General features: G+C 36.3%; 1 protein-coding gene across 2 annotated transcripts; it reads right to left on the bottom strand.

Moving 5' to 3' along the window:
- Positions 1-18,719: 18,719 nt before the first annotated feature.
- UFL1 (UFM1 specific ligase 1) lies at positions 18,720-57,757 on the bottom strand. Of its 2 annotated transcripts, XM_087443903.1 has the most exons (20): positions 57,604-57,677; positions 56,870-56,937; positions 56,231-56,376; positions 55,131-55,159; positions 54,357-54,454; positions 53,684-53,798; positions 44,543-44,673; positions 38,662-38,720; positions 36,664-36,810; positions 34,897-35,072; positions 33,495-33,674; positions 31,309-31,429; positions 28,903-29,019; positions 25,736-25,853; positions 24,410-24,573; positions 24,199-24,329; positions 22,466-22,546; positions 22,064-22,149; positions 21,339-21,519; positions 18,720-20,713 (listed from the first exon to the last, which is right to left on the bottom strand). In XM_087443903.1, exons 3-20 carry the CDS (start codon positions 56,256-56,258, stop codon positions 20,495-20,497), a joined length of 2,181 nt encoding a protein of 726 aa, XP_087300029.1. In that variant the 5' UTR covers positions 56,259-56,376; positions 56,870-56,937; positions 57,604-57,677; the 3' UTR covers positions 18,720-20,494. The 2 variants fall into 2 exon arrangements, with proteins under 2 accessions (XP_087300029.1, XP_004422190.1); XM_004422133.3 differs by lacking the exon at positions 56,870-56,937 and having other exon boundaries at positions 57,604-57,757.
- Positions 57,758-72,089: the final 14,332 nt, after the last annotated feature.

Raw genomic sequence — 72,089 nt, 5'->3', positions numbered from 1 at the left:
GGTAATTGTGTCAGGTTTTGTTTTGTTTTGTTGGTCTTTCTTTCTATTTGAAGATCACCTTATCATGCTCATTAACTACTATCAGTATCCGAACCCTGGTAGCTGTTTTCTTGGCCATGGGAAGGGAGCTCTATTAATTCATCTATTCAACACTGTCTCTACCTGCTTTCCCTTGCATCTAATGACAAATGCAAGCTTATTTGGCAAGAAGTGTGATCTGCCATTGTAGAAACTAAGTCTAGGACTGAGGAAGGACTAAATCTGTAACCCGTGCCACATCTGTAACATACTAATCAGCTGAATAACACCACAGGGTCAGGTATTTGAGTGCACAAGGTGACATGAAAAATTTGCTGTGGTATGGGGAATATACTTTACCAGAGAGGAAAGACAATGCCTTTTGTACCTTTTGTTGTTTTTCCATTTTGAGTTCAATATTACGTGTTATAAAGAGATTGTGAATTGATCACTGTAAAACCAGCATGGCTATTTTATTTTCCTGATGTTTTAAAATAAACTCTAATTTTCTTCCATAATTAGTGATGAGAAAACTCAATCCTTAATCAATTAATTCACCTTAATTCAATTTAAACAAAGGCTTGAGTGCAGGTTAAGTTAATAACGATGGATCCAAAACTTCAGAGGAGCTGTGCAGAATGCTCCAACCACCACAGTACAGTGGTTAATTTTAACCTTATATAATCTGGAAAAACTAAAAGTACATGCTCCTCGTAATTTAGGAGAATAAAGCAAAAATTACTTTCTATGATTTTCTTTTAAACAAATATGTTTTTAAATATAAGAAACAATTTCTATTCTGATAATACATGGATTGTATTAGAAAGTGTCCAAGAAAATGAAGCATGTGCTTTATTTGGAAGGTGGCCAATGAAAAGAGACGTATTCTTTATCTAATAGAGCCTATAAAGTAGTTTTTTAAATCCATGACTTACCTAAATGACAACTCCAGCTAAACAAATTAGTTAGGAAGAACTTTCGGCCATTCAACTAAGAGCAATAAATAAGGTTTCACAATCAATCACATAATTCTTTCCTGAGAATAAGCCAAGTCTAACCACATAATATATTGGCTTTCATGTATCCTGGCATTAATGTGTATTATAGATTCTGTTGGTTTATGATCTTATTCAAATTCATAAAACACAATGATGAAAGAAGAGCTCATTTCTGGACGTTCTGAAATAAGAAGAGTCTGTCAACAAGTTCTATTTCACCTATAACTTAAAGCTTCAGACATTTGAATTTTAAGGTATGTGAGGGCACATTTGTAAGTTGTATTATGATATATTTAATGAAAGCCCTTTGTGTTTCTCTTAGATTTTTTTAATATTCTACCTTGTATTATAAATGTTTTGGGGTTTGTTATATTCCTTGGAACCATAATGTAAGCTCATGTAGAGCAGCCATCGTGTTGTACTCATTTCTGTGCTCTAATCAGAGCTTAGTGGTGCCCAACACTTACTGGGCGATCTTTAAAAATGTCTCAGATAAAACTGATGGTAATTTTTAAAGGATTTCTACTTTATTGAAAGTGATGATGGCTCAAGACCAGGAAAATAAGCTGAAGCACTGCCAGGCTTGGGCTTTTCTGTTGGAGACATCATTCTGATTCCCTAGTGACTAGAGGCAGTCAAAGTAAGCATTCTTTCCTTGATTTCTAGACAGGAGGCTCCAGATACTCTTTCGTTCTTCTGAACTGGTAGGGCCAGCCAAAGGAAAAAATTGTGCTATCTCTTTGCAAGTCTACCAGCAGTTTTCCAGATGGATGCAGGTGTGGAGACGGTACTTGCTATCTCTTTAGACCTTCTCATTCTGTTTTGAAAAATAGTGGTCACTGCAGCCTTTGGACTCCTACTGAACCTGTAGAGGGCTGGGGAGGGGAGGGCTAGACCTTTGACAGCAGGAGCTCTCCCTGGCCCTTCACAGATCTGGGAGGGCTCCAACCCAGGCACTTCTGTGAAGCCCAGCAGCCTGCTACTCAGGGCTGCTCATAGGCATATGTGCCCCTTATGATATGCATGAAATTTCCCATCAGTCCCAAATTCTTAGCTCTCAGTTGATCATTTTCACGATTTTTTGGGACCAGTCACAGTAACACTTTATAAAACCACTCCATTATCAGCATCCCATTAGACATTTTGGCATCATCTAAATACATATATGGTAAAAAAAAATGACATTTATATTCTTCCTTGCAAGGTAGAATATTGTAAATTATATCCATAAATGATGTTTTAGAGCAAATGAGATAATACATATCAAAATACCATAAAAACTATTATGAGTTACACAAATATAAACATTGCTGATGAGGAAAGTATACAGGAATTAAAGTAATAGTAGAAGGAAAATAACTAAATTTTAAGAGTACATATAATTTGTTATCCTAGTAGTATAGCTGTAACATTTGGTACTGATCAAAATCAAACTTGGCTTCTCATCAACTGACATTTAACTTAAAAATACCTGGAGTCACTCTCGAAGAAACCACAGAACAGTGTGATGGCAAGACATGGAAGCTAGTGAGATTTGCTTTTCACTGTATAGGCTTTTGTACCTTTGAATTTTGTACCAAATGTGTGAGTGACTATTTTAAAAATTAAATGAAATTGTAATACAAACCAAAAGACTGAACGTATTTCCCTTGAATCTCTTGTTCTTGATCATAGGACATAAGAACTAGGAGAGAGAGATTGATCAGTTTCAATTCCTCATTTTACAAAGATGGAAACTAAATTCTGAAAAGTGTATTCATACAGATAGTATTCCTTTCCAGAAAAATTAGGAAAAATGGAGTTTATCTTCCAAATAAAATTTGTAAATAAGATTAAGTAGATACTTAATAGAAAATGCCCACGTTGCTAATCAAAATGAATTTTAACAAGCTTCTTTTAGACTAGATTACTAGTTTGTAATGAGTGACCTATGAAGGACCAGATCGTTAAATAGAAATGAAAGGGATTTTCTTTAAGATTGGCCAAAAGTGGACGCCAGTTACTGACCCATTTAAAGAATTACATTTGCCATCATTTTGGTAGTTGTGCACAATTTGCTTCTCAGCTTCCCTCTGTGTGACCTTGTTTTCTCAAGGAGAAAGAAAGAATAGAACTTCGCTCTCCAATAAATTAGTTGCACAGCCAGTCTTTTCTGTAATAAAAAAAAATCAAATCTCAACCACTAGAACAAGGAAGATAAGGAGGAGATAAAGAGAAAGAAGAAGGAAGGAGGAGGGGGAGGCACAGAAGAGGCGAATTGTAGGGAAACTCAGTAAAAGGAATCCCCCATGGATATAGTCAGATATTTAGAGAAAAAGCCTCTTAGTGCCACAGTCATTCTGATATTTTTCTTCCCAATAAAAGCATGCTTCTGATCCAAGCCCGTTTTCACAGAGCCACTAAATCTAAGAGCTGGGAAGGATTTTGAAATTCTCTAGTTTGTTCCTCTCATCTAACAAGTAAGAAAAACTGAAGTTAGAAAGGAAAATTGACTTTTTTTAAAGGCAACAAAGTGGTTAGTGAAAAAGCTTCAACCAGAATTCAGATTTCCAGGCTCCTAATGGAAGCCATTTGTGGTTGTCATTTTCATATATAAATGGGCAAAAAGCTTGGATGGAATGACAGCTTTGGTTACTACCATGATTTTTCAAAAAAAGAAAGAGATGAAAGCCCTCTCCTTATTTGTATCCAGCCCTCCAGGTTTTAATTGAGGACCGGGTAACAGCCTCTCATGCATAAACAGAAGTTCAGTCCATCCCTCTCTGTTGAAGCCGAGCAGCCACTAGCTGCACAAAATGAACCAATTATCTTCAAAAGTACACGTCCTCTCCAACATTCAAGGCAACTCAATTTCTATTAGTTTTTGTTTATTATAGTTATTATTGGTTTTGGTTTTCAGAAGAAAAGCCCAAAACCAAATTTGGCTTTATTTTCTTGATCCTCGCCTAAAAAATGAGGTAGTGATGTGTGGTGTGTGTGTTTGTGTGTATGTGAGTATGTGTGTGTACGTGTGCCGTGTGGTAAGTGTATGGAGGGGAGTCTTTGGGTTGGGGTTGGAGGGGGGTGGAAGCTGATGTTAACTAGTTTTTCCAGTATTTATTCCTGCAGCAAAATAATCTTCATCCTACCAGAATGTGATTTAAAAAGATACAAGGCAAAGCTATATCCTGTACTTTGGTGATAACACTAATCAATAATTACAAGCTACTCTTTTGACAGTTTAAAATTTGTTGATGGTGGAAAGGGTGACCATTTAAGCGGTCATGCAGTGATACTTAAAGTCAGCTTTAATTTAGTTTTTATCTGTTCTCAGTCTCAGAGATTTAGGCAAAGTTGGTTCTCAGCATCTGCCAAAGGAAAATAATTGTAGCCAAAGTACTCACAGCCTCCACTCGCCAGTTGGGGGTTTATAGCTTTGGAAACAAAATGTGTTAATCTCAGGTTGTTTATGCTAATTCTGTGTATAAAGTAAAGGAGAAAATCTGTTATTCCCTTGAAAACCAAATGTCCACAGTATTAGTTGACAACTATTGGTTATGATTTAGTATTATTTTCATTTTCACCTTAAGCATCACTCAACGTGTGAATTTTTAAGGCATGCCAACGTGACACACAAACAGGAGCAGAGACCTTTCCTGCCTTTTCAGGGCTGTGCCCCTGGCACCTAAAACAGAGCCTGGCACAAATATGTGTTGAACGAATACGGGAAGAAAGAAGTCAGATGTTGGGCCTTAGAATGTTGAAGGTTTAGAGCCAAACAGCCACTTCCCTCCCGTTTTCTAAATAAAGAGGCTGACCCAGACGCTTTAAATGACTTGTCTTTGAATCACACTACTTTCAGGACCTTCATAATCCAAGCTCTTTAGAACAGCATTTCAGACCTTTCACGATCTGGCATCTGCCTTGGTCTGGCTCTTTCACTTTTAAACCCAACAGTATCAAGCAGCTCTCTGAGCACAGTGTACTTTAGCTTTGTAGGTTTCACGTATTCATAGAGCTCTTGAGTGCCAACTCTGGGCCGTTCCTGGTGCTTGGCAGGTAAGACCAGTTCGCTACTCATGAAAATATTCCATGCTGGCATGGGAGAAAGACTCACAAATAATTTCTTTACTCCATCACTTTTCCACCAGATCAAGATCCTGACTGTAAGTTCTCATGGCTCTTGGTTCTTCAGCACACACAGTACACTTTAGTCCTAGTTAATGCTCAACAGTAATCTTCAGACAGGGAAGATATTATATTACTATCAGACTCCTGGTGTCCAGCATATTACCAGCATGTGCTGAGCACTCAGTAAATATTGTGGATGGAAGGGAGTGAGGGAAGAAAGGAGAGGACACGTGGAAATGCTTGGACGTATGCACAGGGTGCTCTGGAAATTTCCGGAAATTTCTAGAAAACTTCAGGTAAAGCTTCTTCTAGAGCTGTAACTTGAAGATTGGATAAAAGCTAGTCTCTAAAAAAGGTGGGAGAAGGTTCCTAAACAGTGAGGAGTCCACACAGTTGAGGTGGAGAGGCAGCATGCCAAGGGGTGTGAACTACAGCCAGAGTACTGCTAGAAATGCCTGAGGGACCACTCCTGGAGGGCAACATTTCATCCGTATTTGAATAATAATCTTTGATAATAGAAAGGTCACATATGAAATGAAATATTTTTACATGTCAGAACTTTAAACTCAGCTGCACATTGCTACAAATATATTTAGCCCACTGTTTTCTTCTTGGCCAACTGAAAACCACCCTGTAAAAGCAGGTCTGTGACATGTGCTGTTAACTCAAAATCTCCCTTACTTGGCATTTCAACAATTTACAGTGATGAATTAAATTTATAAGAAACCAGGAATGCTTTTGTGAATTAAAAATCATATGAGAGGGGCTGGCCCGTTGCGTAGCGGGTTAAGTGCGTGCGCTCTGCTGCTGGTGGCTCGGGTTCGGATCCCGGGCGCGCACCCACGCACTGCTTGTCAAGCCATGCTGTGGTGGCATCCCATATAAAGTAGAGGAAGATGGGCACAGATGTTAGCCCAGGGCCAATCTTCCTCAGCAAAAAAAGAGGAGGATTGGCACAGATGTTAGCTCAGGGCTGATCCTCCTCACACACACACACAAAAATCATATGAGAGAAACTCTCATTCCCCCAGGTTTCTATACTTGTCACTTAAGGGAACTTCTCTTTTTTGAAAATATTGGGGATAAAATGTCCCTCCTGTGGCTCACTGATTCTACTCCACTTGAGGAATGATTTAACTGATAAGTAACTGGGCAAAGGGGCCCCTCAAGTGTAACCTGCTTTTTCTCCCCCTCACTCCAGTGGGAACTCGGGTGCACCGGCCTGAACCATGCTCCCCTCCGTGGAGGAAGCCCACTGCAGCTGCCCTGCCCTGTGAAGGAGCGCTGCGGGAGTCCAAGTTCTCTATTCCCACTGGGAAAGCTCAGTGCAGGCTGGGAGGCGCAGTCTTTGCAAAAAGCTTTGTTTCCCAATCCAGTTTATTAACAATAATAAAATTGATAATAACTTGATCCATATATGACACCTGTGTCTATTTCACAGTTTCTTAAAAACTCTGAAAGTAGAGGCACATGATTAAATGAAACTTTCAAATTCACACATATGTTACAATAAGGTAGTTTTATTATTACTTCTGTTGTATTGTGTGTGTATGTGTATGTGAGGGGATGGGAGAAGAAACAGAGAGAATAATATATATATATTAGCTTTTATTAACCAGGATGCTAAATTAGGATTCTCTGTTTATGCAGGCTTTGCAGTTTAAAACAACAAAAACAAAATGAAGGAATGACTTGCATTATTTCTAAGCTCTTGGCTCAGTAAAAAACAAATAAAACAATAAATATTTAATTACCTTGCTCAGAATAACAGTTAATTTTTGTTTTAAATGTGTTTGGGAATTTAACTTGTTATCTATTTTCTCTTTAGGTTATAGTTTATAAGATTTTTGGATTTTGAGTATGTTTCCCAGGTGGAATTCTGATAATGGTATACATTTATTTCTATGACACAATTTGTTTCAGATCATTTGGTGTCTAGGTGAATAATATCATAAGTGAAGTACTAATATATATTTTAATAATGATTCATGGTTTACAAAGTGCTTTCATGTGTATTATCTAGAACAGTGGTTCTTAAACATTTTTAGCTTATGAATTTATTTAGTAACTAATGAAATCTATTTACCTCTTCTTAAGAATATACACATTTGCATGTGTTCACAGAAGTTTCTCAAACCTAGCAAAGCCAGGGTTCTTGGAACCAGGCTCTAGGGTGGAGGCTGCCAACTACAGCCCAAGGACCAAAATTTAGCCGCTGCCTCTGTTTGTAGGGCCTGAGACCTAAACAAAACTTTTGTATTTCTAAATGATTAAAAAAAATCAAAAGAAGAATAAAATTTTTTTGACATGTGAAATTATATGAAGTTCAAATTTCAGTGCCCATAAATAAAGTTTTATTGGAACACAGCCACACTCTTTCATTTACATACAGTCTGTGGCTGCTTTCCAAATACCACAGCAGAGTTGAGCAGTTTTGAAGTCTAAAATATTTGCTATCTGGCCGTTTACAGAAAACATTTACTGACCCCTGATCTAAAGTTCCAAAGTATATTTTGTGTTTTTTATTTATATTTTGTTGAGTGTTTGTTAAATTATGCCTAAGTTTAACTAAGATTTGAAAACGACTTCTACATACTCCTTAAAAGAATATAAAATTATTTACTAAATGACTTCTAAAAATAATGCTAGAAATCATTAACATAGTGTTTGGAAAAGTATTTAATGACATGGCAAAATCCTTCTGATTTTCTGTAAGTGAAAAAAAGAGTATGAATTGAATAATCAGTTTGATCTCAACTACATAAATACTTTTAAAGAGTAGGAAACAAGATTAGAAGAAAATATGCTCAAATGTTAAGCCTCCTGATTGAAGTTATAAATTTTTTTAAACATTTTTACTGTTCAGTACTTTCTAAATTGTACAATGTAGCACTTTGATAATAAGGAAAAATAAAATATTGAACAAAATTAGAGTACATTGTTCAATTTTTTTAGAAAACTCTCAAAGATTAGAATCTCCTGTGATAGTATAACTATAAAATTATTCAAGAGAACAGATTAATAGAGTGAATGTAATTACAAGACTGAAAATTGTTTTTAAAAATTAAATCTTACTTCATTTAGGTAGCATGACAGCTTGGTGTCAGACGCTCTTTTTTTTTCCTGCGTGCAAATTATACCCATGAATCTGCTAAAGAAGTGTTGATCTTTACATGAAGAAAATAATTTACACGAAATCAAAGAATTGTTAGTTCTATACTGAGATGCATAAGGACAAAATTTACCATAGGTCACTCCTTGTTCACAGAATCATGAAATGGCCATCAGCACAATATAGAGATTCATGATATAAAGAAAATTGAACACATTGACAGTTTTTCTGTAGATACTACACTGGCTTGATTGACTTGATGAATGAATGAGTGATTATAGGAGTAAGCAAATTACCCTATGTATGACTTTTTGGCTTTGTCAAAAAAATGATAGTTTGGTGTCTTGATCAGGATAACTATTCATACTCTTTTCAAAGGTATTAGGAGTTACATAACTATGACTTGTTACTTAAATAGTCTAATGAACAGTTGTAAGGAATCATCAGAGAACAGAATCAAGCTGGAAAACAAGAACCCCAGGAGCCCATTTCTCCACCATCTTCAGTGCTATAATTGCAATTAAATGGGAAATCAATTGAAAAAGTATATTCTTAAATATGTGAGAGGAGAATCTGATACATCAAAATCATCTACTGAAAAATAAAACTCAGGCTCTATTTGGTGAACACTGCTCTAGCAAAATGAATTAACAAAGGAATATCTCAAAGCTTTGCTAACAGTCAAGTGAGAAGGGTTTAAGGTCCAGTAGCAACAGAATTTTAACAGAACAATTTGAGAAGAAATAAAAATAAAAGTGACTACTGTTACTATTACACTAATACAAAATCCTGAAGATGGGTGTTTTCACTCTATCTTTAAGGTAGGAAGGCAAATTAATTTGCCCAGGTTCACAGAGGACTCAACAGGGACCAGACTTCAGAGTCTTGACTCTCTTCTCTATATCACACTACAGCTCTTGCATTGACTTTCTAGCATTGTTTATTTATCTAATGAATTTAAAACGTTTTTTTCCTTTCCAGTGGGTTAACAATCCAACCCAGAGGCAGGATTTGGAGGGAAGCTCATTCTATTATATCCAATATTTCCCTTTTCTCAAACCAGATCTTAAAGTTTTCTGTTCCCTGTCTCCATTTCTTATTTTACAGGTCTTTGGAAATTTGTCTATAAAATGCATTCATCCTTTACTGATCACCTGCAACCTGCGAAAGAGTGTATGGGATGCTAGAAATTCAGTGGTAATTGCCACACTCCCTTGCTCTAATGGAGCATGTAGTCTTATAAGAGATACAGATAAAGAAATGGGATTATAATGTGAGCCCAAGAGGGCACATTGGTAGTGTGAGAATATGCAAAAGTGGTACCAAACGTGGACTTGGGTGGAGGGTGGTCTGTAAGTACTTCCCAGAGGAGGTAGCAGCTGAGCTGAGATCTAAAAGATGCAGGCAACTGAGGTGAGTTAGATCTGCACGCAGAGTGCCTCTGCGAAAAAGTGCCTTTGGGAGCCTGGCTTTCAGAAAAGAGGCATTTGCTCTGCTCTTAATTTGCTGAAAGTCATTCAGCATGACTCAGCAGTAGAGTGCGGGTGCGTGAATGTGTGTGTGTGTGTGTGCCCGTGTGTGCACATAAGTGCTGTAAAAAATTGGTTTGGAGAAGAATGTAAAGGTTAAATTATTCAGGGTCTTGACTAGTAATAATAATAACCAGCACATAACACTTATTCTGTGCCAGGCACTGTTGCAAGTAATTTTAATATAATACATGTATTCCTCATAACAAAACTAAGGAAAAGCTACACCATCATGATCTCCATTTTATATACAAGGAAAACAAGACACACAGCGGCTAAGTGACTTCTCTAAGTTCCCAGACCTAGTGACACAACTGAGACTTGAGCTCCAGCGAGTCTGGCATGAAAAGTATGGTCCATGGACCAGTATTATCAGCATCACCTGGGAGCTCGTTAGAAATGCAAAAGCTCAGGCACCAACTCAGACCTACAGAACCAGAATCTACATTTTAACAAAGACCCAGAGGTGGTTCCTGAGCACCTTAAAGTTAGAGGAGATCTGCTGTGATCCACTATACTCGACTGCTTCTCTTTAATCTTGAGAAGGCATCTGGACATTATCCTAAGGCCAGTGGAGAGTCAGGGAAAGGTCTGAAGTAAGATGATTGGCAAAATCAAATTTGTTTTTAGACCAGTTGCTTTAGGTCACTCACTCTGGCTTCAATATGGAGAATGCAATGGAGGAGGGCAAGTCTGGAGGCAGGGAGATGGGTGAAGGGGCTGCTGTTAACCACGTAAAAGAAGATGGCAGCCTGAAACAGGGTGGTGGCAGTGACAAAGGAGAGAAGTAGGTGAATGTATGAGGTAGGATTGACAGAACCATATATTCTTTGGGTATATGAATTGAGGTGGGGTGGAGTTAGTTCACCCCAAGTTTCTGGCCTGAGCAACTGGCTGCATCATGGTGTCATTTACTGTACAAGAGTATACTTGGGGGAAGGAGGGTGGGGAGTAGGAGAGGGAAATGGTGAATTTACGTTTAGATTAAAATGTTGAGATTTGAGAGGACTGTGGGACAGTAGAGCTGTTCAGCCAGGGCCAAAGAGATAGGGCAGGGAAACCATATAAATTACTTGGGCATTTTGGAAGGGGTCCTAGGGCAAATTCTATGTCAAAATTTTTACCTAGCTTGCCTCTGACGTCCCTCCCCACTCCGCCATTGCATTCACTGGGGTCCAAGCCTGCTCTAGGCAATCCTGTATTCAGCAGACAACTGAACATATAGGTCTGTAGCTCAGAAAAGATATCTTAGCTAGAGATATAGATTTTGGATTCATAAGCATATAGAATAGATGATAATTGAAGCAGGTGAAATTGCCTACAAAGAGAAAAGGAGTCTAAGATACAGGGGAGAGCAAGAGGAATCTGCAAAGCAGACTGAGAATAGCAGACTATGAGGTGGGAGGAAAACCAGGAGTTTGATATCACGGAAGCCCCGGAAAAAAAGAGTGTTTCAAGATGGGGAAAGTAGAGAATAGGGTAAAATGCTTTTGAGACTCCAAGCAGATAGAGAATGAGAAATGTTCTGCTGGATTTAGCAATACACTGTGATTGATAACCCCTGGGAGAGCTGGGGAAAACTGATGAGGATTAAAGCCAGAAGGCAATAGATTGAGAAGTGGGAGCTAAGGAGATGGAGATTCTTAATAGAGTGTAGACAGTTCTTTAAAGAGACAGATCAATGTAGCAGAGGAAGGAGGGTAACTGGAGGAGCTCAGTAATAAAGGAGAAGCTTTCAAGATGGAAAACTGGAGCGTGTTTAAATGCTCATGGAAAGAGCCAATAAAGAAGGAAAAATTAAAGACTGTGATCCCTGAAGTGGAGGGTATGAGAAAATGGGCACTAGTTTAGATTTTCCCTTTTATGTTCCAATCGACCAATAGGTGGGGATGGGGATTTGGGCGGATGGCCAGAGAAACAGGAAGATCCCACTGCGGTCATCTGTTCCACGTTCTGGGGGCGTTGGAGGCTTAATCTTATCACCCTTCCAGTCGAAGCCTTGCTCTCCACAAAAGGAACTCTTCTTCTACTTGAATCTTCCACTTTTATTTCCATGACACACTGCCCAGAACAAGTATGGCCACTAAGCACCTGCTTTGAAAATTAACCCTTAAACTTCATCTTCAGCTAAAATCCTTGCCTTAGCCTTATCTCTCCTCAGGTGAGGCAGTTGAGAGAGACAGCTTAGGCATACTTCCACCCTAAGCCTTTTAAAGGTTTGGTAAACCCACTGGCCCTAGGCTATGTCTGAAGCTGAGGTCTATGGCTTTAGGGAAAATAGTGGTTCATAATCAGGATCCCAGAGAATACTCAAGGACAGATTTCAGGAGTCCATCGACCCCAGAAATGTCATTGAAAAATCTATTTGCAATGGGCTTTTTTCTAAGGAGAAGGTCCATTGATTCTATCAAATCCTTAAGGAGATCTGTGATCCCAAAGTGGTCCGATGTGGAGAAAGATAAATGTTCAAACTGATCATTTTGGAGGGATTCAATGTGTTATGACAGGAAGGAGTCCTTCTCCTTCCTCTCCTCCTCTTCATAGCTCCTTACATGGTACCAAAAGGTAACCAAGAAAAATGATGACAATCAGAGAAGAAAAAGACAACTATAAGAACACAGAAATGCATGTTTGTTTAATTGACATCTGACTCAGAACTTCCCATGTGAACCCAAGTATTTGGTTTTCAATTCTAAAGAGATCATGTTTTCTAGATTGAAAACACAAAAAATAAATCAAAGCTTCTCCAATGTGTTCTAGATAAACATTTATTTTCAATATTATAGTAGAAAGTTACTAGGTTTTCCTAAGGAACCCAAATTAATCCAGTTTTACTCAAAATGTTGTTCGTAAGTATAATAAAAATAAGAGGTAAACTTGTCAGTAAGGTGATGTTACATTAAAACACAAATCTGCTGCTCTTGTTTAGGTAGAACAGTCCCAGAATTGGCAACTAATGATAACACATGGGAATAAATAGAACAAGTGTAGAAAATAGACATCAGAATTTACCTTCCCCATTAAGCAGTTTGGATTATGGCTTTAGGCATATATCATAACAAATATGTTAAGAAATATCTTGTATGGTACATATGTTTGCAATATTTGCGTTAAATTTTAATCCATATGTTTTGCTAATAAAAATGCTAGAATTTGTACATGACAGTATTGTGGATGTGAAATTATGGCTAAAATAACTTGAGGATTTTCTTACGTTTTATTTATAAGAATTACACATTTTATTACTGATTCTTTTTAGTTCCCACATTTCTGAAACCCAAATTGACAGCTGAGGAGTTGCATTTGGATTTCAGATGGATGACAGACACCAAAGAGGATCTGACTACAGCAGTGAGGGAGGAAGCATAAACACATATGGGATGCACGCTTTTGCTGAAGTAACGCTATCTCAGTTTCAAGAAGCAACGCTTTAGATTCATGTAGCATATTATATACTCACGAACTCACTTAAAATCTGTAAATGACTCGAAATGTGCTCTGGACATATAAATCCAGTCATAAAATACCCTCAGTGATAAAGTTAGTCATTGAAATAAATTAAGCCAAGTAAAATCCCAGAACCCTGCTACCCTTTTTTAATGACAGTGAAGCTATCCTCCACATATAAAGACCATTTTCAGAACTCAGGAGGCAACTCTGAAGAGTTATCTAGCCACTTTCTTGCTTCCACATGCATATCATCAAAATAAGATATCTGAAAACCTCAGTGTATAAAATTCAATACCTGTTGGCTCAAACGGCTTTTTAAAAGTTTCTGAGAAACTTCAAGATATATACTTATTTGCCAAGTACAAGTTTTCTCTTAAGTGGTCACTAGTAAGTTTATAAGAATCCCTTGTACTTAAAAAAAAAACTAAAGAAGGCAAAATACCACATAAAAAACACGAAGGAAACATTAAGGAAAAGAAAACAAAACTTACTTTTTCTTATAGCTGCTTCTTCCTGTGATTTAAACAGTGTGAAAGGAGGCTATATGATGATTTTTTTCCTCCAACACATTTGTCTGTCAACTCCAGAAGGAACAGAATGGGCCACCAGAACTGAGTGTCCCTCTCAATTGCAGCTTTTTCAACTTTGTGGAAGAAAACAGGAGGGTGAGTGTATTTCCTCCAAGTCTTATGACATGCACATAGCTGACTCCTACTGGGCTGAAAAAGCACTCTGTCAATTTTTCCTTAAAATTATGAGGAACGAATTCTCTGCAGGACATCCTTAAAGGGAAATCCTGCCAGGATTAGTATTTGAAATATCTGGATAAGCTCCAAAAAGTTTAAAATACAAAGTGCACATACAGGCACTCTCACACTCGAGAAATTTCCACTGCCTAGGCTAAATTGTTAAGTTAAGGACATATTTAAAAAAAAAAAATCTCTAAAAGGATGATGTATTTTCTGTTTCCTTGATTAATCTGTTTTTTATTTTGTCGTCTTTGTTTTCTGGTGACCATCAGAACCCTTCTTTTAGGTTAGGTTGAACTACAGAGCTTCTCTGTGAAATATCTCTAAAGATATGAGGCCCCATGTTATCATCTGCAGAGTTTTTGGTAGCTTGAGAGAGGAGCCCTGGGTTGTAGCCTCTATCATTGCCTTCTCGGGAAATTGGGGAAGTTTGAGCCTTGGATTTGACTAGAATAAATCAAGGTAGTTACCTGCTTCCTGCACCTGCCGTGTGGACTTAGCATGCCCTCCTTCTGCCTATTTCCCTATGAGCTGGCAACAATTATTATGTCACGTCCATGGCTATGTGACTTCATTTAAGCACAGACTCATCTGGTCTTTTGAAATCTTCAATTCAAAACATGAAAAGCGCCTAGAGATTTCAAGAGTTGAACCAAAGAAATGTTTGAATATTGAACTAATCCACAACAGGAATTCTCAGTGGCTCAAACTGATCCGTAAAGCGAGTGACATTTGCCCCTAGAATCTCCATTTGAGGCTGTTTCTTTGGTTTGTAAGGTGGGGTGAGAGAAGCAACGTTCTGCCCTAACACCATTTATTCCCAGACCAAACTTAAACTGGCCTTGTTCTAAGTGCTGAAGGAATGACATATTAATACTGTCTGAGGTCAAACTCAGATGTATACAGTCAAAAAACTTGAGCTAGGGAAATGCAAAGCCACTCAACTCTATGCTTCTGTTATTCACCTGACTTTGATGATTAAGATATTTTGAACATGAAAACATGGTGATTAGCAGCAACAAATTGATTCAATGAAAGGACACAAGTACATTCAGTTAGTAATAGATTTTAGTCCCCATGACACCGCTGCTAGACTGGGCATGATTTTTCTCCTGTCATAGCTGAGGAAGCAGAGTCTTGGAGACATAAAGTTGCCTATGTCCCCATCTAGGTCTGGGGCATCACCCTCTTTGTTTACACCCATGCTTCCTGAGACGGTAGTCCACATTCACTGATTCAAATTCTGATCCTCCTGCTCCCTCCTGAAACCTGCAATCTGTCTTCCACTTGAACCACTCCACCAAAAAAACTTCATTAAGCTCATAAAATATCTTAATTGGCACTACTAATCTTACTGAAATTTCTCATTTTTGGCCATGTCTATTTCTTTTTGAAATTCTCTTCCCTTGGTTTCACTAAGTTACACTCTCTCATTTCCTCCTTGCTCTTAGCACACTCAGCCTCCTCTCCCTTTATTCACCTCACCCTTCCCTAGAGCTTCCTCAATTCAGAATGCTTCTCTGTACACTCTCCATGGGGTTCCTTATGAAAACAACTAACAATTATATATCATGGCTCCCAAACCTGTGTTCTCAACTGTTATCACTCTCTAAGTTTCCAGATCTGTATCCAGCTGTCTATTGGCCGTATTTGTCTAGAGGTCCCCAGGCATCTCAAACTCCACAATCCCAAATAAACCTCTTCATTTTCTCTCTTCTCCAAACCTGTTAGTCTGCTGTATTTCCTATCTCAGGGCACAGTCATCCAACCCATCATCTTAGACTCCTCCCTTTCCTCTCTTATTCTCCATCCTCCCCATCATTCTTCGCCACCCCCAACTTCTGTTGGTTCTACGTTGTTAAATATCATCCCTGCCTACCAGTCCCCACATTTCTCATTTGGATTACTGTATCAGTCATAAGACAACTGGCATTTACCTCAGTCTGGTCCCCTTTTATCTTTTCTCTACATCACTATAAAACAATTATTTATTTAAAAATATCAGTTTATCAAATTATAAAATACATGCTTCTTGCAGAAAATCTGGAAAAATAAAATTTAAAACGACTTACAATCCAAGAGACAGCCACAGCCCAAATCTTCATCTAAATCTCTTTAGAATATTATGCATGCACATAACTATACAAGGAAATGTTTATGTAAACGTTTTTATGCAAATGTTTATATAAACAATATATTTAATTAGAAAACCAAGATCACATTGTATATAGTTTTGTATCCTTTTTTTACTTAATATACTGCTATTTTCCAAATCAATTAAATATTTTTCAAGTGGCTGTGAATAATGCCTGCAATTTAATGAAATATATTACGGAATAGTGCTCCCTCTTTTTTTTCTCTCTCTCTGATTTAATTGTTTTCTTCAACACCAAAACTTACCCTGAGCATTTACAATGTATGAATCCCACGGACTTAGATTTAGGTGAGAAAGAGGGAAGGAGAAAAACAGAACACTCACTTTAAGTTCATTTACATTTATTAGATACTATTTAAACAAATATATATTCTACACTAACCTTGTGTCACACCTCAAGCAATTATCCAACCTGTAAGTATAATCGAGTTAAGTTAAAGGTTACAATTTAGGTGAGTAAAGAGAAGCTCAGTAGGAAAACGATTTGATAAAACTTGCTTTTTCTTCTTTACATTGAATAACAAGAAACATGAGAAAAACCCTTGGAACCTTTGTCTTAACTTGACTAGTCGGATAAAGGGGTGTTCTTTGGTGGACTAGCATCTGAACAAACGAAAATACTTAAGAGCCAAGAAGATTGTCTCCTTTCTGTGCAAGACACGTTGTACCTGTTCCTCTTCTATTAGAGGCTGGGAAAAAGACTTGGACACATCTTTAAGTCCACATTTTACTTCTCAGAAAGGAGAGACATTAATTTCACAAATAATACACACATTTTAAAGGATTTTAGTAAATTGTCAAACTGCCTTCCAGAATGGGTGATCTAAAAGACAAATCTAATCACCTTATTTCCCTGGTTAATTTAATCTTCTCTAGTCTCCCCTTGTTTTCAGGATAGTGGTTAAACTTTTTAGCTTTGTGTATAAGGCATTTCACGATCCCCCTCTGGTCTTGCCAGCTTCACTTACACTCCTTCCCCAGCCCATTGTTCTTATTTCTCATACTTTAGGGTTTCCCAAATGTCTCATTATTTCATGTTAATTCACGTCTTAGTACCTCTGAATCTTCTTTGCTCGCTCAGAAACATCTACTTCCCATTCTCCTATTATCACCAGGCCAGGCCTACTTTTCTTTCAGAACTCAGTACAGGAGGTCCTCTCCTGCCTGTTCAATTCCCCTCCCCACCGTCAGGACAGTGTGACTTGCGTTTCTTCTCCTATAGCATCTTCTGCGTATTTCTCAGAACACTAGATTGACTATAATTGTTGGTTCTTGCTGTCTCCCTGAAAGCAAGGCATTTTTTTTAAGATTTACATTTGTATTCCCACTACTTAGCTGTCATATGAGATCTAGAAGATTATTGAGCCAAGCATTTAAATGCAGCACATCCTCCCTTTCTTCCTTCACATCACAACATAATCCCTTCCTTCCTGCTCGTCAAACACACATCCAGGTTAAACCTGACTATTAATCACTGAAGAGGAATAGAGGTGCAATTAGCGGCAAGCCTGGTAAAACAATAATAAAACATAATACTGGGAACTTACAAAAATTTAACACGTTTATAGTAGTTATTCCCTTTTTTGTGATGTAAATGGAATAAACATTACCCTGTATTTCTGAAAGCCTGAAAGTCAGTTTCTTAGACGGTTTGGAAGAAGTCTCTCCTGGATTCTATTTATTCTTTTGTTTGTAGTGCGGCCTTCAAGGTAGAGCAACTTGTGTGAATCTGTAGGCCATTTTAATAGCCACTTTAATAGTGCTCCCAGATTTCTGTAGAAAATGTACATCCTAGAGGAGTTTATATGTGTTTTTATCTCATCCCCTAAATACACTGGGGTAAAGGCTGCATTGGTATTAGTCTAAGAAAGCAACCCTTCCATCATCCCCATGCCCTACCCAAGTCACATAAATTAGTTCTTGATAGAAAAAAATCCCACGTGGCCCTGAGTCAAGAGCCATTTCTGAGGAAGGAATAAACTGTTCCTTCTCAATCTATAGACCACACTATACTTCAGATCACTGTTGCACTTTGACCTCATCCTTTATAGTCTGACTAAAGTACATTCTCTAAAAAGTTCAAGAGGGTTCTACATTCAGGTTAAGCAACTTCTACATTTATTGTTCTAATTTAGCATTAAGGTCTTTTCTGAAAATACACTGCAATTTTGATAAGATATAGCTCTCTTCACTGAGTCTTTCTGATCACCAGAAGTGGGTTTCCTTTGACTTTTCAACACACATGGGTTGGAGATGGAACACATAAATACCCCAGCACATTATTCAAATATCTCTATTCTATCTGCCAACAGTAGGAAGTAGCAGATCAGAGTACAGCTGCACATTTATTCAAATCTAGCTAATTGAAAATGATTTACTAAGGAGAAATAATTTACTAAAGTTCATGAATGGCAAACTTTCAAGGGATGAAAGACACTGAGGACTATGGAACTATTTTTGTGTAAGAAAAATATAATAAAACGCTTTAAAATGTTCAGAATAAGAATTAAAAAATGTAAATACATTACATATAATATATACACCAATTAATCCTAGTAGTAGTAATAAAAATAATGGAAGCCTCAAAGTACTGTAAAATTTAATAGAAACAACACGCAACTTTATTTTAAATAACATTAAGTCTGCCCATTAAGATCATAGTAGATAAACATTTAAACAATTTTTATTAATGAAATTAGACTTTTACATACAAAAATCAGCTATATAATTTTATTTACAAAAGTAATAAAAACTGTTATTTACTGTGGAAAAATAAGAACTATCTTGATAAATGAAAAAAATTTAATGCAAACAAAATAAAACAGAATGGGTTTCTTTTTATTTGCTTCATCGTCTCTTCTATTTTTATCTTCACAAATTGAGAAAGTCAGAATGATTTTATTTGCTTGTCTATGATCTAGTTTGACACAAATGTGGATTACTTTGGTATCTGCTGAATCATAAATAATAAGGTTCCTAAACAAAGATTGAATAAAAAAATTAGGTTGGGTGTTCAATATTTTGGAAGCTGAATAAACAAATAAAACTAATTGGAGTTTGAGGTCACAGAGAATTTGTCATTTTAATTCCTTTGCCCATATGAAAATATGTTAATAGAAAATTACCAATGGAAAAACATTTTTAAATTTATGTTACATTCCTATCAACTTTAATAATAATGCTTAGTCAGCAAGCATATTAATTTCTTTTGCACAGTATTACTATTTTGTCCAGAATTATAGTAGAGGTAGGCTGATCTTTGTATGCAAACATTTTAAAAGAGTTTTAACTGCCATAAAAGGAATTATATAAAATAGTATTTAATATCTGAGATTTACTATTATATTCAAACTCATTGAATTCCTTTTTGATATATAATAAATTGTTGCTTAAAATATTTGTTTGAAATGATTACTCCAAGGAACTATTTTAGTTACTTTTAACTACTAATAATCTTTAGAAAACAAGAATACTTTTTTATTTTTATAAGAGTTTCCATTTTTGGAAAAAAAAAATTCTAAGGAATTAAATGCACTTATAGATCTCCCTACAAAGAAGTATTAGGTGCTAGAGTGACTCCTGATATAAAAAATGAAATTAAGAAATGCAAACTGGGTTAAAGAAAAATACTTGTAGTAAATTTTTAGTTATTCCAATGTTCAAATGTGACTTATATCTATTAGCAGCAAATTTCATTTTTTCTCTCTCTTGTCAGCATCGTGTTTTACAATAGAGCACAGCAATGCCTGGGCCCCTCTGGTGTTCTTCTGCACCCGTAAAGGCATCCCTGAAGCCCCCCACCACATAAAAGTGCCCTCCTGTGGAGGAAAGGGGAGGCCCTCTATCTTCCAGAAATAAGAGCAAGAGCTTAGTAATTAAAAAAATGGCGTGCAAATTTCTGTATCTTAGATTTGTAGCATTCTCTATTAATTTTAAAATAGAATACACAATTTTCATTTTTGACATCAAAGGAGTTTTCTTTTTTAAAAAACATGACCATATTTTAAGTTTCTGCCTAATGTGTATAAATATAATAGTGTTATTTGAAATCTAGTAACACAACGAACGAGTCCTTTCCTAGAAAGAATTCAGAAAATTTATTCTTCATTCAGCATCTGGAAAGAAAATAAACTGAAATGTATACTTTTTAGAATTATAACGTGAAAAAAAATCTTCCATGGAGAGCTCAATTTACAAAAATTCACGTTTATAAGATTTACATTGAATACAACACTACTGTTATAACTGAACTGTGCAGGTGGGAGGGGCTATTAGTGGGGATCGAGGATTGTGAAGTGAGTATTTTTTTCTAACCATTCATCTTTGACTTTGGGGAAAAAAGTTCGCTAAATGACATAAGTAAATTAAGGTCGTTACTCTTCTGTTACAGATGATTTCCTGGATTTGAGAACAAGGTCTTTAATGGATGAAGAAAGTTCTTGAAGCTCTTTACGGGTAGTACTGGTGACATCTTCTTGTTCTTTGTCTAATTCATCACTCAAGGGATCATCTCCCTGCCCAGTCTTCTTATTTTGACTTACTAACTGCTTTACAACCAAACCTTGATACTTTACCAAAAGAGTATGCTGATCCTGTGAAAAGAGAAAGGAGAACATTTAATTTTCTGTGGAAGAGACAAAGTAGGATTTGTTCAACCAGTACACACTGAAGGTCTTCATCTTTACAAATCACTAGCCATATAAGTAGAAAGCTGAATTTAGCAAGGTCCTTGCTGTCAAGGAGTTTACAGTTTACAGGAGATAAAACATGAATACAGATATTTTTAACGTAAGCTGACTTAGCTAGGTTCTTTCACCATAGATACACTCAAAGTGATATGCAAGTTCAAAGCCAAACTACTTATAACTGAGGAGTTTCTCAAAAGAATTTGTGTAGGATAAGACTTTTCTGAGCTGGTCCTTGAAAGACAGGTTGAACCTGCATAAGCTGAAATGGAAGACTAGACACTATTATATCTTTTCCAAAAGGTTAATTTCCAAATTCAGAATATTCTTACCATGTATCTTATAGGATCCTGAAAGATTCTTTAACTATGCTGAGTTTTTAAAAATCAATCTCCTAATTCATTGTTCACATTCTTGGAAGGAGGAAGATGATGTTAACATGTTTTTGTGTCTTAGTGATTCATATCTATCCATTCAAAATATTCAGAATTTAAAAGCTTTAAAAGTTTCTAGTGCATTAAACATGTAATACCTCTGGAATTTTACTACTAAGAAAAGCAATGATCTGTGGGACACATCTTCCAGGTGCATGGAGCATGCTGTGGGTTGAGAACTGAAACAACAGAACTGATGTGAGGTGCAGAATAAGAGCAGGGTCTTCTGTGGCTTTTAGCTGTTCAGCCAGTGCTTGCCGATGCTGGAACAGTATCTGCCTAAACAAAAATAAAATCACACAAACACATTATCACATTTTAACAAGTTCTTACTAATTTCAGTTCTTCCCTTCTGCATTCATTTTTTGCTTCTCTAGTTTATCTAGCTCCATAAACATTTTAAGGGACCTTTTAAATATGGAATACAGACAAACATAACCCTAAATGGCATGGATAAACTAATACGCTAGCAAATGACAGAAAAAGCTACATAGCAGGGATACTCAAAGTAGGCTTTTTTTTTCATTTGTTGGGGATCAAACAGAAGTGCACTAATTTAAACAAGATTTCCTATAAAGAAAGTCTCAAAGCTAATAAAAAGTTCCCAGGCTTGACCAGCTATCAGATTAAAGAACTCTGCTACCTTATCAAGATGAGTCAGGGAGGGACACCTAAGTATGTGAAGACTGAATATGCTTGAAGGTTTACAGCCATTGGATATAACAGTTCTTTATGTGAGATTCAGAGTGTCAAATGCCAATTTCAGATATGAACTATCACACATCTAAGAATTTATTAATAATACAGATTAATTCAATGTTACCTTTCCCTTTTTTTGTCTCCCTTTTTCACCATAATATCACAAGCTTCTGCTGCAGAATCCAGACAAGAAAGAAAGTCTTCTATGCTCTGAAAAGGTATTTAATACCAAGATTTACTTTTATAAACAGGTTGTCTAAAGAAATACAGCCATTTAATACTGTTTTATAATTTTACATTCTGAATAGAATTTTTAAAAAGGTGATTGTGTCATTAAATTTGAAATCGTAACTTAGGACTAAAGAGCGTAAAATGCCCCCAGCTTGGTCTCCCCCTTTACCTCCCAAAGAAGTATCTGAGAGCAGAATACCAGTTTTAGATTGAGTTCACAATTATTTTGATAAAAATATACTCAAAGATCACAAATTCTAGCCCCAATATCTACATAAAATTAAACTTTACTTACCTTTTCATTCAGAGAGCTATGGAGCTTAGTGAGAGCTACTTTGGTTTCTTCTGATAATTTAGTTAAAATTTTTTTTCTTACCTATGGGGGAAAAAATTCTTTTGGGATTGTGCCTTTGACATGTGGTGGATATAAGATCAAACAAAACAAAACAAAACAAGTATATTTACTACTGTAATAGAATACTGAATAGAATTTATCTTTGTTCTTGAATTTTAGGTCTCAGACTAGGGATAAAAATATGCTAAAAACATTCTAAAATCAGAGAGCTAGCCAATAGCCAATCAGCCAGAGGACAGATGTAGCCATACCCCGTCCTGTGCTCCAACAGGATAAGAGGAAGATGAGAGGGTGACAGAGACAGAGAGACAGAAAGTGCACACGTGAGAGAGAGAGAGCAAGTGAGCCCACCATTCATCTTGTGGGGAAGAGAGAATTTGGGATAAGAGGCTACTCCCTCTCTTCTCCATTGGGGTGGGAAGAGTGTTTTATCCCTCTCTAATGCCAGGTGACGGGGGGCTCTGCTCATAAAGATCAAGGATGCCTATAAGCTAGGGGCCTTGTTCCACGGATGGATGCTTGTTATACTGTATTGTGTGTGGAACCTTTTCAGCATACCCCTCTCCACATAGATGTGTCTTGTGAAGTTTGGTGGCATTCTTGACCAGAGTCTGATGGATCCTTCTAGTGCAAAATTTCTGGAGGAGACTATTGGAATGGCTTGGCCAGCAGGGCCCTGAAGGTTATAGTGTGTCTTGTAAGACTGGGGCAACCTAATCACTCCCTGCCCCATGCCACTCCAATCTTTCTGTGGCCCTTGAGGGGCAGGGGCCAGGACCCCAAGTCGTTCCCCCAGCAGAGGCTGGCACAGAGGCAGGACACATGAGACTGTCCAGGAAGTTGGGGACTCACTGCTCAAGTTGAAGAAGGGAAGGGGGACAGTACCTTGCTGGGGTAGGAGGGAGAAATAAACATACCTCTGTCCGTGCTATGAGAGGGAGTCACAGGATGCTGAAAAACATCCCCCCAAAGCAACCTATGCCCCTATGTGGCAACAGCCAAATTGCGAGAGGCCAGAAGCATTAGACAGATTTGGTTTAGTTTAGATCAAACCCAGTGATATGCAGTCAGTCACATGAAGGCACTTTTGCTTCCTTCATTTTTCCTAAATCTCCAACATTAAATGGATCCAGAAGGATGAGGAAGAAGAGGAGGAGGAGGAGTCTTAGGGACAGACCACATCTTTCCTCCTCCTCTAGGCAGCTGGGAGCCATAGCTCTACATTGCAAGAACACAAGAGATGAGCTCTGAATTTAGTTTGAGATTAGAGTTTTAAAAAATAAACTGGAATTAGTCAAAATATTGAAATGAAATAGTGCCACTAAATGAAAATGACAGCAAAGTTATGGAATCTGTCCAGAACGCTGTTAAGGGACTTGCAACTCAGCAGGAAAAAGGGATGTGACATAATAACAACTGGGAAAAAATAAAACTGTTGCTTCCAAAGTAATTAAGCACCATTACTTTTAATAGACTGGTTATATTACCAATCCTGCTAGCAACCATATATACATAGTACTAAATTTGAACTAAAAATCCTACAGATTTTTTCCGTAAAACCTCTTTCCTGTTATTTTATTTTCCTTTGAGATTACTTCAGATGTGAGAAAATAAAACACGCTTAGATTTCAAAACAAAACACATTAAGAGTGGCAAGAAAATCACTAACATACTTCACTTGTAATGGCTGCAGGATCGTCTACCGCCATCATTAAATCTGAAGCTAAGAAGTTGAAAATGAGGTTAGTGATATCAGTACACACCGTCTTCAGCAAGTGCTTGGTGAGAGCAGCCTGCGTATCATCTGGAAAATAAAGGTGGTTTATTAAAATGAATGTCCAAAAACAATTATGAGAATCTATGAAAAAACAGTATTAAGTGTACCTGTAAAGAACTTCATTCCTTTTTCAAATAATCGAATATTATTGTAAAGGTTTGAAACCTCTTCTTGCAAGTCCTTGATTGTGCGCTTTCTGCCAGTTCCCGAGGCAGAAGTTGAAGACATGAATACTGAACGTACCACCTCGAGATAAGCTTTATTAAGAGGTCTGTGTACAAGATAAATATATTTAGTTTATTAAAACATACTGGATTTATGTAGGCAAGAAATTTTGCTTCTATAGAAATAACGCTTAAGAAAAGACCTCTATTTTTTTAAACAAATAAGATTAATTTGGAGAAGAGTTCACAAGAATTTGTCCTCCAATCCCAGGAATTATAATTTAAATGGATTATTTTTCTCAATTTTGAAGTACTCAAAAGTTACTGCACTAAAGACAACAAGAACGACAATAACAAAAGCTTCAATTCAGATTCAATTCAAAGCAGCTTTTAAAGTTAATTTGGAAAGTAGAAGACTATAAATCTGTTCCCCATCCTCAGGAATAATAAATTCTCAATTTCTAAAGTACTATAAAAGATAATATATTAAAAAAAAAACTTTTTTATGCTCAACAACTCAGAATAGATTATTTTAAAAATAGCAAATGATTAGTAGTAACTATTTCATCTTTTTAGATATGAAAATGTGATTATGTATTCACGCACAAAAAAATAGCCACTTAAATTTAAAATAAAAATCTCACTACAAAAGCTGTATTTCTAAATTCAAAAAGTTAGATGTACTAGGCTCCTGGACTGCATTTGTAGAAGCTAACACATTGGGACTAACTTGAGGGAAGACCACATTAGCTAATAACGGTCAAGTTATACACAATTTCTTTTACTTCTGTACAAAAATAAATTTAGCCTGGCTTATTTACAAGGCAGTGCTGTCTAAATTGATACTTTTTGAAGGCAGTTTGTAACTTTATTTTCTCCCTAAAAGTGTACTGTTTACTCTCTGTCAAATCCAGACAGAAAATGATCTTTTCTTTCTTTTAGATACCACTTTTCATGCTGTGGAGGAGACTAGCCAGTGATTAGTGCTGGTGTTTTTCTCCCAACTAGGACTGTGAGATGGGTGAATGAGGACACCTCCATGTTGTTGCATTTTATTTCCCATACTGCCTTGCCCAAAGCACTTAAATGTTTGTTGAGTTGAATTGTTTCTGTAGGCAAATAAAATCTGGAATTTGGTGGCTAGATTAAATTCTAAGCTTTGAAAAGAAAACACCTAAAATTATGTTTTCTATGATCTTGCTGAACATTTTACTTAATAACTCACTGAATCTCAATCATAAAACAGAAAAAATATGTTTTTATACTTGCTTTATTAAGTACTCGGCAAGTTCAGAAATAAACTCCTCAGGGGCATCTTGTATGTGTTTTCTTAAAAAATCTTCAATCTCATCCTGGAACATAAAAGTGATCTCTGGCTTCTTCTTTACTATAATAGAAATGAGCAATGGGAAAAAACAACAACAGAAACAAATAAGCAATCTAGAAGCAAATAAGGTTTATTAACATATTTAATAAGATGGTTATTCATTCACTGCCTACCAGAAAGACTGATATTTTTGTCATCAAAATTCCCAATGTCAAACAGCAATAACTAATGAAAACAATTTTAAAAATAGGATATATAGTGGCAATTCTTTTGAGTAATAATTTTCTAACTTCATTTAAAAATGACTGTTTTCTAGAAGTCAATCAGAAAATAATAAAGATGATTTTCCCCTGATCTAACTTGGATAGATGCAAACAGTTGAAATCAAAACAATCAAGTAGATGGAAAAAAATCCTTTAGGAAAGAATACTTTCTCTTTGTTGAACAATGGATACCGAGCAAAATTTCCTTCTTTATAAAAATGAATATTTACTAAAAATCAAATCATCTTTATAACTTACATAAGATCTTCAGGAAAAGTCTTTATAATCATGTGAACCATAATTCCAGTAAAATTAACCCAAAAATTGTCTTTTTGGAAAGGCATAGATAAAAAAAACCTCATAATTTTATACCCATAATTTATTTTTGCCCTCACAACAATAATTCTACACCAAGGAAAATTTGTATGCAGCTACTGTAATGAAAATAATTGTTAATTGTAGAAATGTCACGACTACTCACTTACTTGGAAAAGTATGGGCTGCCGACAAAGAAAGCTAACAATGTTTCCATTACTAATTGTAAAAGTATAGAAGTGATTATTTCCAGCTAAATTAGGTTATTGCCTCTAAAAGTGAAACCTTAGAAATAAAAATAAAATAGCTCAAAAATCAATTTTCACTATGCATGAAGATCTAAGTAGTTGAGATCACAGATTCAGAACAGACAAGTACTACTCGTCCTTTCTGAGATCTGCCATCCATTCCTGATCTTTCACACCAGTTTCCGATTTCTGTCTGCTTCCTGGATGCATTTTACAAGTTATTAAATTGTATTTCCTTCCAGTAATCTTTCACACTGAATTGATCCTATATTTTAGCTGAGAACCTAATTACATCCCCCATTTCAGAGATTACAACTCAATCCTTTCTCAAAAGCACTGAAATTGCCTTTTTCTTTTTTAGGTAGAATGGTTTTACTACTTTTATAGCTTCTCTCCATAATCTATGCACAAAAGGAGTATCACATGTCTCATTTAACAATTACTTAAGGCTGCAGATATTAGAGAAGTATTTTCTTAAATGCCCCTTCACTCCTACCCCTAGTACATCTGGGGAATAGAGAAATCCATTTATCAATGAAAAATTAAAACCCACATAGGATAGTCCTAATACAGTTTAAAATAAGGGTAGAGCTAGTAGTTCCTATGAAGATACTTTCCCTGTAACTAATATTGTTTTATGCATGTCAAGAACAGTAACTATTTCTGCCTATCTTCGGATACTTTGAAGACAGATCTTAAGCAATTGTGCTGTTACAAGTAGTAGCCCATTAACAGCTGAAGGCAAGTCATTTGATATCCACAGCTCCAGCCTATACAAAATGAACTCTGTGGAAGAGGTAAAATAAAAATCTCAAATTATCATCATCTCAAGTTCTTTTTTTCTTTTTGCTGGGGAAAAGAAGGAAGGAGGTATTATAGTTTTAAGTTAATTTTTTTAAACAGAAACATAAAAAATCAATTTCATTTAGAAACACAAAGTAAGATGTCTCTTACTAACTTACTTAACCACACCAAACATTAACAAGTCTAGGAAAAGAAAGATGCATATACTTAATTCTCCCGCTTAGATAGAAGCGACCAACCAATTAGGTGTTACCATAAAAATTAAACATGTATATAAGTAATGTTTCCTACTTAAATTTGCAGAAATCCACTTTTCATAAAATATTATCATTTGTTTCACATGGCAGTGGGAGACCATAAAAATAACCATGCAAGCTGAAACTGTGCAGTGTTCTTAATAAACAATGGGAAAATTTACGATTGTTCTGTGACCTTTAAAAAATGTTTGTGAAAATATTAAAAGCTTTTACATTGGTTATAAATGTATAGGGAAATGAAAAATAAAACTAATATTTATAATTTAGTACACTATAATTTAGCTCATCAGAAACATTGAGAATGAAAGTGTTTTCTTTCTTTGTAAAAAACTTATCAAGAATAGTTTGAACAGTGCTTGCCTTCTCATCTTGTAACTTACAATATATAGCAAGCATCTTTTCTATGCTTTGGCAAGTTGTCATACTCCTTTTTTAACTCTGGATCAGCTTCCAACATTTTATCCTTTGCCCTTCCAATGTCATGAAACATCTGAGAATTCCTTTAATGTGCAGTTTTTTGCCAACTTCACATCCTCTAAGACATTTTCATCCTTTCTGTCACAACCACTTTCCTCATTTACGTCAGTAAGTGTGCCTTCACCAAGTTCCTCTGGCTGCATAGCTAGTCTCTTGAACAGCGGTAATGTCAACATTCCCACGGTCAGCTATTTCTTCTATAACTCTGTTTACTCCTGATTCATATTTTATTTCCAGTGTTATGGCTTTTCATTTCTTTGCTGCATTTTCATCTTTGTTGGTCAATTCCCTCTTTTGGTTATCCATTTTTGTAAAATATCACATGTATTTATCACTGGGAGCCAAGGAGGCAGCACAACTACATGCTTTGTTGTCTGTGCGTAAAGCGAATAGAAGATGCACGGTGATAATCACTGACAAACTTTGAAATAAGTGATGCGACTGTCATAGACCATGATGCACATCTGTTATTTATGTGCTGATATGTGGACTGAGGAGCTAGTAGCGAAGTTTATACTTTATGCGGTTACTCACAGTGAATGTATCTTGGTAGCTGAAATTTGAACCATCTTGTTGGGGCACAGTATCATTAAACTAAACTGTGGTAAGTGAAACTTGTGCCCATTGAAGCTGTGCAAAGCAAGGACTTCCCATATAAGCATATACACCTAATTACATGCATCTTAAAAACAGATGTTAAAAAAGTCAGGTACATACAAAGGAAAAGTAAAATAAAGCTACACACCAGTGTGAGATGATTCATCATCACTATCATCATCTTTTCTTCCTTTCTTCTTGATTTTTTTAATTTTGTACTCTCTGGCATTGCCACCGCCTCCTCCTCTCACACTTCCACTGCCCTCTAGTGGAAAATGACACTAGTTAGTATTACCTCACTAGATTACTAGTTTTAGAAAATGATGACACTATATTGTTATATTTAATTTTATAGCAGAAAAAAGCCAAATAACTAAAAAAACTTTTAGCTGCTTTTTAAACTTGAAGTTTCTTTATTAAAATAGAAGTTTAATAAATTCAATCAATAAAAAATTAATAAACAACAAAATATGAAATCTCTTGAATTTAGGCAACTCACTTAGACAGCCTGCCTGCTCTCACTGCAATCTCTTCCTCCTTCTCTAATGCACCTCTTTTCTGGAGCTTTGACTGACTTTTTCTTGGCCAAACCCATTCCTTTACCTCCTCTTCTACCTTCCCTAAAAGAAATGTGCCCTCAATTGTTCATCTCTGTTACCACAGCCTCATTAATATTCCTGATTATAATACGTCACAAATTTAATTATACTTGGTTTTGTTTTCTCAGTTGAAAGATTATTACTCAAGTTTATAGGAGACATCCTGACTTGCCCATCACCCGACCAGATAATGAGTTTCTTGAGAGCAGGGAGCATGTCTCAGAAGAGTTTGTATCCTTGGGGTTAATGCAACAACAAGTGCTCAAGAAATGCTGACCAGGAACATTAAACTGGTTAAGTAGAAAAATATTGTTCTCAATTACCTATTGAATAAATGAAGACTAAAAAAACCACAAATTATAAAACAAACTCAAACACTGTAAATAAAAGTAAAAAAAGTTATTGAGGTATTTCTCTGCTATTAGATACTTACATTTAAAATATCTATACAATAAAGTAGAATACTAACCTAACGATGGGATTGAAACACTGAAAAATATTTAAACTATATTTCTTCATAGAAGAGTCATTTTTTCAATGAAATAAAATCATTTGCATAAAGATCTTTTTCTCAATATTAAGTAGAATTCCCTTAGATATCATCATATCCTATAATTAAAAGTTCTATTAATTTATTTTCCCTTGCTTTTATGATAGAAAAATACAATTTTCAAAAGCATAAGTCTAAAGCAAATATGCTTTTTACACTTGGTAATAAGTTTCTGTGGAGAAGACTTTCTTGTTTGACATTATTCCATACACTGTAATTAAACTATTACAATACAATAGTACTATCACTGAGAATAAAACACCAGACGACCCTTAATTTTTAGAAGGAAATAAAACAGACTAGTTATACTGACATAAGTGCAACCAATTGATTAATGTGAATTTTTAACTATATCTCCAAATAATATAATAAAATATGCATGGCTGTGAATACTACTATGATTTATTGGAGTAGTTTGTGATAGTTTTCCCAGAAGAATAGAGAAAAACTTCAAAGTACCATTGAAAGATTTTGTAGAAAAGTTTTTGAAGAGGAAAGAAACAATTTCAAAGAAATATGAGTGAATCCCCACAGCAAATATAAATTAAGTTTTTATAACGTATGTTCAATATAGCTGTATTTATTAATGAAATATGTTGAATATCTAATTTCTTTAACTGTGATATAGCAGTAATAACATTGTTCCTACTATAAAAAGTATGAAAGATATGTGTTACTTTCCAAATGCAAGTTACTAGTATACCAGTGCTACCTAAAATAATTTCCAGTGATTTCAAAAAAAAAATTATAAAAAATATCTCCTTGAGAAATCCATTCATTCAATAAATATTTATAGAGCACCTAAAATATGCCTAGGAGTGCTCTAAGTACTAGGGAAACAACAATAAATGAGATGGATGAGGTTCCCAAATAATAAAATACATCACAGTGATAAAAGCGATACAAAAGAACTGGGAAGACAATATGATGGAGAGTGACTATGTCTACTATTCTGGGTGGTTATGGAGGCCTCTCTGAGGAACTGATGCTTAAAGATGAACTCTGAATGAGTGAAAAGAAGAAACCAGTTACTTGAAGTTACCTGAACATTCCAGGTAGAGGGAACAGTTAGTGCAAAGGCCTTGAAGTGAACACGAACTTGCCAAGTTTGAGAATCAAAAAAGAAAAAAGCCTACTGGGCTGGACCATGGAGGGAGGGGGGAGAACAACAGGAGATGGGCCAGATCATGAAATTAACTTAGTTCTCACAAAATAAAACATAGACTAAGTAATCACCAATATTTCCATTTTCACAATCAAAATTCAATTCATTAGCAAAAAATTTGGTTATTATTAGCAGTATAAGGTTAATCAACCAAATAAAAGGCCTTTCAAAGTGTCTAATAAATGCAAAGTTCACTGCAACAAATAATAATTAAAGAAAATTCAAAGATAAGTTTTTTACCTGTTGCTTTCCTCCTTCGTTCATCTTTTTTATCCTTTTTACTTGTATTAATGCTTTCTAAAATGGAAACTTGTTTCAGATCTTCTTCAGTGATTAAATGCACAGGATTATTTTTCATTTCCTGAAATAAAACATGCTTTTTTTGGTGGGCAAAAATATATAGCATTTCAAAAGCATAAAAGAAAAGTTGTTTATATACTCCCTTACATCCTAATTATTTCTGTTTGTTTGACTGCTAAGAAGAACTACAGGGCTTTGGCACAGCTGCCACTCTGAGACTGTTTCTTCTTGCCAAAAATCAGTCTCTTCCCTTGTTGTTCTTGGCTTTTTGCACCTATTTCCAGCTAATGAGAAATCCTACCTTATCCCTGAACACCGTGATGCAGATGCAATCCTCTTCAGCTGTTACTGGCTGGTTTTTCTAGTACTTAATAGGTGACCCTTGCTCCCTTTCTTTAAGACACTCCCAAGTCCAGCGTCACTTGGATACCTGAGATTACTAGAAAGATTATGAAATCTCCATCCCCTATCCCACCAAAATGACCATATCAGAGTTGCACACTTGGTCATATAAACTTTTTTTTCCCTCCAGACTCATTCTTGATATCTGTTTTTTAAAAACTTATGTTAAGGGGCAGAAATAGAAGTACAATGATGTACACCTGAAATTTTTACAATGTTATAAACCAATGTTACTGCAATAAACAAAAAATTAAAAAAAAAAAGAAAAAAAAAAAGGTAAGGGGCCGGCCCCGTGGCTTAGCGGTTAAGTGCGCACGCTCCGCTGCTGGCGGCCCGGGTTTGGATCCCGGGCGCGCACCGATGCACCGCTTCTCCGGCCATGCTGAGGCCGCGTCCCACATACAGCAACTAGAAGGATGTGCAGCTATGACATACAACTATCTACTGGGGCTTTGGGGGAAAAAATAAATAAAAATTATAAAAAAAAAAAAAAAAACACAAACTTATGTTAAGAACAATGAATTACTGCCAACTTCAGAAACTGGTTCTTCATCATGGGAAAGCGTTCTAAAACTACAGTGACAAAAGTACATTTTCATGTTAAAAATGATATTTCCATTTTGGTTTTGCAAAGCAAAATGTTTACAATGTTGACAGCTCAAACAACAGAATCACTTTTTTTCTGAATTTATTTTTTGTAGTCGGAGGCAGGAACACAAGGAAAGAAAAAACTGATGACCATTTTGAGTTTGTATTTTAGTAAAAGTTGCAAATAAAAATAATGTAGCCATTTAGTAACCGGTAGCTAACATGTACCAGACATTTATATACATCCCTCCTTTATTTACATTTATCCTTTTAAGAGTAGGCATCATCATCCTTTGTTTGAAGATGAGGAAACTGGAGGTCTATTTCTTCAAATTCAAACAGAGAGAAACAAATTGAGAGGTTTTCTGATATCAATCCTGTGTACCTTTTACTTGTCTCTGCTGCTTAGCAGGCCAAATGTAGAAAATTATCTAATTTTTTAGACTATTAAAGAGCTTAAAAGGAATACAGATAAATACAAATTATTTACATCTTTAATAAGTCCTCATGAATTTATCTATAGTCTAAGTTAAATGGGCTTGTTCTATGTATTTGTGAGCAGGCTTTATAAGTAGATGGTGCTGCTAACTAGAAGCATGAATCGAATAGTCATTAAAGAAGACCTGGCAAGACCTCTACTTCTAAACACTTTGGTAGCAGTTGCTCTCAGGAACCAATCAATTGTGATAGTAAAATAATTTCTTTCCTCAGTAAGTTATCCTGTTTGTGCACTCCAAATAGGTTAAATTAATGAGGCTCTGATAGATTTAGTAAATATATTGTGTACTCACTGATAAATATACTGTATTTATGCAAATAATCCACAGATACCAACTTTGTGGATTTTAATGCTGGACCAATATCCTCAGATGATTTAATTAAGTGTATAATTTCATTTATATGATTTCATTTTATAAAATCAGCTAACTTCTAACTTATATGTCTTGAGGGGAATGAAGAAGGGGGAAAACAAATCCAGGAGAAGAAATAAAAAGGAATGATGCATTAAAGGAAAATGATGTATGAAACACAGTGTTCATTTTGGATAAACTGCTTACCTCATTTTTCAAAAGACATCAGATGATTCTAACGTGAAAATACTGTTAAGATTAGTAGGTGAAGGAAATCTGTCATACCTTTTCAGCTTTTTGGTGCATCAGTTCACTGAACAGATCTGTACAGCTATTTATAAATTTTTCACTGACTACAACAGTGTCGCTAAAGACTACAGCTGAAGCCTGTTTGTTGAATGCTCTCATCACCTGTTGAAGCAACATTGCAGCATCTTCAACTGATAAAGAACTGGGTAGCAGAGGCTAGGGTTACAAACAAAAGGAAAACAAAGCATAAATGCAGTATAATACAGATAAACCATTTGTTATACATATGCTCTCCGTAGCTGATCTCATTAAGTCTAATGGCTTTTGGAACCATCTATATGCTGATAACCTCCCAAATAATGCTTCTGCTTTCATCATTGTGATAGGAATCATATATCCTATTGCTTCCCTAACTTTCCACTCATATGCCTAACAGGCATCTCAAATTTAACATGTCCAAAACAACACTGACTTGCAGCCGCCTGCCCCCAGACTCCCAGCTCCCATCTACTCTTCCCCTTTGTTCCCCCATCTCAATTAACGGTACCACTTTCCACTCAGTTGATCAGGCCCAAAACCAACAAGTCATACTCAGTTCCTCTCATAAACACACAAACAATCCACTATCAAGTCCTGATAATTTTACCTCCAAAATACATTTCCTCCTAGCTCTTTCTACTATCCGAAATTATTGTTTTCATTAACTATCTCCCCTTCAATGAAAGTACCCCTGCTGAGAGCAGGACACTTGTCTGGATACTACATTCCCAGCAAGTAAAATGGTGCCTGGTACACAGAAGGTACCTAATAAAATTTGTTGAATGAATAAATAAACACTTATATCTGGAATCTCTGGGAACTCGTGTACCCAAAACAAGGAATTTCCTGCTTTATAAAGAGTCTGGGCTCTGACTAGCAAATAACGGATAGGCCTCTTGTTTCTTTCTCTTCACCTAAACTGATCTTTTTGGCATAATAAAGGCAGGTCAATACTGAACACTGAAGTAAAACACTATCAGTGCTAAAGCAGCTTGTGTTAATATATTAACAGACATTAATGGATAAGGGATAAACAAATGCTACATAATGCCTGATGCTGGTAAAGCTGTAAATGCTCAGATAAGACTGTGAGAAGTCTCACCAATTTCTGTATGGAGGGATTAATATGAGTGTTATATTGTTTGCTTGTTTGTTTTGAGATTTACAGAATTCTGGATGTTGACTATCCATACATAAAAGGTCACTCTACTTCAAAAGCTAGAAAATCTTTAAGCATAAATCCATTAAGATTATTTTTGTTACAACAATGACTGTTAGAATTTGGCTTTAAAGCCAGGGCTACCTTTAAGTATTCCAATTCTTAAATTGGCCATATACTAGTGAAATATCAGTTGTCATTGGTTTAAGAAAAAATTAAGAAGAAAAAGATAAAACATACTGCAATATCAACCCAGGTTCCAGAGCTGATGGCTTCCTCTACTGATGCTTCCACCTGATCCACAAGTCCTTGACCAACACAAGATGCTTTCAAAAACAAGAGTTGTGTAGTCTTGTATCTTTTCTTTATGTAGCTCACAGCATCTGGGATTCCAAGTCTGGACAAAGCATCAAATTCTAGAAATACATTACAAAGTTGGAATTGAATTGTCATTTATACCTTTTAGAAATCTTCGAAAAAGTTAAGTTCTACTAAAACTTGTTCTTTGTGAATGCATTGTATTCTAAATTTTTTGTTGTTGTTTTTTGGTGAGGAAGATGGGCTCTGAGCTAACATCTGTTGCCAATCTTCCCTTTTTGCTTGAGGAAGATTGTCTCTGAGCTAATATCCACGCCAATCTTCCTCTATTTTGTATGTGGGAGGCCACCACAGCATGGCTTGACGAGTGGTGTGTAGGTCCGTGCCCAGGACCCAAACCCGCAAACTCCGGGCCGCTGAAGTGGAGCATGCGAACTTAACCACTACGCCACGGAGCCGGCCCCTAATTTTTTTTAAAGAATGAAGCAGAGAAATGTACTACAGCCTATTCCCTGATTATGTTACCATCCCAAATTTTTATTACTAAACATATTTGTAGAAAAATTGGTTCAAGTACTTCCTCAATCCCAGCTGTGTCACTTCCTCTCCAACTGAGGGGTCAAAAGGAAACATGAGAACTGTACAGCAATAAAAGTAGAAGTGGGAGTAAAAGGGGATGTAATGATTTAAGTAAAGAAACAATAACTGGAATTTATTTTGCTTATTACAGTTAACTAAAGAAATAGAATTTATTTTCCAAATGTTTCATCAGACACCTTAGGAAAAAGTAATTCTCCAGTCTAATTTAAACTATTAAAAGATTTAGCACGTAAAACAAAGGTAAAAAATCAAGACAAATTTAAAGCCATTAAAGTTACTGGAGATATCTACCATCCTCTCTCCATCCCCAAATAATCATATTTAAGAAAATTAATTATAACAAAATTCTAATCCAAGTCCACGGTTGAAGAAACTGAAAAGTACATTACAGAAAGTCAAGAAAACATAAGCCAAGCCCAGGATTCTAGCATCAACATTTAAACTGTTTGAACACTAATGACTTACAGATTTATTACTGAGAAAGCAACTGATCTCTTACATGGTTTGACTTGAGTTATGAAATTGATCAAACTAAGTGAGCTACATATATATATACATATATATATAGATATTTGCTAATTGTGTTAATGACTAAATTCAATTAATCTACTTTATCCAAAGGACAGAACCTCAGAAATAGAATGTAGAATAACTTCAACGTTTCTGAAGTATTGAATAACTAATAAAAATGACCATTGTAAAGTTGATAGCCAATAAAATATTTCTAAGATTATGCAGCTGAAAAACTGGGCAACTTCATAAAATATAAGATACAAAAAATATAGTTACTTTTTATGAATTAAAAAATACTTGACGTTGTAATAGTATCATATCACTGGAAGGTTAGTAACAAACAATACCAGCTTTTGGCCTTTCTACATTACAAGTGTTCAATAATTATAGAATTAAACTCAGTTCCAAGACCCACAAAAACCTGCAGTGTGACTACTTTTACACTCAATGAGAACCATTATAATCTGCTCACAAATAGTAAAGTACATGTGTACTCGAGGGCTAATAACAATACTTTTTAAGAATGTGTTTAGTATTAGAAAGAAGTTTTAGTTTCAAAGAAAAAAAAATAGTTACCTAGATAGCCATTCTGCCTGAAAAAGGAGTCTACCCAAGTACTCTGTGTTCTGGAGTAAATGTCAGGGACAAACACCGCCTTATCCTGTCTCCCACCAACCACAGTGCCTCGTAATCGTCCACTATTAACAAGTTCCTCGAGCACAGCTTAAAACAAAACCAAACAAACAGAAATAAATCAGAGCAGGTATAAATCTCAAAAAGTAAAATACTTTTTAAATTTAAAGTTTTAATTGCTTAAATAAAGACATTATATTTTAGATAAAACTTTCCTGACATTTAGAAGAATACTCAGGTCATGAATTTGGAAAATTTTGGCAACTAGCTAAAGGTGCTGAACTTTTAACTCCAACTAGTTAATATTAACATTGATTTTTTTTGTGTAATTTTGGGAAAAAAACAAACATGCCACTTTTTATCTCATGATTTGCTTAAAAGTAGATGACTAAACACTTTGAGACTAGATAATATGCAACCACTAGTGTTATCAATTTCAATTTTCTCATACTTAGAAAAATCAAGACACCTAGATTTTTTTAGACATATCAGAATCAACAGTGTGAAATAAAGCCATGAAAAATTTTAGAAGTTACTACATTTTCACTGTTTAAATTGAAGCAACACATCTGGATACAGACAGCCTGAGTCCAAACCTCAATTCTGCTACCTACTAGCTGACGAACACTAGGCAAGTCATTTTACTTATGCCTCCATTTTCTCATCCATGAAATGGGGATGATAATAATAATACCTATCTCATACGGTTGTAGTATTCAAATAAAGTGTGTGTAACAGTAGCTGGTATATAATAAGTACTCGATAAATTTCAACTAAATATCACCATCACCACCACCACCACCATCAACATCATCATCAAAAGACTGATGCCAGTCTGAGAACTGGATAGTGCTGCCATTAACATCAAACTTATGCTTTTTATTTACACCATAACATTTAACAAACATTTTGTTGTTTTAAATATCAAAATCTTCTAAAAAAAGACAAAGTAGATAGGAAGGAGTTATTTCTAAGTGAATCAGCAAGCACATTCAAAAGATGCCTGGCACAAAGAAAGGTTTATGAAAACTAGCCTTTAACAGAAATAAAAATTAGTTTCCATATAAATTTCAGAATTTCACTGATGAGTAATTAGGATAAATCAGAAAAGTATAGATTTCTCAATAGACTACAACACATAATTTTAAACTTTGTGTGACTGTACAATACAAATCCATGCTAAATTCAGACTAAGGTTACGAAGTTATCAATTATTACTCGAAGAACTTTACATTCTAATGAAATCCTACTAACCCCTAATTATGTAGATTCCAAAATATGTCACATTTTAAATTTGTCTTAAAAAAAAATTTAAATTGAACTCCATATTCTGAAAAACACAGTGAATGAAAATAAATTTTTGGTGCTGTACTTAAATTTCTTCTCCATTCTTCACTTTAATTCTTATATTTGCACAGACAGCTGAGTTGAATGATTAAGTCATTGCTTTTAAAAATTATCTCAGCAAAGTTTAAAAAAAACCCTCAAAACTTCATAAGAGCTTCACACACACAAAACAGACAATGAACTAAGATTATTTTGGATATATTACTATGCTGTTTGAATGCTAAGAAAAGATTTTTATTGCTATAAACTCTAAAAATTTTTTAGACAAATACTATTTACTTTCATATTAGAAAATGTAGTAAAATGTGTAAGAAACAAAGGGAAAATTATTCTCAATCCTACAATTTTAAATCTCTCTCTATATATATATGTATATGCATAATAGTATTTTATACACACGCACACACTAATTTATTTTTTTAATTACACTCCTCTGGGTGAAGCCAACATTAAACATTTGGTGGGTATAGCAGACAGACATACACATGAAAATATGTATAGAGAAATTTTTCAACCAGATATATTTTAATTAATAAGTTTTAAGATTAAAAGAGGTAAAAACATTATAAGGGACATAATTTAAACCAAACTCACAGTAAAGAAGCTGCTCCTGAAATCCATATTTTGAAATCAAAGAATTCACTGCTGTAGGCCTTTATGGAAAGGAAAAAAAAATAAGACAAAAACTTCTTACTAATTACAAAGTTACACATATTTATGAATTAAAAAAATAACTAGGATAATTAGTTTCTGAAAAAAGTCAATTAACTTAAAACAAAAAAATGAAGGCAAAAATTGCACCAAATTTTACATCTTTAATCAGAATTACGCTACTGAAATACAAGGGGAATTGATGTCTTTTCAATCCAGGATCAATTTACTTTCCAACCAAATTTTCATCTCAGATTTAGTGATACTTGACTATTTTCTGCCTTGTCCTTTATTGTGTGTTTGTTTTTCTTTATTCTATTCTTTCTGTCTGGAAGGCTCTTTCCCCACCTGGGAATAATCAAGTGAATGTTACATGATCATATTTTTGAAGAAAAGTGAGGTCATATATGTACTGAAAGGAATTGAGAATGATATACTCCCAGATTAGGTGGATGACTGGAAGGGATCCACTTATAATGCTCTTTTTTGCTTATTAGTATTTTTTGTAATGACTATGTATTTTTTTTTAAACAGCTTTAATGAACTATAATTTATGTATCATAAATGCAACTAATTGTAAGTATACAATTCAATGATCTTAATAAATTTTTGAGTTGAGCAACTATCACTACAATCCAGTTTTATAATGTTTCTATCACCCAAAAAGTTTCTTGATAGAGGTTTGCAGTTAATTCCTGCTGCCACTCCTAGACCTAGAGATCCACTGATCTGCTTTCTGCCTCTGTATAAGTTTGCCTTCCTAGACATTTCACATAAATGGAACCAATACGTGGTGTCTTGTGTCTGTCTTCTTTCACTTAGCATGCTTTTTTTTTTTTTGGTGAGGAAGATCGGCCCTGAGCTAACATCTGCCAATCCTCCTCTTTTTTTGCTGAGGAAGACTGGCCCTGGGCTAACATCCATGCCCATCTTCCTGGACTTTATATGGGATGCTGCCACAGCATGGCTTGACAAGTGGTGCGTCAGTGTGTTCCTGGGATCCAAACCGGCGAACTCCGGGCCGCCGCAGCGGAGCACGCGCACTTAACTGCTTGTGCCACCAGGCCAGCCCCTCACTTAGCATGCTTTTGAGGTTCATACATGATGAAGCATGAATCAATATTCATTTCTACTGCTGATAGCATTCCATTGTATGGATATACCACAACTTGTTTATCCATTCATCAGTTGATGGACATTTGGATTATTTCCAGCTTGGGGCTATTATGAATACTGTTGCTATGAACATTCGTGTCCATGTCTTTGTGTGTACACGTTTTCATTTGTTCTGGGTAGAACCCTGTGCTTTTTTTTAACAAAAATAATTTAAAACAATTTTTTTAAGTAAAGGAAACTATAAAGAAAGGGATCTAGATTTTTTTTTCTGACTATAATCTTTTCCCCCTATTCATTTTAAGCCAATTATGCCTGTTCTCTGGTTTAGGTTTCGTCTATGTTTTTATTTTTATGCATATCATTAAGAGACTTTTAAGTTATTCCAACTACTTAATCCTCCATTGTTGATTACTTAAGATGTTATAAATTTTCTCTATGACAAACTTGGGAGAGCAGAAACAGTTGTCTAAATATGAATTGATATTTAAAATCCCCGTGTTTGGGGATTTTTGACTAAATTATTATTTTTACCAAATTCTTGTATGGATCAATTTGGTTTTTATGAAACTGTTTTACCCAAATTTTTCAGCTAAATCATCTAAAAACCCCAAACCAATAAGATCCAATTAGGTGCTCTGTGAAGTTTGCTCTCCTTTGTTTATCTTATAATTACTACAACCTTCTCATGTTTTGGTTTTTGTGTTTTCTTTTCCCTTTTACTCAAACACATCCCTACAAAAATATAGAGGGCTCCCTGAAGGGCTTTGTCTTAAAATTTCTGGGTGCATAACTTATTGTAGTTGTTCAATAAATGTTTAATTGAATTACACAAAAGTTCTAGCTTTTTTTTTGTACTATGAAACTTAGGTGCTGAATTTTTATTTCAATTTGGAATATAATGTAGTTTAGTATACCTACATATGGCTTCTCACTAATTATTTCCTGCTCCTCTTTCTGGCTACCTATAATAACAATAAATATAAACCATTTGTTAATCAGAGATGCAGGTGTTTTCTCTGAAGTTAGACCAGAATAGGAGGATGATTCCTTATATTTAAGAGACAAATACGAAGATATAGTGCATTAAATGGAATTAGCTGGAAGCTACGCAGCCTAGCAACATCTTTTGAGGCTCAGAATTTGTTGTGCCCTCATGGTTTGATAATATTTCCATAAAGAGAAACTACTCAGAGCTATTATGAGTCAGAAAAATACTATTTGCTGAACTTGTTGATAACTACACTCACCACAATAATTAGTCAAAGAAAAAAATAAATATTTGTCACTAGGAAAAATATATTTTTATATTTTATTTTTTAACTAAGTAATAAACCCACAGGGTACAAAAAAGTTACAAAACTGAATCCCCCTCCATTCCTATCACTCAGCTACCCAGTTTCTCTCCCAGAAACAACTACCATTATCAGTTTCCTGTGTTAGGAGGGTGATCTGGTGCAAGCTGTCAGAGCCTATGTGGAGTATGGAGGGGGTCCACATAGGGACGAGAGCTGTAGGTAGCAGCAATGGGAGATCAGTTACGTAATGGAGAATTAATCAAATAAGTAAACATATTAAGGATAATGGAAGCTAGATTTCTCATGGTCAGAGAAGGGATTTACAAACATAGAAACGGAGAAAACTAGAACGAAACTTATGGTGTTGGAAGGGAACTGGAGGTATCAGTGTGAACTCACGGGTTTTGAGACACATGGATAAAAATACAGAAATATAGACATGTAGAGAGGTGTATACACGTGTGTATGTGTATCCTTTAGCTTGACTGCTGAGAGGGCTTGGGAGCAGTGACAAATAAATAGCAACAAGCAATCTAGTGTCCAGATCTTGGTTTCTAAATACTATACTCTACAAAAAGGAACTAGGGCTCCTTGGAGAAATGGCTGATTCCAGGGTTGGGACAGGCAAAGTATGAACTGAACCTGGAACTTCTTGTTGTGCCAGAGAGAAAAGAAGTGCTCCAAGAATGATCGGGACATGTCAAAAGAACACAGAAGTGGGGCCAGCCCAACAGCGTAGTGGTTAAGTTGGCGCACTCCACTTTGGCAGCCCAGGGTTCACAGGTTCGCATCCTGGGAGCGGATCTACACACCGCTTATCAACCATGCTGTGGCAGGCGTCCCACATATAAAGTAGAGGCAGATGGGCACAGATGTTAGCTCAGGGCCAGTCTTCCTCAGCAAAAAGAGGAGGACTGCCAACAGATGTTAGCTCAAGGCTAATCTTCCTCACCAAAGAAAAAAAAAAAAAGAACACAGAAGTCAGCCTGAAGGGCCTGCCACTAGCTAAATCAGAGCCAATTTGAAAACCTAAATAATAATAATAATAGACTATAATTCAATGAATAAAATAGGGAACCATGAGTCCATACTAACTTACATAATTGAATAATCTGAAAATTTGGTGAAAAACAGAATAACTTACATGATCTCAGATGGCCCTCTCCACAAATACTTAATTTTAAAGGAAAAACAAGTAGCTTTATGAGAAGCCTAACAGATATCTCATTATACTGCTCATCATCAGTAACTGGAAAAATCTAAACTGTATGCAACCTGATAGGATTCAATGACAAGAACACAGAATTACTTCTGTGATATTCCTGCCAAAGATGCATAACCTGAATATCAGCATGATAAAAGAACAGATAAGCAAAACCGAACATTCTACAAAATAACTGGCCTGTGATCTGCAAAAGCATCAAGGTCATGAAAGTCAAAGAAAGACCAAGTAAGTGCTCCAGGCTGAAGGTGACTAAGGAGACATGACAATTAAATGCAATATGTGATTCTGAACTGGATCTTTTTCCATAAATGACACTGGAACAACTGGTAAAACATGAATGGGATCCAAGGACTGGATGGAAGTAATGTATCAATGTCAATTTCCTGATTTTGATGTTTGTATTATAGTTATATAGGACAATATCCTCGTTTGTAGGACATCAGACTAAAGTATTTGTGGTGACGGAACATCATGTCAGCAACTTCCTCTCAAATGTGACAGAAACAAAAGGTTCTCTTGCAATTTTTCTCTAAGTGTGAGATTATTTAAAAAAAAAAAGAAAGAAAATTGTTGCATTAGATTATAAGCTCTCCCTTCTAACCAAGTCGTTTGTGCCTTACATGTATTAGGTACTCAATAAATGCTTTTGATTTGTTGAATGACAAAAAGAAATCACTGTGGCTGCCATGTAAAAAATGTCCTGAAAGGTAATAAGAGTAGAAGAAGGAAGACTGGTTAGAAAGCTACTCAAACAGTCCAGTTAAAAAATGGACTGAAGTGGTGGGAATGGTGATGTCAGAGAAGTAAAGATTACATAAACATTTAGAATATAGAATTCAAAATACTTTGTTTTGGAAAGAGGGAAGAGAGAAAGGATGGTATAAAGAATGACTCCCAGATTTCTTGGCAAAACCAACTGAATGATGATATTTATTGGAAATGGAAACACAAGTGGAAGAATAAACTCAGGTGGGGGGGGGATCGCACAGCTCAGGGATAATGAGTTATTTTAAATATGTTGAATTTGAGGCACTTGTAAAACATTTCAATAGAGATGCAGTGCAGGTAGTATAAGACTGAAATTTAAAAGAAAGGTAAAATTACCTAGGAAGACAGTGCAGGACTGCGAAGAAAAGATGGCCTGAAGCAAAAATTTAAAGGCTAGGGGAACGAAGAAGAGCCAGAAAAGGTGACTTACAAGGTGTAGCCAAAAGAGGAAAGAAAAAATCAGTAAAGACTGGTGTTAAAAAAAAAAAAAAAAGGAATGAGAACATTTCCAGAAGGAAGACGCTGCTGCAAAATCAAGTAAAATAAGGATACACAGTATCCATTAGATTTAATGATATTGACATCATTGCTTTGTAAGTAGTAGAAGCCAGATGGGTGAGTGAGAAGTGACAGAAGGTAAGGAAACTGAGACAGTAAATGCAGACATCAACTCTTCAGAAGGTTCACTTGAAGGAAAAGAACAAACAAGATGGTAGATGAAGCGGAATATGGGGTTGTGAGAGGTTTGATAGTTTTAAAATGGGAGGAATCTGGACTATTTACACGCTGTTGGGGCCCAAAAATGACTGAGATAAAGTTAATGACACAGGAGAGAGGAGATAATTGAAAATGTAGGTTTTCCTAATTCCACACTAGAGTTTGTCACACAGGCCCCAAACATTTCAGAAATTCTTATTTTAGAAAAGTTAAAGTGATTTTGAAAGTAACACTGTCATTCATTAGAATTGTAGAATGTTATTTAGTAAAGAGGGTTCTAAAATGATCTAGTCCCATTGAGGCCCAAAGAAGTTAGGTGACTGATTTATCTGCTCAAGGTCACATGGTTACTATGTGATACAGCTATGACCGAAGGACTCCTGCCTTTAAACTGCATGCTCTTTCCATGATCCCAGGGCGACTTTATATACTGATTTGGGTATTGTGAAGAAGTGCACCTGGGGTCATGAGGGTGGTGAAGGTCAAGACAGGAAGGAGATGTGGGTTGGAGAGAGTATGGGTACATTCTAGGGCTCTGGAATCCCCTCCCCACTCCTATTTAAGAGAAGCTCCCCTTCTATCTGTTTAATAAACAAGGGTCCTGGATGAGATTTCACTTAAAAAAAAAAAAAAAGGCCAGAAAAAAACCCACAAATCATGATCAAAGAAACATAAAAACATACATATTTTAAAACATGCTTACCGAGTAATAGCACTGAACAGTCCACGGATGCGTGCTTTATGTCGAGCTACAAAAGCTTCAGTAAATATTACTCCTCTGTTATCAAGATCAATGTGTCCATTAATAATTCTACCTAGCCGCTGAGTTAGTGCCTGGGGTAAAGATGCAAATTTTTATTAATTTGAAAGAGCAAAATTACACATATACATCTATATAGTCTTACTAAAGTAATGCTGATGTCGTATTAATCATATGACTGAGAAATTTCAACAAGCATAAATTCACAAGATATATAAACTAAAATGAAGTTTTAGGATCTAGGAAACTTCATAATCTCATGACAGAACCAAGAACTGAATGAGTCAAACAGATGATATGTTAAAAGGCTTAGCTACTTGCTAATAAGGGCTATTTCTAATGTAACATAAAAATGATTAACCAATTTTCTAGATATAGGCAGCTTGAAACATACAGACAGCCAAGACACATACATGGGTCTTGGAGAAGATCCTATCTGGAGCTTCTAACACTAACAGAGAGAAATAAATATTATTCCAAGACTCTGCAACCTAGGGAAATGTAAGACCTGAAAAGTTATCCTTTCTGATGCAAATATTAACAGTTACCTGCGCCCAGATATCTACACTGGCAGACAATCTGATTCTTGGTAACCTCAAGAAAGTATTTTTCTACAGCTACACTGTGACTGGGGTCAGGTACATCTGAAATGTGTCTGGACATATTTCCCATCCCAAGATAAGTTAAATCCACAAGTCAGCCTGACTGATACTTTTATGGTATAGAAAATGCTTTTAAAACAACTTTTTAATAAGCTTTTAGAATACTGCCTGTGATATTCAAAAAAATTAGAACTGAAAAATATTAAGAAAGTTATATATATTTCTAAAATGTATCAGTAGCAGAGTTTTATAAGAAATCACTTGGATCTATTCTGATACTTTTTAAAAGTGCTTTACAAACATATTTTTTGACCTTCTGTGATTAACATACATTGCTCATTTAAAACAGAACTTAGGCTCTTGAAATGCCATGTAAAATAGATCTCTACTGTTAATGTTATTTTAGATGCAATTAGAGGAAATCACTCTTTTAAAATGGGTGAGTACATCTGTTTGTATTATAAATTAATCTCATGCAATTATGGTTTGGTAAATTCTTGTAAGCTGCATTTTCTTAAAGTGATATTTTCCTAAAAGAGATTTGGCTTTCCCCTTATTTGTTCCAGTAAATACAAAACAAAACTGTCATTTATTGAGTGCCTCCATTGTGTCAAATATTTCAATTAGATATACCATGTATATAACCTCATTGAACTCTATGAAAAAGACAATTACTCCCATTTTACAGATATGTAACTTGAAGCACAGGAGAGATGAAATAATTTTCCTAACATTGAATAACTAAGCAGTGGCATAGACAAAATTCAAATCAAGGTCTGTTTAACTCCAAAGCTCATGCACTTTCCACTGTTATCAAATGAACGTCTATAATCCTAAAATGTCAAACAACTTTAAGAAGCAAACAAATAAATAAACAAGTAAATAGTCTCTATTTTCAGGTAGCATTGTTATTGCATTATAAATCAAGACATTTGAGTATTGACACAAGTACCTAAAATTAAGAGAATATGAGAGAATCCCTGGTTCTTCTTCCTATCACACTGACAGTTTAGAGGAGGAAAAAGGTGACATCAAAAGTTGATGGTATTACTGACATTTTGGACAAGAAAATTCTTTATTGGGGAAGTTGTTCTGTTCACTGTAGAATGTTTAACAGCATTCCTTACATTTACCCCATAGGATGCCAGCAGCACCCCTTCTAAATTATAATCCTCATCAGTTATTTCTTTTTTTTTTTTTTTTTTTTTTTTTTTTTTTAGTGCATATTCATTTTACTAAATCCCTACATATCACAGTTGAAATTCTTTTTTTTTTTTTTTTTTTTTTTTCCCCCCTTCCCCTCTGCTAACCACCAATCCAATCTCTGTCCCTATGTGTTTGTTTATTGTTGTTATTATCTACTACTTAATGAAGGAAATCATACAGTATTTGACCTTCTCTCTCTGACTTATTTCACTTTGCATTATACCCTCAATGTCCATCCATGTTGTCACAAATGGCTGGATTTTCGTTTCTTATGGCTGAGTAGTATTCCATTGTGTATATATACCACAGCTTCTTTATCCATTCGTCCCTTGATGGGCACTTAGGTTGCTTCCAAGTCTTGGCTATTGTGAATAGGCTGCAATGAACACAGGGGTGCATGTACCTTTGCAAATTGGTGTTTTCAAGTTCTTTGGATAAATACCCAACAGTGGAATAGCTGGATCATATGGTAGTTCTATCGTTGATTTTTTGAGGAATCTCCATACTGTTTTCCATAGTGGCTGCACCAGTTTGCACTCCCACCAGCAGTGTATGAGAGTTCCCTTCTCTCCACATCCTCTCCAACACATGTTGTTTCCTGTCTTGTTAATTATAGCCATTCTGACAGGCGTGAGGTGATATCTCATTGTAGTTTTGATTTGCATTTCCCTGATAGTTAGTGATTTTGAACATCTTTTCATGTGTCTGTTGGCCATCTGTATATCTTCTTTGGAGAAATGTCTGTTCAGGTCTTTTGCCCATTTTTAATTGGGTTGGTAGTTTTTTGTTGTTGAGATGCATGAGTTCTTTATATATTTTGGAGATTAAGCCCTTATCAGATGTATGGTTTGCAAATATCTTCTCCCAATTGTTAGGTTGTCTTTTCGTTTTGTTGATGGTTTCCTTTGCTGTGCAGAAGCTTTTAGTTTGATGTAGTCCCATTTGTTTATTTTTTCTATTGTTTCTCTTGCCCGGTCAGATGTGGTGTTTGAAAAGATGTTGCTAAGACCGATGTCGAAGAGCGTACTGCCTATGTTTTCTTCTAGAACTTTCACAGTTTCAGGTCTTACATTCAAGTCTTTAATCCATTTGGAGTTAATTTTTGTGTATGGTGTAAGGTAAGGATCTACTTTCATTTTTTGCATATGGCTATCCAGTTTTCCCAACACCATTTGTTGAAGAGACTTTCTTTTCCCCATTGTATGTTCTTGGCTCCTTTGTCAAAGATTAGCTGTCCATAGATGTGTGGGTTTATTTCTGGGCTTTCGATTCTATTCCATTGATCTGTGTGTCTGTTTTTGTGCCAGTACCATGCTGTTTTGGTTACTATAGCTTTGTAGTATATTTTGATATCAGGGAGTGTGATACCTCCAGCTTTGTTCTTTTTTCTCAGGATTCCTTTAGCTATTCGGGGTCTTTTGTTGTTCCATATGAATTTTAGGATTCTTTGTTCTATTTCTGTGAAAAATGTTGTTGGAACTTTGATAGGGATGGCATTGAATCTATAGATGGCTTTAGGAAGTATGGACATCTTAACTATGTTAATTCTTCCAATCCAAGAGCACGGAATATCTTTCCATTTCTTTGTGTCTTCTTCAATTTCTTTCAGAAATGTTTTATAGTTTTAGGTGTACAGATCTTTCACCTCTTTGGTTAAATTTATTCCTAGGTATTTTATTCTTTTTGTTGCAATTGTAAATGGGATGGTATTCTTAATTTCTCTTTCTGCTACTTCGTTGTTAGTGTACAGAAATGCAACTGATTTTTGTATGTTGATTTTGTATCCTGCAACTTTACCATATTCGTTTATTACTTCTAAAAGTTTTCTGGTGGATTCTTTAGGGTTTTCTATATATAAAATCATGTCATCTGCAAATAGTGACAGTTTCACTTCTTCCTTTCCAATTTGGATCCCTTTTATTTCTTTCTCTTGCCTGATTGCTCTGGCTAGGACTTCCAATACTATGTTAAATAGGAGTGGTGACAGTGGGCATCCTTGTCTGGTTCCTGTTCTTAGAGGGATAGCTTTCAGTTTTTCACCATTGAGGATGATATTAGCTGTGGGTTTCTCATATATGGTCTTTATTATGTTGAGGTACTTTCCTTCTATACCCATTTTATTCAGAGTTTTTATCATAAATGGATGCTGGATCTTGTCAAATGCTTTCTCTGCATCTATTGAGATGATCATGTGATTTTGTTCTTCATTTTATTAATGTGGTGTATTACGTTGATGGATTTGCGAATGTTAAACCATCCCTGCATCCCTGGAATAAATCCCACTTGAGCATGGTGTATAAGCTGTTTAACGTATTGTTGTATGCGATTTGCTAGTATTTTGTTGAGGATTTTCGCATCGATGTTCATCAGTGATATTGGCCTGTAATTTTCTTTTTTTGTGTTGTCCTTGTCTGGTTTTGGTATCAGGGTAATGTCAGCTTCGTAGAATGAGTTAGGGAGCTTCCCTCCCTCCTCAATTTTTTGGAAGAGTTTGAGAAGGATAGGTATTAAGTCTTCTTTGAATGTTTGGTAGAATTCCCCAGGGAAGCCGTCTGGTCCTGGACTTTTATTTTTGGGGAGGTTTTTGATTACTGTTTCGATCTCCTTACTGGTGATTGGTCTATTCAAATTCTCCACTTCTTCTTGATCCAGTTTTGGAAGGTTGTATGATTCTAAGAATTTATCCATTTCTTCCAGATTGTCGAATTGGTTGGCATATAGTTTTTCATAGTATTCTCTTATAATCTTTTGTATTTCTGAGGTGTCTGTTGTAACCTCTCCTCTTTCATTTCTGATTTTACTTATTTGTGCCTTCTCTCTTTTTTTCTTGGTGAGTCTAGCTAAAGGTTTGTCTATTTTGTTGATCTTTTCAAAGAACCAGCTCTTGGTTTTATTAATTTTTCTATTGTTTTTTGGTCTCTATTTCATTTATTTCTGCTCTGATTTTTATTATTTCCCTTCTTCTACTGATTTTGGGCTTTGTTTGTTCTTCTTTTTCCAGTTCCTTTAGGTGCATTTTTAGATTGTTTATTTGAGATTTTTCTTGTTTGTTGAGATAGGCCTGTATCGCTATAAACTTCCCTCTTAGAACCGCTTTTGCTGTATCCCATAAATTCTGGCATGTCGTATTTTCATTTTCATTTGTCTCCAGGTAATTTTGATTTCTTCTTTGATTTCTTCGTTAACCCAGTCGTTGTTCAGTAGCATTTTGTTTAATCTCCATGTATTTGTGGCTTTTCTGATTTTCTTCCTATAGTTGATTTCTAGTTTCATACCGTTGTGGTCAGAAAAGATGCTTGGTATTATTTCAATCTTCTTAAATTTATGGAGACTTGTTTTGTGGCCTAATATGTGATCAATCTTGGAGAATGTTCCATGTGCATTTGAAAAGAACGTGTATTCTTCAGTTTTTGGATGGAATGCTCTGTATATATCTACTAGGTCCATCTGTTCTAAGGTGTCGTTTAAGGCCAATGTTTCCTTATTGATCTTCTGTTTGGATGATCTATCCGTTGGTGTAAGTGGAGTGTTAAAGTCCCCTACTATTATTGTGTTACTGTCTATTTCTGTTTTTATGTCTGTTAATAATTGCTTTATATATTTAGGTGCACCTACATTGGAGTGCGTAGATATTTACAAGTGTTATATCCTCTTGTTGGATTGTTCCCTTGATCATTATGTAATGCCCTTCTTTGTCTCTTTACAGTTTTTGTTTTAAAGTCTATTTTGTCTGATATGAGTACTGCTACCCCAGCTTTCTTTTCATTGCCATTTAGTGGAGTATCTTTTTCCATCCCTTCACTTTCAGTTTGTGAGTGTCTTTAGGTCTGAAGTGTGTCTCTTGTATGCAGCATATATATGGGTCTTGTTTTTATCCAGTCAGCCACCCTATGCCCTTTAAATGGGGCATTTAATCCATTGGCGTTTAAAGTAGCTATTGATAAGTATGTACTTACTGCCATTTTTAACTTTTTATTTTTTTCCTCAGTGTTTAAGTAGTCCTTCTCTGTTCCTTACTTCTTCTATACAGAATTGATGGTCACTTTAGTTTGACCTCTGTCTGAAAGCTGTACTCTTTAACTACCCTCCTCCCTCCTTTTATGTTTTTGATATCATATCTAACCTCTTTTTGTGCATTTGTATCCATTATGTTCTAATCGTGGAAATAGATAATTTTCCTATTTGTGGTCTTCTCTTTTCCCCTTAAATCAGTCCCTTTAACATTTCTTGTAACACTGGTTTCTTGGTGACAAACTCCTTTAATTTTTGCTTATCTGGGAAAATTTTGATCTCTCCTTCCATTTTGAGCGATAACCTTGCCGGGTAGAGTATTCTTGGCTGTAAGTTTTTCCTTTTAGCACTTTAAATATATCGTGCCATTCTCTTCTAGCCTGTAAGGTTTCTGCAGAGAAGTCAGCTGATAGCCTTATGGGGTTTCCTTTGTATGTAACTTGACATTCTCTTGCAGCTTTTAGGATTCTCTCTTTATCTTTAATTCTGGACATTTTGATTATGATATGTCTTGGTGTGGGCCTCTTTGGGTTTATCTTGTTTGGGGCTCTCTGTGCCTCCTGTACCTGGATGTCTGTTTCCTTCCTTAGGTTAGGGAAGTTTTCATCTATTATTTCTTGAAATAGATTCTCTGCCCCCTTGTCTCGCTCTTCTCCTTCAGGGACACCTATAACACGGATGTTAGTGCGCTTGATGTTGTCCCAGAGGTCCCTTAGACTGTCCTCACTCTTTTTAATTCTTTTCTCTTTTACCTGTTCACCTTGGGTAATTTCTTCTAGTCTTTCTTCCAGCTCACTGATCCGTTCTTCTGTATCCTCTACTCTGCTTTTGAGTCCCTCTAATGAGTTTTTCATTTCCAGTATTGTATTCTTCATTTCTGATTGGTTCTTTTTTATATCTTCCATTTCTTTGTTGACATTCTCACTGAGTTCATCTATTCTTCTCCCCAGATCAGTGAGCATCCTTAACACTCTTAGTTTGAACTCTCTGTCAGGTAGGTTGCTCATTTCTGTTTCACTTAGTTCCTTTTCTGGGGTTTTGTCCTGTTCCCTTACTTGGAATGTATTCTTTTGCCTCCTCATTTTGCCTCTTTCCTGTGCTTGTGTCTCTACGTATTAGGTAGGTCAGCTCGTCTCCTGCTCTTGGACAGGTGACCTTATGTAAGTGATGGCTTAGGAGGCTTCCAGTGTGCTTCCCTCAGTTCTCAATGTTCCAGGGGTGGCCCCTATGTGGGCTACGTGTGTCCTTCTATTGTGGCCTGTTAGCTCTCCTATAGGCGCCCAGGAGGCTGAGTTATGCTCCTGGCCAGCTGTTGTAATGCTCAGCTGCTTGTAGTTGTTGTGGGCCCTTCAGTCTCTTTATCAGGTGTGGGAGCCCCAGTACAGTTGGCTGTAAGTTCTAATACCACATTTGTGTTGCAGTATTTCTTTTAAGTGAGTAGGCCCCCAGTGTGGCAGGTTGTTAGGCTCAGGGCCTTAGGGGTGCTGTAAACCTCTAGCCTATTAGGTCTCTTGTCAGCTCTCTGAGGATTGCAGCTGGGTGGGGCTGGCCTCAGGCACAGGAGCACCCAATTGTTTCAGGCTTTGGAAGGTGGGGCAAACCTCCTATGTGGGTCTTTGAGAAGCACAAGTCTTCTGCAGCTGACAAGCCCTGCCGCCCAGAGGTCCACACACACAGTCAACACAGTCCTGCCCCCTGTGAGGGCCCGACCTCCCCAAGCGGACCCAGTCTCTCCACGGCGGGAGCCCCACACACTCCGCCACCACCCCACACTCTCCACCCGCTCCTTGTGCACACCCTGCCCCGCTCAAGTCAGCTCAGTTGCCAGGCTGCAGAAAATCCAGTCACCAATCTATGCAGGCCCACACGTTGCCTGAGGGCTTGTTGTTAGGTGGGGCCAGTCTCTAGGGTGGGCTGCCTGCCTTGGCTGAGCTGGATTAAATCGGTGCTCTAGCGGGTGGAGCAGACCCTGGGCTAGCAGGTCTCAGGAGAACTCCAATGGCGTCTGTGTCAGCACGCTCACACCAGGCCACAACAATGGCCGCCGCCAATGTCCCAGTCCCTGGAGAGGTCTCACCCCTCACCGAGATGCACTCAGGGCCTATTAGGTGAGTCTCTTATCACCAAAGCAGTGTGCACCTTTCTTTCTGGTGATTTTAGGATGCTTTCTGGAGCAGGTGAGTTTGTGCGCGGGCCCTTTAAGAGCCAGTTTTAGTTTCTTTGTGAGCCGGGTTTTCTGGGGGTGCTACCCAATGCTTTAGTAGCAGGCAAAGTCAGATATTATGCCGCTGGTGTCGATTGTGCTGGGTCCACAAAATGCTCACAGCGGGGGCGCTCCCCGGCTCAGGGCCCCGCTCCTCCAGGGAGGCTGCGTACCTGTGAGCTGCTCCCGGCGGCCGTGACGCTGGCGGCTTGTGAAGGCGGCGTTTTCCTCTCCGGAAGGGAGTCTCTGCCTCCTCCACCCCAGTTAGGATTGTCCGTTGTTGCAGGAGTTCCTCTCATCCAGTTTTCAGTTCTGTCTCAGGGGTAATTTTTCCACGAGTAGTTGTAAATTGGCTGTGTCCACGGGAGGAGGTGAGTTCAGAGTCTGCCTACGCCGCCATCTTGACTCCGCCCTCATCAGTTATTTCTTAAAAAATAACTGGGCACGTGCTGGCCTGGTGGCATAGTGGTTAAGTTCGTGTGCTCTGCTTTGGTGGCCTGGGGTTCACAGGTTCAGATCCCAGGCATGGACCTACGCACTACTCATCAAGCCGTGCTGCGGCAGGCGTCCCACATATAAAGTAGAGGAAGATGGGCACGGATGTTAGCCCCGGGCCAATCTTCCTCAGCAAAAAGAGGAGGATTGGCAACAGATGTTAGCTCAAGGCTAATCTTCCTCACCAAAAAAAAAAACAAAAAAAGAAAGAAAGAAAAAGCCAAAATTGGGCAATCAGAACCGTAGATATCATGGTTACAGTTTCTGTATAGCTGAATATCAGAAGTGCTTATAGTATACCTACTCTTGTATCAAAGCAGGCCTAGAACTTAGTCTATTAATTGTTTTCAGGGTGTCTCAGGGTTCGGGAAGATTATAAACATTTCTGAATGGTCTCCTCAGAACCATCAATGCATAAGAAGTATCCCCCAAATATATTACTACAACATCAATAATCTAACACTTGCAAAAATCAATTAAAGGTAAGGAAGTCTAGTTTTTTTCCTCCCATTAAAATTCTTTGCTTATTTATCTGAAAAGACATATTATTCTATTAAGAAAGAATACCTGTGTCAAAAAGTTTCCAGGAAGATCATAGGTTTTACACAGTTCTGATATGGTTACTTGACCACTTTCTTGCAGTTTATCATTTACCTCTTCTGCTAATCGATCCAAATAGTTCCTAATAGTGAAAAAAAAAAAAAAAAAGGAAGAAAGAAAAAAAAAATTAAGAATAATGCTTTTCCTCTATCTTTTATGTTTAATTTCTGTTGCAATAAGGTATGCCCCAAAAGTAATAAATAGGGTATGTTTAGGAAAACACCATTCATTACTCATACTCTGAAAATTATTTTTTACTTATCAATGTAACTAAATGTAAGGTTAATCAAATGATAAATGTTGAGATTTTTTTTTTTAACAATGGAAATTCTGTAGTCATTTTTCATTAATATTTTTGGAACAAATTTGCTTTCAGAGTTAAGTCCATATAGGAAAGACTGTAAAAATTATGTTTTGTGTTGCTTCAAGTTAATAGAAAAAAAATCAAAGTGTATACTATTTCCAAATACTCCACACAATTATGCACTTATTTTTTAAGTACAATGATCCTTATAATGAAAATCAGCACTATAACAGCTCTAAACAAAATGTAAAACTGGCCACAACTGTTCTAAATTTAAATATAAACACTATTAAAAAAAAAGTAACATATCAAAGTGCCCTTAAATATTGTACTTACTCATCTATCAGTTGTCCCAACACTAGCTGAACATGCTTTTCTGATTTAACTATGTCACCAATTCTACTTTCAATATGAGTCAGATCCACATTAATTACCTGGAAAATAAATACAAATTCTATTAGTGATAAGTTCATATTGTTTCTTAAGTTTGAAATTTTATAGTTATAACTATCTTTTTAAAAACTTACTCGTAGGTGAATTTCAAATTGACTTGAAATACTGGAAAAAGCCTTAATCAAATAAAAACTCAGAGGCTTATTGCTTATATACTTTCATTTCTGAACAATTACACTTTCACTTGTTAGGAAAGTTTGTATTAAGAAGTTACATTTTCATATAACAGGCACCATTTCACACAAGATTCACCAGCTTGTTGTATACAGTATCCCTTGCTGATGAAATGTGCACTTATATTTTCTAAAAATATATTCTACTTTTTTAACCTTACTCTACTACTTCCACATACTAAAAACAAGTAAACATGAAACTAGTGATTTTTCTCCCAAAATTACATAAAATGACAACTATGAGTTTATTTGGTAAAGAATAAAGAATAAGCAAGTCAACTGAGAAAGAACTTACTAAGTCAATTCAATAAATTAGAACTTATTAAATTGATTCAGTGTATCAGTGAGGGTTATACCACTATTTCTTCACAAACATTATACAAAATATGACACCAGTATCAGTGAATACTTAAGACACTGAAAATATTCATAGTATCAAAAATCGAGAAATCAAAGGAAAAAATTATATAAATTTAAAATTTACCTGTTGCAGATCAACAATGTTTACTCGACCTTTAAAGAAAAAACATTCATTAATTTATGTGACAGTACACATCAGCCAAAAACTGTAAATTCCAACAGATTTAGTTTTGGACAAAGTCCTCCATCGACAAAGGACATAGAGCCACAATAATTAATGTCATCAAATACAAACCATTAGCTGCATAAGCCTTCATGACTGAAGGCACAGGCAGTAATTTATTTTCAGTGTTCCATTTGTCACATCAGGCCAATTACAAGCATCAACTGATACACAAGTTGGCCAGACCTAAAGGGGGTTATTAATCTCCCTTCACAATTTATCTGCTGTGACCAAAGAGATATCAACAACTAAATTTAGATGAACTTTTTTCACTTATTTGAAATTGGTAGATTTCCACCTATTAGCAAAAGAAAATCTGTTAAGTATTCCAAATTACAGCTAATATTTTATTAACACCATGCAGGAAGACAAAAAAACAAACACCAAGGATATATGTGATAACATCTAATGAAGAGTTGTTTTCACAGTTCGTTCTATTTTAATCAAATTATGTTCAAATTTGCTCAATAGTTTGTTCAAATTTTAAAAAGACAAAGGAAAACAAAAACTTTCTTGTGTGCTTGTCATAGCATTTCCTACAATATAGGTTTAGCACCCATACTGAATTGTTTCCTAAGTTGCAAACGCTTACAGGTAAGTTTAAAAAAAAAAAAAAGGCATGGTAGTACAGCCTTGATTTTCAACAATCTATAATTCTTTAAAATCTCTGTTCCCCCTTCATAATTATGATCTGATAACAGGCAGCTCCTGAGTCATGCAATAAATTCATGAAATGTGATAAAAAACAGTTGACAAATTCACATATAGAACACATAACTCAATATAATAAGAAATGCTATTCTGTAAAGTGACAATATTTGACTTCATTTAAATTATATGATCACATTTACCCGAACCTATTAAAAATATTAAAGCTGATTACCATATTAACAATTGAGAAGGGCGTCCTATAACCTCCAAATAATTTATTATTTATGGTTTTGAGGGGTTTTTTTTTCTCTTCCAAAGAACCAGAAGAAAAAAACCAAGGAATTACTTACCACCTCGGACATGTAGCTCATCTCTCATTTCTTTACTAATTTGGGCTGGAGTAATATATTCCTTCCCATCAAGTGTGTGAACTACCTCTAGCTGTTTCTGAGCAATCAGTTTATTCACAATCTCAATGCAGTTCCGCTCGGACAACCTGAGGGAAACAAGAAAAGTTAAGTTTCAAAAATGCACTTGATACACTTGGTGCTCAATAAAATTAACACAATGTATGAAAATGGGGTTTTTTTAAAAGTTAGGGTAAAGAGTCACTAGCTTCTGTATTACAAAACCTGTATCTTTTATTAGTATAACAATATTGATTCAATATGTTAAAAAAACACTCTTGGGAATAAGCAGGTTTACATGCACTTAAATGAAGTACTTAATTGGTACAAATCATTCTATTATGTATTTCAAGATTGCTCTCATGTCCAGGCCTGCTGCTAATCTTCAAATCTGAACAGAATGTGAGGACATACAATTCAAGTAGGAAAAAAACCTGCCCTATTTTTACTTCAATTCCCAGTTTAACTTTAGTAAGAAAAACCCAGAATTTTCTTTTAAATTAAGTGTATAGTCGCCTTACTCATACAATTGGTCTGTAAACAGGAAATCTGGCCTAGAAACACCCGAAACTGTTAACTTACCCAAACACTTAAGTGTGTGCCCTAGTTTGCTCTCAGCGCTACAAAACACAGCATCAAGCGATTAAGGTCTTCAGCCCCAGAAAGAACAAAAACATCGAAGGCAAGAAATAGTCAACAGATAAAAAGGATTCTATTAGCATTATATATTTGTTCTGTAATATTAAAAAGCAGAGTTAAGGTGCTCCAGACACATCCCCCAAAAGTTAGTGGGTTTATAGGAAATGTCAGTGTCCGTGAGTCCCTAAAAACGACAGGTGGAACCATGAGTCTGGCCTAGCACATCTGCTCTGGCGGACAAAAAGGCAAAAGGTGCAAAGAGTCAACACACTATTTGCAAAGTACTTATTTTGGGGTTAGCCTCTCCTTTCAAGCTCATTCTAGGTCAGGAAGTGTATAACAGGCAATGACGCCACAGTGACGTGATGACGGGTAAGTAAGGATCAGAGGGACACTCTAAGACAGCTCGAAGTCCCCAGCCTCGGCCGGGATCGTGGGGGCGGGGCGCGCCGGCACTTGGCTGGGGCGTGAATGCGGGGTTCCAGGGTTTAGTAGGTTTCGGGCCTCCCCTCCGAGAACTATACTCGGAACCGCAATCCAGGCTCGGGGAGGGGGCAGGAGGCGGGGACAGCGACAGAGGCTGGGACAGTCGGGGCCAGGGATGTGCGGCCTCAGAGCTCGGCGTGGCCGCGCAGGGGCTATTCTGGACTCCACAATGGAGAGGGAGGGTCGGGCACCTCTGTGTGGCCTCGGCGAACTGCGCCCGCTGGAAGTCAGCCGCCAACCGCCTAATCTCCTCCCAGGCGTCCGCCATCACGGCCCTAGTCGCGGAGCCGCCGAGGAACTGCAGACACGTCAGCCCGAAGGCACTGGGAGCCTAGGCGGAACGGGCCGCGCGGAGGGACAAGAGACTCCTCCCCGGACGCAGATACTCCGAACGCGCGCGCCCGCGCCGGAGGGGGCGGGCCGGAAGAGCCGCAGCCCCGCCCACCCCGGGCGGGAGGGCGCGTCCGCGGCGGTGCGAGCCCGGCTCTGTCAGCTGCGGAGCGCAGCCGCGGTGTGCGTAAGGCTGCAGGTGGGATGCGGGAGGGGCGAAGTTAGTCAAGTTTAGGTTTTTGTGTGCATTATCCCTAATGTTTTGGTGGCGCAGTGATAATCAAGTTAAACACTTTTCTTTCTCTTCTGCCCTCCGTTTGTGTTTTGGGGGAGCGGGCGGGCAGGAGATGTGCCCGTGCCTGCAATTAGCATCCCCTGTTAATAAAGAGCAGTCTGGTTTGTATCGGAAATCATATTAGTTTTAACATGGGCTCAGAGCGATGTATGGTTTGGGAAACAAGTCGGGTAGCTACCGGAGGTGATTGCTTTGTATTTTTTTGCGCGAAGATGAATAATTCAGATACTGTAAAGGCTGGGAATAGCTTTCATGTGGTCTAGAGCCTTTCCTGTTTCTCTTATGGGGAAGATTAACTCCATCAAATAATGGAGAAATATAAACATAAGATAATAAGTGTATATGGCTACGGATGAAATGGAGGAAGCAAGGGGCAATTTATTTTGCTTTTCCATACATTGAAATCAGTAGAATGATGATATTTACTTTGGAGTACCTTTCTCCTTCAGTTTTACTTTTATACCTCAACTCTTCACTTTTTTTTTTTGTGATGAAGATTAGCCCTGAGCTAACATCTGTGCCAATCTTCTTCTATTTTGTATGTGGGACACTGCCACAGCATGGCATGATGAGCGGTGTGTAGGTCCACACCTGGATTTGAATGAGTGAACCCTGGGCTGCTGAAGTGGACCAGGCGGTCTTAACCACTACCCCAGAAGCCCGGCCCCAACTCTTCCCTTTTTTAAAAAAAAAAAAAATTATTCCTTTTAACTGCATGCCCTGCAGCGGTGATGAAGGGGAGTTATTTCCCCCTCACTATCTTATTCTGGTGATGCAAATCCAATGTGACAAATTTACTAGTCTAGTAAAGTTCCCAGCTTTACCTAAAATGTGTAGAACAGTCATAAAAGCTGTCACTAACTACTGCCACCAAACAGCTACACTGTCCAGCAATGTGATTGCCAATCAAGAAGTGGAACACCAGAAGTCAGAGGTAACTTGGAAGAGGGCGTGTGGTATGGTTCCAAAGGGCATCGAGCTTCAGAACAAGCAAAAACATTCGTTCGTATAATAAATACTTTCTGACTCTCTGTCAGACGCCATGGGGTACCGTGGTGGATAAGGCAGACATGATCTTGCCATAAACAACTTATAAACCTAATGAAGCAGGTTTTTTAAAAAAAAAAGTATTTAATATAAAGTATAAAAATTATAACAATAGGAGAAGTATAATATACTATGTGATGTCTTGGCATCCAGACTTCTTTCTTACCATATAAAACTCTCACGATCAGTCTGGAGTCTGCTTTCCAGTAGCATCCTCTGCTGCTGCACACCACATGTGGAGTAGCTTGCTGTGTCCTAGATACGCCAAGCCCTTTCCAGACTCCATCTTTTCTGGAATGCCTGTCATCTTCCTCTCTCTACCCTGCCCATATTTATTTTGTAATTTATTCTTCCATGATATCCCAGCTTAAACAAAACTCTTCAATGAAACCTTTTTTAATTCTTACAGTTATTTTATATGCTATCTCCCCACAATTCTTTATTCAGATGTCTCTAATAGCAAACAAAATTATATTGTAAATTTTAAATACTACATCTCTCGATAATATGAGCTCCTAAGTGCTCTTTAGCGTTTAGTGTGACAACTGGTACATAGTGCCTGGTATATAATGTAAATCTTAAATGAGTAAGTCGGTGTAAATGTTTTGGTGCAGCATTACACTTTGGTGCTGAAGTAACTTTTACATTTATTCCTAAAAAGGGAATAATACATGGTTATATTTTCTAGAGTTTAGACTTGTGCTGTCTAAAACAGTAGCCACTAGACAGATGATGCTATTTAAATTTAAAGTAATTAAAATAAAATTATACTAGCAATGAACAAATGGAATTTGAAATTAAAAATATAATACCGTTTACACTAGCATCCCCCAAAATGGAATACTTAGATATAAATGTCACAAAATATGTATAAGATCTATATGAGGAAAACTACAAACTCTGATAAATGAAATCAAAGAAGAACTAAGTAAATGGAGGGATATTCCATGGTCATGGATAGGAAGACTCAATATTGTCAAGATGCCAGTTCTTTCTAACTTGATCTATAGATTCAATGGAATCCCAATCAAAATCCCAGGAAGTTATTTTGTGGATGTCAACAAATTGATTCTAAAATTTATATAGTGAGGCAAAAGACCCAGAATAGCCAACACATTATTGAAGGAGAAGAACAAAGTTGGAGGACTGACACTACTTGACTTTAAGACTTGCTATAAAGCTACAGTAATCAAGACAGTGTGGTATTGGTGAAAGAACAGACAAATAGATCAATGCAACAGAATAGAGAGCACAGAAATAGGCCCACATAAATATAGTCAACTGATGTTTGACAAAGGAACAAAGGCAATACGATGGAGCAAAGATAGTCTTTTCAACACATGGTAGTGGAACAACTGGATGTTCACATGCGAAGAAATGACTCTGGACACAGGTTTTACACCCTTCATAAAAATTTACTGAAAATTGATCACAGACTAAAATGTAAAATGCAACTATAAAACTCCCAGAAGATAACAGGAGAAAATTTAGATGACTTCAGGTATGTCAATGACATTTTAGATACAACATCAAAGGCACAACACATGAAAGAAATAATTGATAAGCTGGACTTCATTAAAATTAAAAACTGCTCTGCAAAAGTCGATGTCAACAGAATAGAAGACAAGCCACAGACTGGGAGAAAATATTTGCAAAGGACACATCTGATAAAAGACTGTTATCCAAAATGGACAAAGAAGTGTTAAAACTCAACAATAAGAAAACAAACGATCTGATTAAAAAGTGAGCCAAAGACTTTAACAGACACCTCACCAAAGAAGATATACAGGTGGCAAATAAGCATATGAAAAAACACTCCACGTCATATGTCATCAAAGAAATGCAAATTGAAACGAGACTCTACTACACACCTGTTACAATGGCCAAAATCTGGAACATTGACAACAACAAATGTTGAGGATGTGGAACAACAGGAACTCTCATTCATTGCTGGTGTGAATGCAAAATAGTATAGCCACTTTGGAAGACAGTTTGGCACTTTCTTACAAAACTAAGCATATTCTTACCGTACAATCCAGCAGTCACACTCCTTGGTATTTACCCAAAGGAGTTGAAAACTTATGTCCACACAAAAACCTGTACATGAATGTTTATAGCATCTTTATTCACAATTGCCAAAACTTGGAAGTAACTAAGATTTCCTTCAGTAGGTGAATGGATAAATGAACTGTGGTATATCCAGACAATGGAATATTATTCAATACTAAAATGAAATGAACTATCAAATCATGAAAGGACATGGAGGAGCCTTAGATGTATACTACTAAGTGAAAGAAGCCAATCTGAAAAGGCTACATACTGTATGGTTCCAGCTATATGACATTATGGGAAAGGCAAAACTATGGAGACAGTAAAAAGATCAGTTGTTAGCAGGGGTTGGGGAAGGAGGAGGGAGGAATAGGTGGAGCATGGAGGCTTTTTAAGGTAGTAAAAATACTCTGTGTGATACTATAATGATGGACATATGTCATTATACATTTGTCCACACCAATAGGAAGTATGACTCCAAGACTGAGCCCTAATATAAACTATGGACTTTGGGTGATTATGATATGTTAATGTAGATTTGTCAGTTGTAACAAATGTACCGCTCTGGTGGGGGATGTTGATAATGGAGAGGCTATGCATGTAGGGGCAGGAAGTACATGGGAAATTTCTATACCTTCCTTTCAATTTTGCTGTGAACCTAAAACTGCTCTAAAAAAATAAAGTCATTAAAAAATTTAATAAAATTTAAAAGTTAGTCCTTCAGTCACAATAGCCACCTTTCAAGTGCTCAATAGCCATATGTAGCTCATGACTATCCTATGGGACAGTCTAGGAAACCATATCTATCTTCACCAAAAGTTCTATTGGACAGCTCTGGTTTAGACCTTTGATAAGGGCGCATTTCCTCCAACTCAAAGATCGTGAGATTCGTAGCAACTGTCTCCACCTAGGAACTGTATTCCCGATCATTATTTCAGTTATTTTGAATGGGGAATAAGAATTTGAATGGGGAATAGTTCACTATTGAGCAACATCTGATAAAGAGTAGAGGAGGTTTAAGGGATATAATGTATGAATAAGAATAATGATAAACAGCACAAATGGCTATTGCATAAGAGATGAGAGATTCCTTTTAAAAACAAAGCAGATTCCTTTTAAAAACAAGCTTTGTGTAGACTTGGAAAATAGAGCTCGATTCTGTAGAAAATTTTCTAACAGCTTGTGTCTACAAACTTAAGTGGAATTTTGACATGGACATTTTGTGGGAAGGACTCATGGTCTTTTCAGCTATACTAGGTATGTGATTGTGACACCATCCTTAGATTCATCTTAAATCCAGAGGCTAATCAAATATTCTAACTTTTGTAGTGTGGATTGATGGTTTCTCTGATACAATGTAATATGTGATCCTGTAAAGTTCTTCCAAGATAAACTTTTCTTTTAATAAAATTTGAAGCATTTTTCCCTTGTTTACCAGGAAAATAAAACAATAACATTTGGAGTACTTTCTCCAACTTAACTAGGAAAATAAAATTAAACAACTACAAAATGGGTGTTGTCAAACAAGTTGGTATTTACTATTTTTCATTGTAGAGAAATTACAAAGACATAGCGTTAATTACATGACAGACATTATCTTATTGTAATTCGGGATTTAGCAATTACCTTAATCCCACCATCAAAAATGGTAGTAAAATCTTATACATAGAAAGCATCAAGGCCTTAGGAAACCACTATGATTCATGTGTGGAAGAAGAGAAAAAAGGTCATTAAAAAAGAAGATGAAATTTAAGAAATCGCAATAAGGGAAGCAAGAAGGTATAGGGGATGGAATAGTTAACATTATCTCTACAGAGTCAAAGAGGATGAAAACAGATGCAAGACCATTGGCTATTAGAACAAAGAGGTTGTGACTTTTAAGAGGGGATTTTTTTTCCCTACTGTGATTGCAATGGAAGTCAGCTTGTAGACGTATATCATGAACAAATGAGAATAATGGGAGAAAGAACAAAGAGAGACCTGATCAGGTATTAAATGAAAAGAAGATAAATCAAAGAAAAGACAGATTATGATATGTTGAAGAGTTAGGCAGCAAATCACTCAGGGATCTTAGAATCACAGAATATCAGGGCAGGAAAGACTCTTCACATCATCCATGCTAATATCCAAACACAGAAATAATTTCTCTGCAAGGCCCTGGAGATTATCTACTTTTCGGTTTTCACTTAAAGTGATGAAATGTTCCCTTCATTGCAAGGTAGATTAATCCGGTTTTGGACAGATCTAACTGTTAGAAATTCCTTCCTTGTACTAAAGCAAGATCTGTTTTCCTGTAGCTTTCATATTCTTTCTTTGGGTGATCCACAGAACGACTCTAATATATCTTTCCCATGACAACTCTCCAAATATTCAAAGCATGTCCCTCCTGTTTTCTTTTTTCCGAGTTAAACATCTCAGATCCTTCAATTATATCTCCTGACAAGAACTATAAATATCCTGGCCGCCTTCTCTTATTGAACTCTAGTTTGCCAATATCAGCTTTAGAAAGTGATGCCCAGAAGGAATTTAGTATTTTACACATGGTCTGAATAGAGCAGATGACAGTGAGATTAATTTCCCTAGATATTATACTTCTGTTAATTGAACTCTTGGCTTAAATTGAGCTGGTAACGAACTGTATCTGACTGGTGTTTATCTAAATTGCTATCAAACCGGGTTTAGTCTATTCTGTACTTGAACAAATTAATTTTATTTGATAAATTTCACCTTGTTAGTTTTGACCCATTCACTCATTTATTCTTTCAACAGATAATGTTTGAGGTCTACTTTACGCTAGGCTTTGTGGTATGCCCTGGGAATACCAAGAAGAGCAAACTGTTCTGACTGGTTGAGATTATTTCAAAAATTAAATATGTCATTCAACATTGTTATTTCTGACATCACTTGTCATCTATAAATTTGATAAATATGATTAAGTCTTTATTCAAGTTAACAAAACTTATTAAAAACGAATAAAGGATGTATTTCTGTGAGAAGCTGGGGACACTGATACATTAGGATCCCAGATTTTAAAAATTTTAGACATCTCAGCTCTAAAGATAAGCACAGGCTCAGAGTGAAAGGATGGAAGACAGTACTCCAAGCTAATGGCAAACAAAAGAAAGCAGGTGTTGCCATACTCTTATCAGACAAAGTAGACTTCAAGATAAAACAGGTTAAGAGTGACAAAGAGGGGCAATATATAATGATAAAACAGACACTCCACCAAGAGGACATATCAATTATAAATATATATGCACCCAACATAGGAGCACCAAAGTACATAAAGCAACTATTAACAAACCTAAAAGGAAATATTAACACCACCACAATAATAGTAGGGGATCTTAATACCCCATTTATATCAATGGATAGATCATCCAGACAAAAAGTCAATAAATAGTGGACTGAAATGAAAAACTGGATGAGATGGACCTAGTAGACGTGTACAGAACACTCCATCCAAAAACAGCTGACTACACATTCTTCTCAAGCGCTTATGGAACATTCTCAAGGATAGACCATATGTTGTGAAACAAAGCAAGCCTCAATATATTTAAGAAGATTTAAATCATAACAAGCATCTTTTCAGACCATAATGCTATGAAACTGCAAATCAACTATGAGAAAAAAACTGGGACAGTGACAAAGATGTGGAGATTAAACAACATGCTACTGAACAACAAATGGATCATTGATGAAATTAAAGGAGAAATGAAAAATGAAAATGTGCCATACCAAATCATATGGGATGCAGCAAAAGTGGTCCTGAGAGGGAAACTCAGAGTGATACAAGCCCACCTTAACAAACAAGAAAAAGCCCAAATAAGCAACCTTAAATTACACCTAACAGAACTAGAAAAAAATTTTTTAGAGCTAGAGGGGACATTAGAGATAATCTAACAGTCTGATTCATTTACTTTGTAAAAGAGGGTTAACATGTACCTTTGAGTATGATTGTCTTAAATATATATTTCTCCTTTCATTTAAGGGGAGATCATGGAATGCCACCTTGTTCATGGAATTCCAGAATTCAAATTTATGAGTCTTAGAAGGAGTAAATTTTTCAAGATTTGCTCTTAAGGAACTCATGCTGTTTCCAAATAATTATCATTTTCTTTATCTAAGTCTTACAAAGCTATTTAATAGTTTATTTTAGAATATTTCATGCTTTCCTATATTTTTCTTTTTCTTATTCCAAAATGAGGCTTAAAATTCCTTTTTGATATTTGTAGGTTTTGTTAGGGGGTGAGGGATCCAGTTTCTGCTCGTTGTGACCTTTCACCTTCATCAGTATAGCAATCACTGGCATTGCTCTGGTTCACATCACTTTATCGTTGGTATATAATCTTAGCACTATGACCTATGGAGTCAAATGCATGTAAATACTTTCTAAACTATAAAATTCTCTATATATTTATGACCCCCCTTTATTCCTCACTAGTGTTATTTGTGATTATACTGTCAGAATTTTATTTTAGAGCCACATTTTTGTGAAAACTGTGCTGTAAATATATATATTTATTCCAGAAGCACTAAGTATTCTTTCGTTTCCAAGGGAACAAATTCTATCCTAGTTTTTTCTGGTTTTGCTTCCCCCCCGGCCCCAATTCCTTCACAATGTTGTATTTAGAGCCAGATTTATTAGCTCCGGGCATCACTTGCTTTTCTGTTTACACTTCTCCACAGTGTAACTTCCAGGCAAAATGACAAAAAGGCAGATTCGCAAAGGAACAAGCTAGTGTTCTTGTCAGTGCTTGGGCCTCATTTTCAAAGGAGCTGAAAATTCTTCTATTTCATCAACAAGTGTGATTTAAAGGGATTTGTTGCCAGCTTGTATCACTGCTAAGGCAGTGGCGTGCAGAGTAGTGTGTAGAGTAATGGTCATAGAAACACATTCTAAAGAAATATATAGTATCTGTGCTTCCTGGTAAGCAAGGAAAAAGTCAGATTGGCTCAAATTACCAGGAAGAACCTGTGTCTTCCTTCTTTTTCTCTTGCTCCTTCTCCTCTCTCGATTTCCTCTTCCTCTCTTCTCCCTCTTCCTCTTCTTCCTCCATGTATTAATTATTAATTACACCAACAAGATGATATATCGTAAAGAAATTGAGGACTTGTAGCACATGCCACCCTATAGCAGTAGCAGTGACAACATCTGGAAGTTGTCAAGAGCTACAGCTGGCATCCCTAAAATTCACCTTCCTAAATACCATTCTGAGGAGGTTGTTTCTGAAAGTAAGTTCTGGCCAAGCTCCTAAAAGAGCCAAAATCAAGGGTAGTTGGCATCTATCCTAGTTCATGTGAAAAGTAAAAACATCTTCAGATATATAGCTACAAAGGCTATGTTATTGCAAACCTTTAAGGCAATTCTTTTGTTCTTTTAAATTAATTTGTTTCTTTGAATCTTAAAATCTGTGCTTATATTTTAAGCAGATGGACTATGTTTATGAGAGAGATATTATTGCTGATGCAATGTTGCTAAGATGTTATTATTTATCCGAGTAACTGTATTTCTGCGTAGTTTTTACATGGACTCAACATTTATTGTTTTGCTCTATGTCTGTTTGACCATAGTGATTCCAATTGATTTCACAGGGTCAGCAAATACACAGCACACAGGCTAACATTCTTCCTTCTGGCACATACAGTAGACCACTAATCAATTATGGCATTTGTCTTGGTAAGTCAGGAAATGCCTCAGAATCCTTCTCAAACAATGTTCCAGCCAGCCGCTAACAATATATCAGAGTTGGCACTTGCTATGAAATATATTTACCATTCCAGAGCAAGGCCATACCTCTAAGAAAAAGCCTCATGTAAAAAGACCTCTTGGCAGTGGCATCAGATATATAAGGGTCACCAATGGAGTAGGTTAGAAATCTCTCTAAATGGGAAATTGTGCCGGGAGAATCCTATTTCCCAGGAGCCAGGAGTTGAAAGAAGATAATACTGGTTTGGACTTGGGGTAGATGTAAAATATAAGTGAAAAAAGAAAGCATACATTGGGGCTACATCTGTGGTATAGATTCATAGATTGTCGATATGGGTAGGCATCATTCAGATTCCTGTCATTCTATTGAGCAGTTTCCAGTGTTCCAAGATGGTGCCTAATTGTGACATCGTGGGTATTCCCTGGGTCTAGTGGTCCAATGGAATAGTGAAAGGGGAAGCATTTGTTTTTATTATTATTATTTCTATTATTTTATTGAGGCCACATTGGTAAATATTGTGTAAATTTCAGGTGTACCTCATATATTTCAGTTTCTGTACAGACTGCACTGTGCTCACCACCAAAAGTCTAGTTTCCATCCTTCATCATACATATGTGCCTCTTTATCCCTTTCACCCTCCACCCGCCCCTCTCCCCTCTGGTAACCACCAATCTGTGGTCCTTATCTATGTTTGTTTGTTTATCTTCCACATACAAGTGAAATCATACAGTATTTGTCTTTTTCTGACTTTATTTTGTTTAGCGTAATACCCTCAGGGTCCATCCATGTTGTTGCAAATGGCATGACTTTGTCTTTTTTATGGCTGACTAGTATTCCATTGTGTGTGTGTGTGTGTATACATACACCACATCTTCTTTATCCATTCATTGGTTGATGGGCACTTATGTTGCTTCCAAGTCTTGGCTATTGTGAATAATTCTGTAATGAACATGGGTGCATATATCTTTTCGAATTAGTGTTTTCATGTTCTTTGGATTTGTTTTCCTACAACATAGAGGAAGATCTTTCTTTTTTTTTTTTTTTTTTTTTTAAGATTTTATTTATTTATTTTTCCCCCCAAAGCCCCAGTAGATAGTTGTATGTCATGGCTGCACATCCTTCTAGTTGCTGTATGTGGGACGCGGTCTCAGCATGGCCGGAGAAGCGGCGCGTCAGTGCGAGCCCAGGATCCGAACCCAGGCTGCCAGCATTGGAGCGCGCACGCTTAACCGTTAAGCCACGAAGCCGGCCCAGGAGATCTTTCTTTTAACCAAGTCATCCTTACTTTTTGGTCTCAGGAAACTTTTGTGGTCTTAAACATCTTAAGGATCTCCCAAAGGTACTTTTGTTATATGGGTTATATCTAACAACATTTACCATGTTCAAAGTTAAAACTGAAAAAAATTAAAATAGTTATTGAAAATGACTATAGTAAATGCTTGTTAACATAACTACTATAATTTTTGTAAAATTATCTAATCTTCTAGAACAAAAAATTTAGTGAGAAGAGTGTGATTGTTTTCTGTTTTTGCAAATCTTTTTAATGTTTGGCTTATCAAAGGAAAATTCAGAGAGCCTTACTTGATATGAATATTTTATTGAGCCAGTAACAAACTGTTCGTGAACAACGAGACTTCAAAACTAAAAGTGATAGAAGCTTGGCATTAAATGGTTACAGCTCAGTTTAGAAAGCACGAATGAGGAAGTATATTGTTTTCTATTGTGATTGGTTGCTAGAAACTTACATCCCTTTTAGGGTGGTAGCACTGTATAAGTTGACTTGTTTGTATATACACTTACTTGATTGGCTAGGAAGCTAAAAGGTCATGCTGATAAGAGGAAAGCTTAAGTTTTGTTTAAGGTCAGAGTCAGCATTTCAGGGCAATCAGGGCAGTTTTAAGTTTTGGTTATGTGACTATAAGTGTTTGGTCTAAGGGTGTATTCAAACTGTGCCCTCCATTTTGGTTTGTCTTTAACAGGCTTCCTCATTCAATTTGTCGTGATTTCACACATGATGTAGTCTCTGGAAGACTTCTGTATACACTTAGGAGAAAATTAGTGTGAAAGTATCTTTGTACTATTTTGATGTACTGAAAGATTTTGGGGACACCAGAGGTTCCTGACTGACACTTTCAGAACTGCTGCCTTAACCCAGTCTGTGATGACTGCTGACTTGATATAAAATGAAGGCAGAAAATCTCTTGCTAGGGTTGTCCCTGTTCATCATTCAAAAAGTATCAGGCCTATGGAAAGAAGATATATCAACTGAGATAATTCATTCAATTAAGTGTTTATTAAAGATATTTTCATAACTTTTGCAATACATACATTCATAATATGGAGAAAATATACTCCAAAATTATTGATACAGAAATAATTATTCCATCATGGAGAAATAGAAAGTAATCAGGTACAGAGAAATACTACAAGTAAAAATGGAAAATCAAGATCTGGGGAAAAAATAACAATGCAGCCATTCAGGCCATATAGCCCTGTAAAGTTGGCTCATTTATTTAATAAATGTTTATTGAGCACCTGTAGTAAGCATAGAGGATGCAGGAATAATTGACAGCCTTTGTTGTTACCTTCATTGAGCTTACATTCTAGTTGTATAGCTTGTATTCCAAATACGACTTTAAGCAAAACAAAAACAAAAACAAAACAAAACAAACCAACCATAACCAAACAAATATGTTAATTACAAGATTATCATTGACAAAAGGTGAAAAGGGACACTCAGGGGAAGCAAAGATTTTTGGACATGTACTAAATAGTTTTCCTCAGTAAATGTCATAATGGACTTTGTAAAGCTATTTCTTTCAGCCTCCATTGATGAAAACTGAGGACATGCGAACAAAATGCAACTGAGAATATCACAGACACTGCTTTTTATGAAACAAACATTATAATCCATTTGTTGCCAGTCTTATGAGACTGGGACTCTAAAATGAAATTACTTTTCTTTTTTATATCCCCAGTTTCATAGTACAAGCCCCACGGGTTCATTAGAACTGCGTATTGCCTACCAAACATTAGTCCCAAGGCTCCACCTTCTAGCAAGAGGGCCAGGAAACGTCGAGGAGCACAGGGGATTTGATGGGAAGTAAACATCTGATACAGCTGGTACTTTGAGGGAGTAGTTCTTAAAATGGAAGGTTTTTTTTTTTTTTTCCTCCCAGAATGGAAAAGCATGGTCTGTATTATGGGCTAGATTGTATTCCCCTCAAATTTCTATGTTGAAGTCCTAAACCCCAGAACCTCAGAATTAGACCGTATTTGGAGATAGTGTCTTAAAGAGGTTATTACATTAAAATGAAGTCATTAGGGTGGGCCTTAATCCAATATGACTGGTGTCCTTTAAGAAGAGGAAATTAGGACACAGCAATGTACAGAGGGAAGACCGTGTGAAGACAGAGAGAAGATGGCCGTCTATAAGCCAAGGAGAGAGGCCTCAAAAGAAACTGAGCCTGCCGACACCTTGATCTCAGACTTCTAGCCTCCAGAATTGTGAGAAAATAAATTTCTATTGTTTAAGCCACTCAATCTGTGGTACTTTGGTTAGGCAGCCCTAGCAAACTCATACAGTATCATTATATGATGAGAGGAAGGAATCAGTGAAGGAGGAGGAATCAAAGATTCAAGGGAAAGGAGGAAGGAAGCAGGGGGAGGGGTGAGAATCTGAGGGAGAAAAGCTCAGCAGTGGAGAAAAGCATGGGGTAAAATCAGACAGAGATGGTGTGGTAGGCTGACGAAGGTATCCATGTCAATTCCCTGGAATCTATGAATATCATTTTATATGACAAAAGAAGTGATAAAGTTCAGGCTCTTGCGAGGAAAAGCTTATCTTGGATTATCTGGGCAGGCCCTAACACTATCACATGTAACCTTGCATTAGAAAGAGGCAGAGAGAATTTTGAACCAGACACACAGAAGAGGAGAGGGTAACGTTATGCAGCCTCAAGCCAAGGAATGCCTGGAGCCCCCAGAAGCTGGAAGAGGCAAGGAGAGAATACATTTCCGTTGTTTTGAGCCACCAAGTTGGGTGTCATTTGTTACAGCAGTCACAGGAAACTAACCAAGATGGACTAAGCTTGGAATCAGAGGGGAGATTTTTTCCTTTTAGACATGAGGTACAAAAGAAGGATGCTGATACACTGATGATCTTGGAGGTGGTGATGATGCAGTAGTTGAAATAATTGGAGACCATCCATTTTCTAAATAATGATACCTCAAGAACTTTTCTGATTTTTTATTTGATAAAGAACGCAGAGTTTAGACTGAATCCCCAAAATAATAGAAAGCATTGAGGTTTTTTTTTTTTTAAAAGAATCTTTCACTTTTTACACCAACGCACAGTTAAGCTTCTTACTTTGCTTCTTTAAGTATTTAGTTATAAATTAAAAATCAGACAGTAAGCAAAGGATCATTAATGAAATCCCCAACTCCTCAAGGTATGCATAATGTTTCATAAGTTGTTAGAAATTTCCAATTGCTTTTCCTGATGTTGAAACAACTTTCATAACAAGACTGTTTCTTTGAAATACTGTAAAAGTACAATGTTCTAGGTTGTGATATACTGCAATATATTAAAATCTAATGAATTTTCCTCACAAAAATCTATAATATTGCTATGACAATACTGTGTCAGAACTTGGTAAATACATTGTTTTTCTAAAATCTTGTATTTGTTATCATACTTATTCTGGCGGGGGGGGGACATTTGGGTGAATGTTTGTTGTTAACAGAAGGATGAATTAGTTCTGCAGGATGAGTTGGCATTCCATAAAATCCATTCACAAAATAATTGCTTATTGGAGTTTTTCATCATTATAGCTGAGAAGGAGAGGCACATCTGTGCTCCTTGCAATATGAAACATTCATCTTGCAAGCAAATTATACGCTCTAGAATAGATTGGCATATGGGAGAAAAAAAATTCAGTAGTTTTACTTCAGACGGTGATTCCAACCCTAGAGGCAGAATTAAGATTGGGCTCTATAGCTATACCATGAAAAGCCACGATAACCATATGAAGGCTTCACATATTTTACTTCTACCTATGATAGCTATCTTTGGGGTAATTTGGTAGAGAAAACAACAGGAAAAATAAACATGTTTAGAAGTCCTTAAAGTATTACTAATTATTTATGGGCTTGGTTTCAGAAATTTGATGTTGCCATCTTAAACAAATAAGAAATGCTGTAATCTAAACATACAACATGAAATTGTGTTCTAAACCCCAAAATG

The sequence above is a fragment of the Ceratotherium simum genome, chromosome 19 (genome assembly GCF_057802395.1).
Source record: "Ceratotherium simum simum isolate JZ-2026a chromosome 19, ASM5780239v1, whole genome shotgun sequence".
Taxonomy (NCBI): Eukaryota; Metazoa; Chordata; class Mammalia; order Perissodactyla; family Rhinocerotidae; genus Ceratotherium; species Ceratotherium simum.
Note: the sequence above shows the minus strand (reverse complement) of the source record. Positions and strands in the feature narration are given on the sequence as shown.

Excerpts from the sequence above, each read along its gene's own strand:
- UFL1 (XM_004422133.3), bottom strand. The coding sequence starts at position 57,680 with ATGGCGGACGCCTGGGAGGAGATTAGGCGGTTGGCGGCTGACTTCCAG. Across the intron at positions 55,160-56,230 it reads TGAGCTACATGTCCGAGGTG|GTCGAGTAAACATTGTTGAT; the intron begins GTAAGTAATTCC and ends TTTTCTTTAAAG. Across the intron at positions 44,674-53,683 it reads CTGGAAACTTTTTGACACAG|GCACTAACTCAGCGGCTAGG; the intron begins GTATTCTTTCTT and ends TCTTTACCCCAG.